General features: G+C 35.7%; 7 protein-coding genes and 1 non-coding gene across 11 annotated transcripts; 4 read left to right on the top strand and 4 right to left on the bottom strand.

Annotated features, from left to right (window-relative positions):
* The first annotated feature begins 6,080 nt into the window (after window positions 1–6,080).
* Window positions 6,081–6,168, top strand: TRNAM-CAU (transfer RNA methionine (anticodon CAU)). The gene is given in 2 exon segments: window positions 6,081–6,118; window positions 6,133–6,168. It is a non-coding gene; the product is annotated as a tRNA-Met (tRNA).
* Window positions 6,169–6,656: 488 nt separating this feature from the next.
* LOC105156742 (uncharacterized) lies at window positions 6,657–8,920 on the bottom strand. Its single transcript, XM_020691487.2, has 2 exons — window positions 8,294–8,920; window positions 6,657–7,903 (listed from the first exon to the last, which is right to left on the bottom strand). The coding sequence occupies exons 1-2, from the start codon at window positions 8,501–8,503 to the stop codon at window positions 6,680–6,682; spliced, it is 1,434 nt and encodes a 477-aa protein (XP_020547146.1). The 5' UTR covers window positions 8,504–8,920; the 3' UTR covers window positions 6,657–6,679.
* A 28,034-nt stretch (window positions 8,921–36,954) lies between these two features.
* LOC105156427 (protein decapping 5) lies at window positions 36,955–41,940 on the top strand. Its single transcript, XM_011072547.3, has 8 exons — window positions 36,955–37,376; window positions 38,512–38,612; window positions 38,867–38,938; window positions 39,015–39,965; window positions 40,642–40,704; window positions 40,973–41,173; window positions 41,258–41,368; window positions 41,441–41,940. Exons 1-8 carry the CDS (start codon window positions 37,205–37,207, stop codon window positions 41,600–41,602), a joined length of 1,833 nt encoding a protein of 610 aa, XP_011070849.2. The 5' UTR covers window positions 36,955–37,204; the 3' UTR covers window positions 41,603–41,940.
* A 2,262-nt stretch (window positions 41,941–44,202) lies between these two features.
* Window positions 44,203–49,028, top strand: LOC105156425 (SLH domain protein). 2 transcript variants are annotated; one of them, XM_011072545.3, is made up of 11 exons: window positions 44,203–44,733; window positions 44,830–44,916; window positions 45,081–45,254; window positions 45,609–45,715; window positions 46,234–46,322; window positions 46,427–46,530; window positions 46,612–46,717; window positions 46,844–46,919; window positions 47,035–47,149; window positions 47,561–48,092; window positions 48,583–49,028. In XM_011072545.3, exons 1-11 carry the CDS (start codon window positions 44,469–44,471, stop codon window positions 48,668–48,670), a joined length of 1,743 nt encoding a protein of 580 aa, XP_011070847.1. In that variant the 5' UTR covers window positions 44,203–44,468; the 3' UTR covers window positions 48,671–49,028. The 2 variants fall into 2 exon arrangements, with proteins under 2 accessions (XP_011070847.1, XP_088734125.1); XM_088877999.1 differs by lacking the exon at window positions 44,830–44,916.
* Window positions 49,029–50,037: 1,009 nt separating this feature from the next.
* Window positions 50,038–53,125, bottom strand: LOC105156424 (P-loop containing nucleoside triphosphate hydrolases superfamily protein). 2 transcript variants are annotated; one of them, XM_011072543.3, is made up of 7 exons: window positions 52,814–53,125; window positions 52,274–52,417; window positions 52,113–52,187; window positions 51,806–51,999; window positions 51,553–51,724; window positions 51,060–51,473; window positions 50,038–50,520 (listed from the first exon to the last, which is right to left on the bottom strand). In XM_011072543.3, exons 1-7 carry the CDS (start codon window positions 53,069–53,071, stop codon window positions 50,389–50,391), a joined length of 1,389 nt encoding a protein of 462 aa, XP_011070845.1. In that variant the 5' UTR covers window positions 53,072–53,125; the 3' UTR covers window positions 50,038–50,388. The 2 variants fall into 2 exon arrangements, with proteins under 2 accessions (XP_011070845.1, XP_011070846.2); XM_011072544.3 differs by lacking the exon at window positions 52,814–53,125 and having other exon boundaries at window positions 50,038–50,537; window positions 52,274–52,806.
* Window positions 53,126–55,418: 2,293 nt separating this feature from the next.
* LOC105156423 (uncharacterized) lies at window positions 55,419–56,106 on the bottom strand. The gene has a single exon (XM_011072542.3). The coding sequence runs from the start codon at window positions 55,965–55,967 to the stop codon at window positions 55,488–55,490; it is 480 nt and encodes a 159-aa protein (XP_011070844.1). The 5' UTR covers window positions 55,968–56,106; the 3' UTR covers window positions 55,419–55,487.
* Window positions 56,107–59,377: 3,271 nt separating this feature from the next.
* On the bottom strand, window positions 59,378–60,689 carry LOC105156422 (CAX-interacting protein 4). Its single transcript, XM_011072541.3, has 2 exons — window positions 60,561–60,689; window positions 59,378–60,386 (listed from the first exon to the last, which is right to left on the bottom strand). The coding sequence occupies exon 2, from the start codon at window positions 60,363–60,365 to the stop codon at window positions 59,565–59,567; it is 801 nt and encodes a 266-aa protein (XP_011070843.1). The 5' UTR covers window positions 60,366–60,386; window positions 60,561–60,689; the 3' UTR covers window positions 59,378–59,564.
* A 580-nt stretch (window positions 60,690–61,269) lies between these two features.
* LOC105156421 (signal recognition particle 14 kDa protein) lies at window positions 61,270–65,378 on the top strand. 2 transcript variants are annotated; one of them, XM_011072540.2, is made up of 4 exons: window positions 61,270–61,422; window positions 62,490–62,583; window positions 62,715–62,824; window positions 65,010–65,378. In XM_011072540.2, the coding sequence occupies exons 1-4, from the start codon at window positions 61,420–61,422 to the stop codon at window positions 65,178–65,180; spliced, it is 378 nt and encodes a 125-aa protein (XP_011070842.1). In that variant the 5' UTR covers window positions 61,270–61,419; the 3' UTR covers window positions 65,181–65,378. The 2 variants fall into 2 exon arrangements, with proteins under 2 accessions (XP_011070842.1, XP_088732899.1); XM_088876773.1 differs by lacking the exon at window positions 61,270–61,422 and adding an exon at window positions 62,193–62,385.
* The last annotated feature ends 4,596 nt before the right edge of the window (window positions 65,379–69,974 follow it).

Below are 69,974 nucleotides of genomic sequence, written 5' to 3'. Positions count from 1 at the left end.
ATTAATATTAGCAAATTCGATGAATTTTTACGGAGGTACTTATTTGTTAGATGGAAGCAAACATCAAGGGTGTTAGATATAATTTTTTAAATTATAATAAATTTACGTGTAATTACACTAAATATTAGGGAAAGGGAGTCTAATTATCCCTAATACGTATGTATTTATTTCACTAAATGTAGATTTACTGTGATATCAACTTATTGTACTATAAAGTTAGTCAAGGCCTATTGAAGAATGCAAAATTAAACAAAACACCAATCGGAGTGATTTGAAGCCTCTCTAAGCCCACATTCAAGGCCCCGTTTATAAGGATAATGGGCCACAGTCGCCCCGAAGAGGAAAAGCCCAAAGGAACGACCCAGTTAGGCAGGAACCAATAAACACCCGTAGGGACACACGTCACGACTCCACCAGTCTAGCTTGTCTGTGCTGATTTTCTATTTATTTTCTGCTTTACATCTTGCTTGAATTTGACCGACCCAACGACTGAACGCATCATCACCTACGTTTTGAATTTTGCTAATCTATTTTCTTTGTTCCTTTTTTTTTTTGAGTAATTTTATTATGAAATTAATTAAAATTGGAGTATCGAGTATGGAGTATAGAGTCGCGTATGAGCATGGGAATGACCAATCTTGTGTCTACCTGTCTTGTCCCCCACACCAAGAAAAAGAGCAAGAAAAAGTCAATTTTTATTTGTATTAACTAGCCGTGCCACGCTATTTTTGTGTCCATATAATTAATAATATTTTATATTTTAAAATATATTATGAATAAAAAAATTATATATAAACCAATACATTATATTTCAAAAAAAAAATAAAAGAAAAAAAAGTAATAAAAAAAATCAATTTATGAGTATTATTGACATAATAATAAAATTAATGTTATGGTGTTAGAACTATCATTTGTGAGATAAAAATACTTTTTTTTTATATATAATATAGATTATTATTAATATTACATTTTGTCCGCGTGGACTATGGATTGTGGAATTGACTAGTAGCTAGAGTCTTAATTAGGTAGGTGGGCTGGTTGACGACGTAATTAATAATATAGCATTTTCCACGGCTGCACTCAAAGTCATTAACATACACTCACGTCACGCTCAAACATTCGAACACCAATCACCACCTACATGATTATCACTCTTAATCCCAATTAAGGTACCTAAAATCTTATATTACTACAAGTAATTACAATTGCAGTATGTATTATAACATTCAATAATCAAAACTGAATATAATTAATTAAAAAACAAATCAATTTATAGCACTACATTAATAACTTACACATCATAAATTCTTATACATCTGTACAGTACTGTTACCAGAAATTCTGTATAATTAACTTCAAAAGTCAAAATAAATAAAAAATCAGCGCCTCAAGGCTTACACAAAAATTCAAGTATATATCATCATCATGTAAAAATATTACCCACTTGGCATGGGTAAGAAGATCATCAAATATCTGGAGATTGAATTAAAAAATAATTGATATATTTATATACTCTGATCTTTGGGCGTTGATTTTCAATCTTGAGGCAACGAATTGTGTCTGTTGGATGGAGCAGAAGGTGGAATGGGAACCCCTTTAGGCAGCCTAGTGAAGTACAATCCATCGGCTGCTAACTTTTCCTTGTCTTGCAGATACTTCAAAGCCATCGCGGAAACATCGTCCGCCTCATCTTTCACCATCATCATGGTCATCGTCATCGTCCTCCCGGGCCTCGTTGCAGCGTAGGAATCCGATAGGAAGAGGACAGCAAGTAGTGTCATGGAAATGAGGGTTTTCCAAGAGAAACAAGAAAGAGACATTTGATGATCAGTTCTGGTTTTGATTTAGGGTTTTGGATGTGTATAACAGGGATGGGAGTTTTCTGTATATGCATGGGAGAGGATATATATATATAAGAGTTATAAAGAAAATGCAATGTGAAATGAAGCTGAGGAAGACGAAATGAGATAGAGTTTTCTGAATTAATTCCAAGTGTTTGACACGCAATATGGTGTTGAACTTTCAATGTCAACGGTTGACGGAAATTAAAATTATAGTGGCAGAATTTGTGTTGGATGCCGGCACCTATTTTTTCCCGCGGGTCAAGAAGGATTTATTAGTTTCCATGAAATTTCTTCTGCCTATGTGCTTAGTGGATCCAATTTTTTATTGCAAAATCTATTTTATTTTTTATTTTATTCTATATAATCACTTCACGTATATTATAAATTTTTTCTCAAAATAAAAATATGATAGCATTTTTATATACATTATGATGTATATTAAATGGAAGAACAAATAGAAATACAACTTGTAACAGAAAATTTAATATGATATTTCTAGCTAGTTAATACATATATATATATATATATATACACATCTCAGGACATACATAAATTTTAATATAATAGTATTGCTAACATTGTGATCATACCGAGCTTGTAGAAAATGTCCACATGGTGAACTTGAAAAATGTGGCATGTCATATTAAATTCTTTGAAGTATGTCAACCCTACTAATTTAGAAAATAAAATTATCTTAATTAATTAGGAGCCTGCGTAAATTTCTCTATATATAGTCCTAATTATATTTTTTTCTCATATTAATTTTTATCATCCATCTATATGTTCTTGGGATATATATATATATATACTATATACATATATTATTTAGCAGCACCTTCTTGTTATGTATATTTGGGTGAAAATTTCCAATCACAATTAAGAACTATTTAACCTTCGACTATTACAATAATATCGAAATATATTTTATTTTTTTAGTGTTTCTCATGTGTGTATATATATATATATTACTAATTGTTGCTGTGCATAATAGACACACATTAGGTGTAGCATCGATCGACAGCGATATCCAACAAATAAAACCTTAAATTTGATGACATTGATCTCTAAGGTTATGAAGGAGCAGTTTACAGGTAGTTAATCGATTAATCTCTCTGCTAATCAATTAATATTCGGAATTCCCATAATTGTGGTCCATTTTAATTAATGCACTGCAAAGGGATATTAATGCTTGTTTTAGACATTAAATTATGAATTTCCTGAAATAGAGAGATCTTTTGCGTGCAGAAGCCACCCTAAGAAACCAAGCTACTACTAGTCTTGCTGTCCATTCATCATTTCTTGATTACATTAAACTCCACAATGATGGATATACAATATATGTATGGTATTGATGCTGAATAATATATATATATATAGTATGATCAGGTTAATCAATTTAATCGGACCAGTGATCCAAATATCTCACCAAATATATATACGTGTACATATGTGTTGTATGTACGTATCCGCGTACATAATTAATTAGATATTAATCATTATTATATCATATCTATCTATAGATTTTTTCTTCCAATTTTAATCATATATAAATTTTTATTTTTAAAATTTATATCAGGTCTATTTATCAAATTATATGTGTGTAAGTAGTACGTGCTAAGATGACTAATAATAAATAAAAATAATAGATAGTTGGACACAGAAATGTGTCAAGTTGAGTAAAAATATACTACTCAACATCAAAGTCAACTAGTAATAGTAAACCTTGACCATGCGTTTCATTATATTTGTTAAAGTGTTGTTGACGAGGAAAAAAGGGGTGATGCATACAAGAAACACCGATGGGAAAAGACCGACAATTGGGTCATCAGGAGTTGGGACAGTAAACAGGCAGGAGCCGAAACAGGCGACTGAGGAATTGGGTTGTCGGGAAAGGAATGGAATTGGTCATATCTGATGAGAAATTCCAATTTCAATAAGGAAATAATTACGTCGCTGGGAATTAGTTAATAACATGTGAAAAAGATTATCAGTCAAGTTTGCACAGCTGCTTGCGCAGAAAATTTGATGTTGGAACTTTTCAACTCATACTTCAATTTTAAATTGTGTAATTGATTTTTTAAGTAAAGATAATCAACCATTATTATTGTTATTATTTTTTTGAGTAGATTGTTCAATATTAAATATTTATATTTATCAACCGCCAATAATTATAATAATTATATACTAACTATCAATATCAGATAATTATATCTAATCAATAACTACTATTAACGTGGAATTACATCACACAATAATATTCATAATTAATGTCAAATACAATGAGAGTTGGTTTTATTTACCCAAAAGACAATAAATAGATATTTCTGTAGTATATTCAATCAAATAGCATGACACAGAGGTTGAAATTTATGTCACTACATTTTTCCAAATGGAGAATTTCTGAGGCCGCCTTATTTTCTTCCTTTGAGAAATTTCAACGGATTAGATGTAACGGCGATCCCATTTTCGTTGTTGTTTTTAATTTATTTTTAATAATAATAGTTGTTGTTTCCTTTGTTTATTGATTTAAAAATATTAATTTATTAAATATTAAATATTGTAATAATAATAATACGTTAATTAATTTAAAGTAGATACTTCACCTTATTTAGTATCTTTCAATCCAATTCATATAATGCTTTCAGTTAACACAATTTACCTCCTTGTAATATAATAAATATCTTTAAAAAAATAGTAAATTATCCTCCTGTATTTTTTAAAATGAAGCAAATTACCTCTCTAACAATAGTTTAGACAGAATGTACTTTGCTTCATTTTTCAAAATATAGAGAATAATTTGCTAAAACAAAATTTATACGAAACTTTTTTCTCATTTCTTATATATCACGGGATAAATTGCATTTAGCCCAATTTTTTAATGCAAAATTACTTGAAAGAAGATCAAAATCCCTATCTTCCCCGTCGTTGTACTTTAAGTTTCTCCATTAATACATATACTATCCAGACGCCTACAACTATTCTACGTAAACTAATGTTAAGATCCAGTTAGTGAATTACACAACGCATACATTATACACTTAGAACAAAATGATTGGTCACACTTAGTCGGGTTCGGGTTCGGGTTCGGGTTCGGGTTCATTTTTTTCAAACCCGACGTATCGGGTACCCGACCCGATGCCCACCCCTAAGTATAAGTATGATTACACTTGTAATTAGACTAATAGAATCAAATTTGAATTTTTCTTGAACAAAAGACGGAAAATTTTAATTGAGATTAAGTTTGATTGAAACTGAACCAATCATATGACGAATGCGATATACTTGTTATGTGATTGGTATATAGTTCAAGAAAAGTTATCAATTACATGACAAAGTATATTGAACTTACTTTGTGATTGATTTGAATCAATTAAACACGATTCAAGTTAGAATTTTACAAAAACAAAACATAGGAATTGTAGTTCCACTCAATCACGCAGAGCAACAAGAAATTCCACACATATACATATATATATGTATATATCTAACATCGTATTGACCAGATACCACTGAAGAACAGGTATCTGCCCAGAAATCTCGAGGAACCGATGTAATAACAAAAAGGACAGGCTCTTTAATACATCCATTTCCAAATGGTCCATGCATGCACCTGCTTCTTTCCCGTCGTCATCATCATTACCTTCTATAAATACATGGACCACCCATCCACCTGATCAGCTGTGTATATATATATATATGTAGTGTGTGTGTCAGACTGTAAATAAGTATACAGATACATATATATTGCCAAAGGAAAACCACAGGCTGCTCTGCTAGCTGTTGGTTCTATTCTGCTTTGCTCTTTCGTTTTCACTGCATTTGAATCGTGTCTAGAAATGACAACACTGAGTAACAAATATTACTAATGTGACAAATTAACCTCAAAGTGGTTTTTGTTCTTGTCCAAGAAAAGCATATTGTTTTCCAATCGGAGATCAAGATCATCTCACGAATAGTCCTAATAGGTTCTCTAGTTAGTCCCAATAAAATTCTTTGATTCATAAATTAATTTGGTAAGATCTAAAGAAAATATTAAAAAAAAAGGGATTTGAATCCATTAAATGATGTACATTACTCATAATAATGATGGGTATTTATAAAACCAAATATTTGTATTTATATGAGTCCCCACAACGTAATCCTGATATGGCCTCAATTCCAGGCCCTCATGTCAGGGTGGATCGCGCGTGGGGTTTAGCCCAAACAATAATTCTTACGTTTAACGCCTTCATCATTGGGGTGGTGGCGCAGTTGGCTAGCGCGTAGGTCTCATAGCTTTGTTTGAGTGATCCTGAGGTCGAGAGTTCGAGCCTCTCTCACCCCATTATTTTATTTTTATTATGTTTATCATGTAATTAGCCACTCTCATTTGCGAGTAAAAAAAAATTAATGTGAAAATTTAAATTTTGACTCCGGTATCAACTAATCCAAACATTAACCGTAGTTTTTAATTATAATTAATATTGTGATCACGTTTGCAGAAACATCATGTAATAGCCTTTGCGCTGTTGTAATTAATTAGTATTATATATGATTGTTTTACTTTTTAATTATGGCAATTAACCGTAACGGAAAGTAATATTTTTTGTGGTGACTGGAAGTATGATTTACTACTTATATGATTAGCCGAATTTGATCTTTCTTGTGGTATTAGTAAACTATTCAAATATTTGGCAGAAAGTTTTCATTCTAACAGGTATGGTATAGAAAAAAATAAACACGTTTGATTATGACATGGATTCCCTCGACCATACAAGAAATGTCGAATATGCGAGGTGTATATGTAAAACATAGTAAAAAATGCAACATAAATTATAGCAGAAAATTCAATCCAACTAAATATAAGGGGAAAAACTAAAAACTAAAACCATCAAAAGCTCAACCAAATACACTAGCCCACTAACACCACACACTGAAAATCCCAAAGAAACCATAGGCTTGGAATCAATATGATCCCAATTCCCATTCTTCACCTTGGAACCAAGATGAGTCTCATATTTCATGATTTCCTGCTGACACAGTTTTACCCCAAACGGAGCATAACTTGTTGGCATCAACCCAATGGGATAGCACAGATTCGGATTATCCCAAGCCCCAAAACGCCTCCCCAGTTTCCCATAAAACCATTCAGAGAATTTAATCTCTCCTGTCAGATTATTACCATGAAGGTACAATGCACTAACATTAGGCAAACTTGCCAGCTTTGGGGGGATATCCCCTGTGAGCTTGTTATCATTCAGGCCCAGAAATCTTAAACCTTTCAAACCTGCAATGGACTCTGGAATCCCACCTATCAGGCTCATATTGGACAGGTCCAATGCAGCCAGCCCCCTCAGGTTTTGCCATTCAAGACTCGTTAAGTCACCACCGGTGGGATTATTCGAGAGGACTAATTCCTCCAAAGAAGACAAATTTTGAAGTGATTTGGTCAATCCACCTGAAAATTTGTTGTTGCTGAGGTCTACAAGCGTTAGTTTCTTCAGATTCCCAAGCTCTTCTGGGATTTTTCCTTCCAATTTGTTGTAGCTTAAATCAAGCTTCAAGAGTGAATTCAGCCCTCCAAAGCTCAAAGGCAAAGAACCAGATAGTGAATTTCTACTCATATCAAGAATCAAGAGACTATTTAGCCCTCCAAAGTTATCTGGGATTCTGCCTGTAAATGAGTTTCCAGCAAGATTTAGCCTCCTCAAGTTGATTAAGTTGCCAAGATTTGCCTGTAACTCACCTGTTAGTCCGTTCTCGATTAGCACGAGGGACCGAAGATTTTTTAGCTCTCCAAACGTAGAAGGAATTCGTCCTGTTAGCCCTAGATTCGATCGGAACTCTAGCGATTCTAGACTTGCTGCAAGAACTTCCCAATTCTGAGTAGGAATTGAAACAGGATAACGGCGTGGTGAAACAAAGCAACTGAAGAATGAAAGAGCCTTCAGGCGCCTTAATGCAAATAGATGGGGACTAAATTCAGCATTGTAGGCACAACTCAGGGAGTTATCATGCAGAGGTCCAAACCTCAACTCTGTCACATACCAAAAGCCATCAAACAGATCGCATGAAACACCCTGTACAAGAACCAAACCAAACAAGAAACTGCAGATCATTATCAGTATATCTCAAACTATTACTGAACCTCAGAGTTAATGTTTCCATGTTGTACTAAACTTGATGCAAATATTAAAAGTCTGGCTGCTGAAACGATGGTAACAAAGTCAGTACAATACTAGAAAACAAAATGAAATATCATATGATGCCTAAAGTTCAGCTTTCTCCTGGTGATTTCCTAATCCTGATTCAACTTTCCTAAAAGCTGGGGATTCCACTTTTTAATGTAAGAATCTTGATAGCAAAAAAGCAAAGGGAAAAGAACTGTCGAGTATTCTATACTCACACTCCTAAGGGAAATAAGAGAAACTGTATTTACAGACTTCATCTCAGTTCATAAAATTATGCACCTGAATAGGAGTCCAACCACAAGGATCTGGATAAAGATCTGAGCCATTCCACCATTTGCCCACGAAAGCTTGAATAGCAGAATACAGAGCCTCCACCTCTGTTCTCTTCATTGGAGCTGCCACACTCTCATCTTCTCCATTGCACCATACACTCAAGTAAAATACGCACAGAACCAGAATGGAAAACCTCAAAGGTTTGATCTTTTTCATGTTTTTTCAAAGCCCAGAAAGAAGCTTTTCAACCCCACCAAAAATCGCCAAGACTGTGAAGAAAATGGGAAGTTTTGCAGGGTGAAGGTGCATCATTCTTCCATTCTTGCTTATCCTCTCAGAAAAGAATGCCTCTACTTAAAGAGAAGGATTCCAAGGAATAAAGATTAGAATTGGAATGAAATGCAGAATCTGAAAGGCCCTCTATCTTGCTGGTGTTTATAGCAAGCCAAGGTAGTAAATGAATTGTGGAGGGGCGTAGGTAGCAGAATGCATAAGCGTAGGAGCGCTCTTCCCAACGCACAAAAGAGAGAAGCATTTAAGGTAATGTCAATTATCAGATCATCACAATGGAAACTGATGAAGAAAGGTAGCTGAATCCAACTCTATAAATGGACTCTTTTGCTCAAAGGGTTTCTATTTGGTTTCTTCCTTCCTTTCCTTTTATATTTGGACGAAAATATTTAGATTTGAAAGAATTTCTTGAAACGAGACTCGAAATATAGTTCAAAATAAATTTTAAAATAATATAAAATTATTCAAATAAATTCAAATGTTTGTATTGTTATAGATTTAAATTCCGTAACTTGCTGAATAAAAGATTAAACCTATCAAGACTGTCCAAACAAGGAAAACACAGTTACATCCAATTTGATTGTGATAACATTACAAATTAAATCCAATTTACATTCTATTAAACATACAAGCTAATTATTAACGTGAGATCATAATACACCCGCATTGAATAACAAAGTTTATGTTTTTAATAAAATTTTAACTCGTAATATTAAAATATTATAAATGGCTCTTTTGATTTCCTCCCTCGAGCCAGAAGATTGAGTGTGGTTGTGGACCAATGAAAAATGACAAGTAGTTGGGTTTAATGTTTACAATTGGTGGTTGGAGGTGTCTAGCTAGGTTGGGACCATCATTTTGCATGGCAAAATGCAGATGGGCATGTAAGTACATGCAAGACAAAGGCAGGTTTTGTCTCTGGTGGGTTTTGCTCTTACATTTCGGGCTGTTGGGTTTAAAACAGACTGCTGTAACGGAAAGGACAGATTGGCATGGCCACACTTTGAAATTGCCAAAACTTTTCTGCCTAATAATGGAAATTTACCTTCACAATAGCTACCACAAAATTCTTGCATGCATCGGTACTTTGAGTGAGTTTTCTGACCGACAGTTAAAATTATTTTTAAGATTCAATTATAGTGATAATGATGTTTAAGATAAACTTCTTGGTGGTTAATAGTTTTGACATTTTTAATTTGAATATGATTTCTACATGTCGTTCTGTAAATCTTAATGCACTCTCTTTTTCTGGTAAGGCATTGTTTAAGAAAAATTGTGAAATTATTATTATGAATATAGTGTGATTTTATGTTTATAATTATATTTTCATTAATTTTACATATCCAATATTAATATGATAATCACACAATTTTATATAGTAATGAAATAAAGGGAAAAATCCAGAGACTCCCCCTGTGATAATAGGAATGATAAAAAAATCCTCTGTGAAAATTAAAGTATCAATTACCCCCCTTATGATATAAAATAAAGTTCAAAAAACCCCCTCCATGCAGAATTTGCACCTCACGTGCGTTGACTAAGAACTTGGGTATGAAAAGTACATTTTTTGTATATTTTTGCCCTTCTCTCCCCCAATTTAAAGGTTGCTTCATTCCCTTCTTTCTATCACACTTTCTAACCCTTTCTTGCACGCCTTTCTCATTTTTTTTTTCTTTTTTGCAGATTTTGAAGCCATGTCCACACAATCAAGTCAACTGAAAAAAAAATCGAGTATGCAAGGAAGTGCTTGATTTGAGATTTTCAGCTTCACCATTTTGTGGATGTAATTCAAAGGCAGAAATTAGAGTAGTGGAATCTTTAAGAAAACCTTCTAGAGGTAAGTTGTATTATTGTTGTAGATTTTATGTTTGTAACTTTTTTTGTTGGGTACAACCCGAAAGAGCTACATGGGTACCAAGAGGGTTTTCGATAAACTTTGATTGTGGAACATACATCGGATTGGGAGACAGTGCATTTGCAACAAATGAAGATGAACCAGATGGTTGTGATATAGATGATGTGGTATCGAAAGCGTCGAATTCAAAAAAATCAAATGTAACTGTCGAACATAATGAAAAAGTGGTTAGCAATGTTAATTTTTGGATTGGAGTTAGTGCAGTTTTATGTTTGATGGTTTTCATTCTGTTAATCAAGTAGATATCAAGGGTTGTTGTAATTGTATTCTAATTCCTCAAATATGCAGTTTATTTTTATTTTTCAAGGGTTTTTCTAATTGCATTGTAATTCAAAAAATATGCAGTTTATTTTTATTTCTAGATTATAAGATCATATTAAAATATTGTCCAATGCTGTAAAAAATACTACATAAGACACTTAAAATGTGCAAAACAATAAAATGCCTGATTTCATTAAGCACAATGTAAGTCAATTCATAGTGTATATGCCAATTAAGCAATTTACAGCTTTCAATTACACTGCCAAATTTCTCAAGATGTAAGTCTAACTCAAAAGTATATCCAACCCCATTCAAAGCCATTACTACCTCCAAGGGTGCTGCTAATAATTTCTCTCCAAAAAATACCGAATAAATTAAACAAGTAGCTTCATTTAAAGTAGCCAAAAAGTACATCCAACCCCATTAAAATGGTTAAGGCAAAATTACAACTCTATTCATGGCCTCCACGTCTTTTCTTGGATCTCTCCTTGATTCTTTCCAAAACTTCGAAAATTGATGGCTTTTTGTTTCTATTTGTATTTATAGGTCCCCTTGAGCTTGTTCTAATAGTGTCTCCCATCAAAACAACATTTCTACGTTCTTGATGACCAATTTGTTGCTGATAATATAAAAAAAAATTAAAAACAATTGCGGAAAAATATAAAAATCAGGAAATCTATAATAACAAAACTTACAATAGATGGATGAGTGCTTGTGGGGGGTGTTGTTGTAGATGACCCAACAGTTGTTTGTTCATTCTACATTTCAAAAGGATTATATTTTAATTGCTCACTTAGTACACAGTCACAAGCATTGATAGCCATTTTTTTGCTGTTATAAAAAAAAAGAAACTTACGGTGCTTACAATAGATGGAGGAGTGTTTGTCGAGTGTGTGGCTGCAGATGCTCCATCAGTTGTTTGTTCAACCTGCATTTGAAAAAAGAACATGTAATATGTCAAGAATACTACAGTAAACAATTGCAACAAAAAGAACTATGTTTTAATTGCTATGAGAACTTACAGTGCTTAAAGTACATGGAGGAATGTCTGTTTGTAGTGTTTTTGCACTTGTTCTTATTTTTGGCTTCTGAAACTCAAAATAATTTGTTCATATTTGAGTAGTAGCTAATGTTTACATTGGAAAAAATATTTAAGTAACTTACCTTGGTTGCTTTTGTAGCCTCAGACTGCAACTCATGCTCCCGACTTGTTGGGGGAATTTGGGAGCCTTTGACAGGTATTTTCTTGCAAATAAATGTTTTTACTCAACAGAATTGCCAAAAAAAAAAAAAAAAAAAAGAAAGAGACAGAATATTAAGTGAACAGTTTCATTTAACAAATCTTGTAAAACTTTGACTTTGGTTGTGTTGGATTCTTACAAGTTCCCTTGTTGTGCCCTCTCTCCAAGCAGTTGTTGCACGTATGTGTTAGGCCTTTTCTTGTAGAAGTGGATTGCACCTCATCTGGACCCCTCCTCCTAAGTCTTTTTGGTCTTCCCCTTTTCGCTTTAACTTTTGGTGGTTTTACGGGTTCATAAGTAGTTTGAATGTAGTCTTTTGTCTTAGGAACAACATGGATCATCTCCCCATAAACCTTTAAGTATGTTGACTTTTTGTAACAAACATCAACATACTCATTAATTGGAACCCGTTTGGTAGATATTGCTGCACATGAATGGCAGTAGGGGTAGGCATTCAACTGAAACATGCCACAAGTGCATATTCTTTTTGCAAGATCCACCACATACTTATCTAGAAAATAAATCTATTTCATACTCATCCATCCCACACCATAATTTAAAATAATTCCTAGCCATTAACTGTTGCTTCTTGATTTTTTTAAGAACATTTGGGCAAATATCTCCCTCAAACTTATCCATCGCTTCCCTTTTTTGCTGCAATCTTGACATCAATTTGCATCTAATCCATTCAAACACTGTGATTATTGGCTTATCTCTGGCATCAAGTATGTAATTATTAAAACTTTCACAAAGATTATTCACCAATATATCACATTACTATGCAAAGGAAAAAAAGCCCGACTCCAATGTTCTGGATTGATTTTTTTTAGCCATTCAAAGGCTGTCTCAACTTCAGGTTTGTTTTTGGGGTGAATTTCTTCAATTTTTTTCATGAACCTTTCAAAATCCCTTTTTGTTTGATGTTGATGCTGATTTCCAAAAGAATTGTTTCAATTCTTGGGATTTAAACTTCATTTGGAAGTTTTCATACATGTGCCTAATGCAAAATCTATGTTCAGAATCGGGCACAAGATCTTTTGAGGCCTCAATAAGTCCTTTTTGCTTATCAGTAATGAAAGACCACATCGAAGTCCCCATCCCACCTATATCATCTAGCAATTCCCCTATCGAAGTCCAATTTTCCCTGTTTTCTATTTGAACTATAGCCATGGCAATAGGAAATATGTTGTCATTCTCATCCCTCCCTACAGCCACAAGCAACTGTCCACCATAACAGGTTTTCAAAAAACAACCATCTAGACCAATGATCGGTTTGCAACCATTTAAAAACCATTTTTAAGTGCTGCAAAGCTCACATACATTTATCAAAGACTGGTGGATCTGAACCCTCAACTTTTTTAATAAGCATCTTGTTGCCAGGGTTAAAATGCATCACTGTCTCACAATAATCCCACAGTTTTTCATATTGAATAGAATCTTTCCCTCTAATTTTTTCAAGTGCATCCCTTCTTGCCCTTTGAACTTTTTGTTGACTCACTTCAACCTTGCATTTTCTCAAAATTGATCTTTTCAGCTGTTTAATTGGAATATTTGGATGGTCTCTAATTGCAGATTCCATCCTTTTTGGTAAGATATGAAGCTTTCGCAAGCTTATTATCATATGTTCTTGCACATGTGTGAGCCCCTTGTATGCTTTTGATTTGAAATTCATCTTTCATTACTGGGGGGCATGAATTCTCCAATTACAACCCTCAAATTTGCATTTTGCAGTGACCCTTGATTTTTTATTTTTTATGTATTCAACATCAAAGCCTTTTCTGATGCACCAGTCTCTCAAAACCTCCCTACAATATTCTGCATTATGAAATTTCATCCCAACAACCAATTCACATGTCTTTATATTTGTGGATTCTTTAAAAATATCATGTTTTGGTTGTGAATCTTCATTATCAGAATTAGGCAAGCTTTCAAGTTCATCGCTTTCAGCATCATCACTAAACCAGTTTTCATTTTCTTCAGCATTTTCAATCTGAAATTCTGGTTTTTTCATTTTCTTCTTCATAACCTTTCTCAGTTTGTGCATTAAATCTTTTTAGTTGGGTTCTTATTCAAGAATATGTTATCATCACTTGACACTTCAAGGTCTTCTAAAACAAGACTTGGGGTTTCACTATCGCTTGAGGCTTGATCGGGCTGATTATAATCCTCATTAGAAGAATCATCAAATTCTGATGAGGACTGATTTTAGTTTATTTTTCTTTTGCCTTTTTTATCTCTCAAGTTATCAGTCTCAAACTCTTCTTCACCACCCTCACCATTACCACCATGCCCTTGTTCCCCCTACCCCTCACTATTCAGCATTTCCTCAATACCCTCACACACAGATCCTATCTCATCCCTACCCTTTCCCTGCCCCTCACGATTCAGCCTTTCCCCATCACCCTCACTCACAGAACCCGACCCTTGATCACCCCCCAGGAAAACTATCATCTAAATCATCTTCAAAATCAATCCCATCTAGCAAGTACCTAATTTCTTCCTCATGGTCATTGGAAACAACATTACCATCTTTATCTAGTGCCTGAATGGGCTCACAATTACTGTCTTCTACTTATATTTCTATAGGCAAGTCTATCCCTCTATATTGATTCTCCAAATCACATATGCAAATGTCAAGGCATTCATTGTTAATACGTCTTAAACCAAGTTCTAATGGTAACCTTGGAACTTTATAGTAAAAGGTCATTGTGCCTTTCTTCCCACCACATATGTCATACATTTCTCCTAATTCATACATTCCTAGAAAATTAATATCTATCGTTACAAAGACCTTTTTTATGCCCCATACATATTTAGATCTGTTACCATCCATAAATCTACCACCATACCAGAAGTGAACATCATGCAAGTCATTACTCTACACATGAGGGAAAAAAAAAACAAATACAACTTTTTAAAAGGAGGAAATTCTCAAACAAGGAGCACATTATAAAAGTAGATACACACATTTATCATAGGGAGTTTTCTGAATATATATATCATCACTGTGGGGTCAATGAATAACTATCAATTTTCAAACAGGCCCACATTTTTAAATATAATAGAATTTAATAATACAATATAATAATTCTCAAATAAGGACCACATACTATCATAAAAGGTCTAAAATAGATCATGAATATGGTAATAGCTGCAATATCATAATTCTCAAATGGGGACCACATACTATCATAAAAAGTCTAAAATGGATCATGAACATGGTAATAGCTGCAATATAATAACTCTCAAATAGGGACCACATACTATTTATAAAAAATTTAAAATTGATCATGAACATGGTAATAGCTTCAATATAATAACTCTCAAATAGGGACCACATACAATATAATAAATTAACTAACAAAAAGAACTCAACAAACAGAAAATTTGGTGAGTCCAGAAATTTATCATGCAATATCTGTTGTATCTTTCCTAGTTTCATCTATTAAATAAACGAAAAGTTATTCATGATGGCATAATAGAATAATGTCCTACTATTTAATTATTCTGTGCATAAAATGTTATGTTCTGAAGTTTAGAGAGGAAAAGATCTTATTTTCAGCAGTTTCACTTTCCTAACTCCTCTATATGCTTTAACCATGAATGTGTATCAATTTTTGCAACCTTTGAAACCTCAAGTAACCATCAGACAAGTCTCAAATAGGGACCACATATACATAATAATTCATATAAAATAAACATACCATTATTGTCTTGCAGAGTTCACCAAGTCCTAATCTCCTTTTTCTTTTGTCTTTATATAAATCTACAATCTACATAGCGAAAAATCCTAAATCAGTTCTTGTAGCGAGAATTTATTTTTAAAAATCATAAAAAATACCTAAAAGTAGTAGATCTAAAAACTAACCTGATGTATTGTTTAAATCTCGTCGATTCCTCTTCAGCCGAAACCAAAAAAAGAACACTTAAATAAAAAAAGTCAGATTTTTATGTTTAGAAATTTAATAAAAAACTATAAAAACCCTAAATCATAACATAACTATAAAAATCGTAAACTATAAAACCCTAATGCAACATAAACACCACAAAAAAATAAAAACAAATAGCGAACAGTAGACAACCCACGTTCTTTAACCTCTTTTTGTTGATTATATAGAATTTTCTTCGCGATTTAATGGTCAGTTTTAGAGATTTTTTGCAAGAAATCGAAAGAAGGGAAGGATTAGGGTTTTCTCTCAATCAGTCGATCAACTGGGGATCTCTGGTCTAAACTGGTCAACAACCTTTTCATATATATGAAGGGGTATTTTAGTCTTCACCCCTATAAAATTAGATTGTCATTGACCGGGGGGCAGTGTAATTTTTTTTTATACAAAGGGGTGAAATTGGTATTTATTTTTTCATAGGGGGATTTTTTATCTTTTAGCATAACACAGGGGGGCAAAATAAATTTAATCCAAGAAACAAGTGAAAATCTCGTAAAACCGCTGTGTTTGTGATCCTTCAAAAATTATTACAATGACTCAGGCAAGAAAAAACAATTCTGAGAAGTATGCTACCTTGATCAAGTTGATGAAATATGCTAAAACTAAATGAAAACTGAAATTAATAAAAGAAACATCAAGCTTATTGTACCTAAATAGTTGCAGAGCCTACCCCCCTAAGAATTACCCTCTTTCAGCTTTATGCAACCTAATACAGGACTAGCCCTTTGAGCATATTAAACCTAACTAGTAGCATTGTTTAGCCAGAAAGCTGAATTACTCTACTTCAGTAATGGCAAAGGAGGTGCGGGAAGATGTTGTTGACAAGCTATGCAGCCATGATCTTATAGCCTTGTTTGAGTCAAATGCACTCCGTCCCAACTCATGTATCGTTTTGGATTCGAGCATACTTTAACACCTGCACCTCCACACATTCTCGTCATCTTGAAATTGTACTTTCCTCATGTTCCGCAGCAAGCTTTTTCTCTCTCAAATCCTAAAATATATGATCCATAGGACATATATTGTACTCTCAAATCCTAAAATACGTGATTCTGACATGTGATCGGTCCTGTTAGTTGAAATATTATAGTAATGCTTTGGAATTTTATTGAGTTTAAAGTTGTTCTACTTGTTGGTTGCCATTCGATGCTTTGGGGGAAGCCTGCCTGTGGGCATCAAGAAGAGCTTAACTATTGCTGCTATTTTAAACCTAGTGCTATTATTGGAGCAGAAAACATCGCAACATTTTCCAATGTGTTTTATATATGTAATTGTATTAGAGCAATAATTTTTTCATTAATATTATCCAGTTTCTAGATCAATCTCTCTAAAAATTAAGAATTGGTGTAGCAGGTTTCTTTTGAGATCATGATGTCAACGAATATATTTTTATATGTTCTAATAAGCTACGACATTTCTTTTTCAATTTTAGCGACCACAAACTTGAGAAGTTTTGTTGAATGATGCCCCCTCCTTGTTCCAACTTTTTCATTTCCTTATCTGTGCGTCTTTTTTTCTTTGTGTGTGTATGTGTGCGTGCGTGTGGGGTGTGTGTGTGTGAGTGTGCATGTCGGGTGTGTGGGTGTATCTGTGTGTGCATGTGGGTGTGCGGGTGTGTGGGTGTGTACATGTGGGGTGTGTGGGGGTGTGTGTGTGTGTGCGTGCATGCGTGTGGGGTGTGTGTGTGTGCGCGTGCGTGCGTGTGGGGTGTGTGTGTGTGTGTGTGTCATTAATATTATCCAATTTCTGGATCAGCCTCTCTAAATATTAAGAACTGGTGTAGCAGATTTCTGTTGAGATCATGATATCAACGAATATATGTTTATATGTTCTAATAAGCTACGGCATTTCTTTTTCAATTTTATCGACCACAAACTTGAGAAGTTTTGTTGAATGATGCCCCCTCCTTATTCCGACTTTTCAATTTTCTTGTCTGTGCGTCTTTTTTTCTTTGTGTGTGTGTGTGTGTGTGTGCGTGCGTGTGGGGTGTGTGTGTGTGTGTGTGCATGTGGGGTGTGTGTGTGTATGTGCGTGCGTGCGTGTGGAGTGTGTGTGGGTGTGTGTGCATGTGGGGTGTGTGGGGGTGTGTTGGAGGGGGTGTGTGTGCATGCATGTGGGGGTGTGTGTGTGTGGTGTGTGTGTGTGTGTAAGTTTGTGCGCGTGTGGGGTGTGTGTGTGTGTGTGCGCGCGCGCGTCTGTGTGGTGTGTGTGTGTATGTGTGCGTATGGTGTGTGTGTGTGTGTGTCATATATATGTAATTGTATTAGAACAATAATTTTGTCATTAATATTATCTAGTTTCTAGATCAACCTCTCTAAAAATTAAGAACTGGTGTAGCAGGTTTCTGTTGAGATCGTGATGTCAACGAATATATTTTTATATGTTCTAATAAGCTACGGCATTTCATTTTCAATTTTATCGGCCACAAACTTGAGAAGTTTTGTTGAATGAAGACCCTCCTTGTTCCGATTTTTTTATTTCCTTGTCTGTGCGTCTTTGTTTCTTTATGTGTGTGTGTGTGTGCATGCGTGTAGGGTGTGTATGTGTGTGTGTGTGTGTGCATGTGGGTGTGTGTGTGTGTGTGTGTGCGTGCGTGTGGGGTGTGTGGGTGTGTGTGTGTGTGGTGTGTGGGTGTGTGTGTATGTTTGTGTGCATGTGTGTGGGGGTGTCTGTGTGTGTGTGCGTGTGAGTGTGGTGTGTGTGTGTGTGGTGTGTGCGTATGGGGATGTGTGTGTGTGTCATATATATGTAATTGTATTTAGAGCAATAATTTTGTCATTAATATTATCCAATTTCTGGATCAACCTCTCTAAAAATTAAGAACTGGTGTAGCAGGTTTCTGTTGAGATCGTGATGTCAACGAATATATTTTTATATGTTCTAATAAGCTACGGCATTTCTTTTTCAATTTTATCGACCACAAACTTTAGAAGTTTTGTTGAATGATGCCCCCTCCTTGTTCTGACTTTTTTATTTTCTTGTCTGTGCATCTTTTTTTCTGTGTGTGTGTGTGTGCGTGCGTGAGGGGTGTGTATGTTTATGTGTGTGTGCGTGTCGGGTGTGTGTGTGTGTGTGTTTGCATGTGGGGTGTGTGGGGGTGTGTTGGAGGGGGTGTGTGTGCATGCATGTGGGGGTGTGTGTGTGTTTGTTTGTGTGCATGCGTGTGGGGTGTGTGTGTGTGTGTGCGCGTGTGTGTGGTGTGTGTGTGTGTGTGTGTGCGTATGGGGTGTGTGTGTGTGAGTGTCATATATATGTAATTGTATTAGAACAATAATTTTGACATTAATATTATCTAGTTTCTGGATCAACCTCTCTAAAAATTAAGAACTGGTGTAGCAGGTTTTTGTTGAGATCGTGATGTCAACGAATATATTTTTATATGTTCTAATAAGCTACGGCATTTCTTTTTCAATTTTATCGACCACAAACTTGAGGAGTTTTGTTGAATGATGCCCCTCCTTGTTCTGACTTTTTTATTTCCTTGTCTGTGCGTCTTTTTTTTTATGTGTGTGTGTGTGTGTGTGTGTGCGTGTAGGGTGTGTGTGTGTGTGTGCGTGTGTGTGCATGTGTGTGTGTGGTGTGTGTGTGTGTGTGTGCGTATGGGGTGTGTGTGTGTGTGTGTGTGTGCGTATGGGGTGTGTGTGTGTGTGTGTGCGTATGGGGTGTGTGTGTGTGTGTGTCATATATATGTAATTGTATTAGAGCAATAATTTTGTCATTAATATTATCCAATTTCTGGATCAACCTCTCTAAATATTAAGAATTGGTGTAGCAGGTTTCTGTAGAGATCGTGATGTCAACGAATATATTTTTATATGTTCTAATAAACTACGGCATTTCTTTTTCAATTTTATCGACCACAAACTTGAGAAGTTTTGTTGAATGATGCCCCCTCCTTGTTCCGACTTTTTTATTTTCTTGTCTGTTCGTCTTTTTCTCTTTGTGTGTGTGTGTGTGTGCGTGCGTGAGGGGTGTGTATGTGTATGTGTGTGTGCGTGTCGGGTGTGTCTGTGTGTGTGTGTGTGTGCATGTGGGGTGTGTGTGTGTGTGCGTGCGTGCGTGTGGAGAGTGTGTGGGTGTGTGTGTGTGTGTGTTTGCATGTGGGGTGTGTGGGGGTGTGTTGGAGGGGGTGTGTGTGTGTGGTGTGTGTGTGTGTGTTTGTTTGTGTGCATGCGTGTGGGGTGTGTGTGTGTGTGTGTGCGTATGGGGTGTGTGTGTGTGTGTGTGTGTGCGTATGGTGTGTGTGTGTGTGTGTGTGTGCGTATGGGGGGTGTGTGTGTGAGTATCATATATATGTAATTGTATTAGAACAATAATTTTGTCATTAATATTATCTAATTTCTGGATCAACCTCTCTAAAAATTAAGAACTGGTGTACCAGGTTGCTGTTAAGATCATGATGTCAACGAATATATTTTTATATGTTCTAATAAGCTACGACATTTCTTTTTCAATTTTATCGACCACAAACTTAAGAAGTTTTGTTGAATGATGCCCCTCCTTGTTCTGACTTTTTTATTTCCTTTTCTGTGCGTCTTTTTTTTTTATGTGTGTGTGTGTGTGCGTGCGTGTAGGGTGTGTGTGTGTGTGTGTGGTGTGTGTGTGTGTGTGTGCGTATGGGGTGTGTGTGTGTGTGTGTGCGTATGGGGTGTGTGTGTGTGTGTGTGCGTATGGGGTGTGTGTGTGTTTGTCATATATATATAATTGTATTAGAGCAATAATTTTGACATTAATATTATCTAGTTTCTGGATCAACCTCTCTAAAAATTAAGAACTGGTGTAGCAGGTTTCTGTTGAGATCGTGACGTCAACGAATATATTTTTATATGTTCTAATAAGCTACGGCATTTCTTTTTCAATTTTATCGACCACAAACTTGAGAAGTTTTGTTGAATGATGCCCTTCCTTGTTCCGACTTTTTTATTTTCTTGTCTGTGCGTCTTTTTTTTTATGTGTGTGTGTGTGTGCGTGCGTGTAGGGTGTGTGTGTGTGTGTGTGTGCATGTGGGTGTGTGTGTGTGTGTGTGTGCGTGGTGTGGGGTGTGTGGGTGTGTGTGTGTGTGTGTGGTGTGCGGGTGTGTGTGTATGTTTGTGTGCATGCGTGTGGGGTGTGTGTGTGTGTGTGTGTGCGTGTGTGTGTGTGTGGTGTGTGCGTATGGGGGATGTGTGTGTGTGTGTCATATATATGTAATTGTATTAGAGCAATAATTTTGTCATTAATATTATCCAATTTCTGGATCAACCTCTCTAAAAATTAAGAACTGGTGTAGCAGGTTTCTGTTGAGATCGTGATGTCAACGAATATATTTTTATATGTTCTAATAAGCTATGGCATTTCTTTTTCAATTTTATCGACCACAAACTTGAGAAATTTTGTTGAATGATGCCCCTCCTTGTTCCGACTATTTTATTTCCTTGTCTGTGCGTCTTTTTTTTATGTGTGTGTGTGTGTGTGCGTGCGTGTAGTATGTGTGTGTGTGTGTGTGTGCATGTGGGTGTGTGTGTGTGTGTGTGCGCGCGTGTGGGGTGTGTGGGTGTGTGTGTGTGTGTGTGGTGTGTGTGTATGTTTGTGTGCATGCGTGTGGGGGGTGTGTGTGTGTGTGTGTGTGGTGTGTGGGTGTGTGTGTATGTTTGTGTGCATGCGTGTGGGGTGTGTGTGTGTGTGTGTGTGGTGTGTGTGTGTGTGTGGTGTGTGCGTATGGGGGATGTGTGTGTGTGTGTCATATATATGTAATTGTATTAGAGCAATAATTTTGTCATTAATATTATCCAATTTTTGGATCAACCCTCTCTAAACATTAAGAACTGGTGTAGCAGATTTCTGTTGAGATCATGATATCAACGAATATATGTTTATATGTTCTAATAAGCTACGACATTTCTTTTTCAATTTTATCGATCACAAACTTGAGAAGTTTTGTTGAATGATGCCCCCTCCTTGTTCCGACTTTTTCATTTTCTTGTCTGTGCGTCTTTTTTTCTTTGTCTGTGCGTGTATTTGCGTGCCTGCGTGTGGGGTGTGTATGTGTGTGTGTGTGTGTGTCGGGTGTCTGTGTGTGTGTTTGTGTGTGCATGTGGGGTGTGTGTGTGTGTGTGTGTGTGCGCGTGCGTGCGTGCGTGTGGAGTGTGTGTGGGTGGGTGTGTGTGTGTGTGCATGTGGGGTGTGTGGGGGTGTGTTGGAGGGGGTGTGTGTGTGTGTGTGTGTGCGCGTGTGTGTGGGTGTTTTTGTGTGCGTATGGGGTGTGTGTGTGTGTGTGTGTCATATATAATGTAATTGTATTAGATCAATAATTTTGTCATTAATAATATCTAGTTTCTGGATCAACCTCTCTAAAAATTAAGAACTGGTGTAGCAGGTTTCTGTTGAGATCGTGATGTCAACGAATATATTTTTATATGTTCTAATAAGCTATGGCATTTCTTTTTCAATTTTATCGGCCACAAACTTGAGAAGTTTTGTTGAATGATGCCCCTCCTTGTTCCGACTTTTTTATTTCCTTGTCTGTGCGTCTTTTTTTCTTTATGTGTGTGTGTGTGTACGTGCGTGTAGGGTGTGTATGTGTGTGTGTGTGTGTGTGCATGTGGGTGTGTGTGTGTGTGTGTGCGTGCGTGTGGGGTGTGCGGGTGTGTGTGTGTGTGGTGTGTGGGTGTGTGTGTATGTTTGTGTGCATGTGTGTGGGGGTGTGTGTGTGTGTGTGCGTGTGTGTGTGGTGTGTGTGTGTGTGGTGTGTGCGTATGGGGATGTGTGTGTGTGTGTCATATATATGTAATTATATTAGAGCAATAATTTTGTCATTAATATTATCCAATTTCTGGATCAACCCCTCTAAAAATTAAGAACTGGTGTAGCAGGTTTCTGTTGAGATCATGATGCCAACGAATATATTTTTATATGTTCTAATAAGCTACGGCATTTCTTTTTCAATTTTATCGACCATAAACTTGAGAAGTTTTGTTGAATGATGCCCCCTCCTTGTTCCGACTTTTTTATTTTCTTGTCTGTGCGTCTTTTTTTCTTTGTGTGTGTGTGTGTGTGTGTGCGTGTGGGGTGTGTATGTGTGTGTGTGTGTGTGCGTGTGGGGGGTGTGTGTGTGTGTGTGTGCATGTGGGGTTTGTGTGTTTGTGCGTGCGTGCGTGTGGAGTGTGTGTGGGTGTGTGTGTGTGTGTTTGCATGTGGGGTGTGTGGGGCTGTGTTGGAGGGGGTGTGTGTGCATGCATGTGGGGATGTGTGTGTGTGGTGTGTGTGTGTGTTTGTTTGTGTGCATGCGTGTGGGGTGTGTGTGTGTGTGTGCGTGTGTGCGTATGGGGTGTGTGTGTGTGTGTGTGCGTATGGGGTGTGTGTGTGTGTGTGTGTCATATATATGTAATTGCATTAGAGCAATAATTTTGACATTATTATTATCTAATTTCTGGATCAACCTCTGTAAAAATTAAGAACTGGTGTAGCAGGTTTCTGTTGAGATCGTGATGTCAACGAATATATTTTTATATGTTCTAATAAGCTACGGCATTTCTTTTTCAATTTTATCGACCACAAACTTGAGAAGTTTTGTTGAATGATGCCCCCTCCTTGTTCCGACTTTTTTATTTTCTTGTCTGTGCGTCTTTTTTTCTTTGTGTGTGTGTGTGTGTGTGCGTGCATGAGGGGTGTGTATGTGTATGTGTGTGTGCGTGTCGGGTGTGTGTGTGTGTGTGTGTGCATGTGGGGTGTGTGTGTGTGTGCGTGCGTGCGTGTGGAGTGTGTGTGGGTGTGTGTGTGTGTGTGTGTTTGCATGTGGGGTGTGTGGGGGTGTGTTGGAGGGGGTGTGTGTGCATGCATGTGGGGGTGTGTGTGTGTGGTGTGTGTGTGTGTGTTTGTTTGTGTGCATGCGTGTGGGGTGTGTGTGTGTGTGTGTGGGGTGTGTGGGTGTGTGTGTGTGTGTGTGTGGTGTGTGGGTGTGTGTGTATGTTTGTGTGTGTGTGTGTGTGGTGTGTGGGTGTGTGTGTATGTTTGTGTGCATGCGTGTGGGGGGGGGGTGTGTGTGTGTGTGCGTGTGTGTGTGGTGTGTGTGTGTGTGGTGTGTGCGTATGGGGGATGTGTGTGTGTGTGTCATATATATGTAATTGTATTAGAGCAATAATTTTGTCATTAATATTATCTAATTTCTGGATCAACATCTCTAAAAATTAAGAACTGGTGTAGCAGGTTTCTGTTGAGATTATGATGCCAACGAATATATTTTTATATGTTCTAATAAGCTACGGCATTTCATTTTCAATTTTATCGACTACAAACTTGAGAAGTTTGTTAAATGATGCCCCCTCCTTGTTCCGATTTTTTCATTTTCTTGTCTGTGCGTCTTTTTTTCTTTGTCTGTGCGTGTGTGTGCGTGCGTGCGTGTGGGGTGTGTATGTGTGTGTGTGTGTGTCGGGTGTGTGTGTGTGTGTGTGTGTGTGCATGTGGGGTGTGTGTGTGTGTGTGTGTGCGTGCGTGCGTGTGGAGTGTGTGTGGGTGTGGGTGTGTGTGTGTGTGTGTCGGGTGTGTGGGGGTGTGTTGGAGGGGGTGTGTGTGTGTGTGTGTGTGTGCGCGTGTATGTGGGTGTTTTTGTGTGCGTATGGGGTGTGTGTGTGTGTGTGTGTCATATATATGTAATTGTATTAGAGCAATAATTTTGTCATTAATATTATCTAGTTTCTGGATCAACCTCTCTAAAAATTAAGAACTGGTGTAGCAGGTTTCTGTTGAGATCGTGATGTCAACGAATATATTTTAATATGTTCTAATAAGCTACGGCATTTCGTTTTCAATTTTATCGACCACAAACTTGAGAAGTTTTGTTGAATGAAGACCCTCCTTGTTCCAACTTTTTTGTTTCCTTGTCTGTGCATCTTTTTTTCTTTATGTGTGTGTGTGTGTGTGTGCGTGCGTGTAGGGTGTGTATGTGTGTGTGTGTGTGCATGTCGGGTGTGTGTGTGTGTGTGTGTGTGTGTGTGTGTGTCATATATATGTAATTGTATTAGAGCAATCATTTTGTCATTAATATTATCCAATTTCTGGATCAACCATTCTAAAAATTAGGAATTGGTGTAGCAGGTTTCTGTTGAGATCATGATGCCAACGATATATTTTTATATGTTCTAATAAGCTACAGCATTTCTTTTTCAATTTTATTGACCACAAACTTGAGAAGTTTTGTTGAATGATGCCTCCTCCTTGTTCTGACTTTTTCATTTCCTTTTCTGTGCGTGTTTTTTTCTTTGTGTGTGTGTGTGTGCGTGCGTGTGGGGTGTGTATGTGTGTCTGTGTGTGTGCATGTGGGGTGTGTGTGTGTGTGTTCGTTCGTGCGTGTGGGGTGTGTGTGTGTGCGTGCGTGTGGGTGTGTGTGTATGTGTGCGCGTTTGTGTGGGTGTGTGGGTGTCTGTGTTACGGTAGAACATGTTTTACTTCCATTTTGAACATAGAAGAAGTGAGGTGTTGCTTTTATCTTCTGCACAATGAATGTCATCCGCATTTTGTTACATTTGCCATTCTCCTTCAATTTCTAAGTTTTCGTTTCTATCTACACAATCTTTTTTCTCGTGCAGGATGTCACCATAGTTTCGCAATATTTTATGCTTATTACGGGTATTGTGTGTCTTTTTGGTCTATTTATGTCCTTGGTAATATTTTTCTGTGCTTGCATAGATGTGTATTCTCATTCTTTTTTACCTGATATGAAAGAATATTTATTGAAATAAGAGCAATAACAGGACAGGAGAGACTACATTGTCCCTCTTCTTTTTTCCTTTCAATATATCTCGTTAGCAAGAGTGGTTTTATATTGATTTACTTTACTAGAGAGGATATATTGAGAGAAAATGAGTGGAGGATTGATAAAATCTAATAAATCCCTTGGATGGTTATGATCTGCTAACCAATTCTTGAATTGGTTGCGAGCGACCACTACAAAATGTTGTAGTTTTGAACCCTGACTTTGGTGTGTTTAGCCATTTCGATTTCCTTCTTGCTAATAGCGATCTCTATAATTTTCACCATTGAATGACATGGTAGTTTATGTAGCATCACCTTGATTTTGTGTGTGTGTGTGATTGTGGGGTGTGTGGGTGTGTGTGCGTGGGTGGGGGGGGGGGGGGTTTGTGTGTGTGGAGTGGGGTGTGTGTGTGGGGGGGGGGTGTTGGGGTGGGGGGGTGCGTGACGGGGGGGGGGAGATGTTTGTGGGTGTGAGTGGGGTGTGTGTGAGCTTCTTGATTAAAAATCACTTTAGCTCAGTGGACAATGCATTAGTTTGGTACATTTGTTGTTTTTCAATTTGATGTCATGTATCATTTTAATTGTTTTATTCTTCTGGTTGTAAGAATTCTGATATATAGAGTTTCTTCGCGATTTAATGGTCAGTTAACAGAGATTTTTTGCAAGAAATCAAAAGAATGGAAGGATTATGGTTTTCTCTCAATCAGTTGACGAACTAGGGATCTCTGGTCCAAGCTGTTCAACAACCGTTTCATATATATGAAGGGATATTTTAGTTTTTACCCCTGTAAAATTAGACTGTCATTGATCGGGGGGCAGTGTGATTTTTTTTTATAACAAATGGGGTGAAATTGGTATCTGTTTGTTCATAGGGTTTTTTTTTATCTCTTGGCATAACACAGGGGGGCAAAATGAATTTAACCCGTGAAATAAAACTCAATAAATTAAAAAAAACTGCACCAATTGAGAGTCACGATACTTATTGTTGTCTTAAAGTCATGATTACCTCTCCACATGCAGGTGTTAGCATGTGACCATGACTTCAAAATAAAACTCCATTACCTCTCAATAGTGTCTCATCCCATATGCATCAACCATGAGTAGATTATGAACCAGTCCATCGTCACGTTGCTAAAACTCTCAAATACTTGTGGGATATAAGAAGTATTTTTAAATCTCATATGAAACTTTTCAAATGAAAGTGAGTTTCTGAATGTACATAATGAAAAAAAGATAGTGGTTGTTTAAATAGTTATAAACAATTTGACCGTTATAAAAGATTAAATGACCTAATTAAAACTCATAATATTATAATGAATTCAATTACCAATAGGCCACGTAAATATAAATTGAAATAGCCAATACTTATTAATCCTCATAAAAAATAATTAAATTATTATAACAATGAGACCATAAATTTAAATAAATATTAAATTAAATGGACACATTAAATTATAACAAAATATTAAAAATAATTTAATAATTTAAAAAAATTTAAAATTTATTTCCAATAATTAGGATATCTTTTATCGATCTAGGCCTTGTTTATTTGGCAGTATAGGATAAATGAGTGGTGGATGGATTGGGATTGCTTCTTGTATTAATTGGGACTTGTTAAACTATATTATGTTTACTTTATATTGAATAATGATAGACTACCCACAAGGTTTATGATGTAGTTTTTACTTATTTGCCAAAAATACGACAGCACATCTTCTCAGGCCAACTCCCATTATTTGAAACTTTTATTTACTATGGCATTCTTCTCCGAAAACCCAAATCCACCAAAATTCCTGTCACTTATTTCTGATCGCCATTGTTGGCCTATACCAACTACTGAAAGTCTAAAATGCCTGAGACAAAGGACCCACTGAACCAATGCTCTTCAGCCGATATTACATTCATCTTGCCCCATCAAAATCCAAAATCAAATATCTATTCCCTTCCATCTCCTAGTTCCGACCTTTTCATTTCCTTGTCTGTGCGTCTTTTTTTTTTTTGGGTATGGGGTGTGTGGGTATGTGTGTGTGGGGTGTGTGTGTGTGTGGTGTGTGTGTGAATGTTTGTGTGCGTGCGTGTGGGGTGTGTTTGTGTGTGTGCGTATGGGGTGTGTGTGTCATATATATGTAATTGTATTAGAACAATAATTTTGTCATTAATATTATCCAATTTCTGGATCAACCTCTCTAAACATTAAGAACTGGTGTAGCAGATTTCTGTTGAGATCATGATATCAACGAATATATTTTTATATGTTCTAATAAGCTACGGCATTTCTTTTTCAATTTTATCGACCACAAATTTGAGAAGTTTTGTTGAATGATGCCCCTCCTTGTTCCGACTTTTTTATTTTCTTGTTTGTGCGTCTTTTTTTCTTTGTGTGTGTGTGTGTGCGTGCGTGTGGGGTGTGTATATGTGTGTGTGTATGTGTGCATGTGGGGTGTGTGTGTGTGTGCGTGCGTGCGTGTGGAGTGTGTGTGGGTGTGTGTGCATGTGGGGTGTGTGGGGGTGTGTGTGCATGCATGTGGGTGTGGGTGTGTGTGGTGTGTGTGTGTGTATGTTTGTGTGCATGCATGTGGGGTGTGTGTGTGTGTGTGTGCGCGCGTCTATGTGGTGTGTGTGTGTGTGTGTGTGTGTATGGGGTGTGTGTGTGTGTGTGTCATATATATGTAATTGTATTAGAGCAATAATTTTGTCATTAATATTATCTAGTTTCTGGATCAACCTCTCTAAAAATTAAGAACTGGTGTAGCAGGTTTCTGTTGAGATCGTGATGTCAACGAATATATTTTTATATGTTCTAATAAGCTACGGCATTTCTTTTTCAATTTTATCGGCCACAAACTTGAGAAGTTTTGTTGAATGATGCCCCTCCTTGTTCCGACTTTTTTATTTCCTTGTCTGTGCGTCTTTTTTTCTTTATGTGTGTGTGTGCGTGCGTGTAGGGTGTGTATGTGTGTGTGTGTGTGTGTGCATGTGGGTGTGTGTGTGTGTGTGCGTGCGTGTGGGGTGTGTGGGTGTGTGTGTGTGTGGTGTGTGGGTGTGTGTGTATGTTTGTGTGCATGTGTGTGGGGGTGTGTGTGTGTGTATGCGTGTGTGTGTGGTGTGTGCGTATGGGGATGTGTGTGTGTGTGTCATATATATGTAATAAGAGCAATAATTTTGTCATTAATATTATCCAATTTCTGGATCAACCTCTCTAAAAATTAAGAACTGGTGTAGTAGGTTTCTGTTGAGATCATGATGCCAACGAATATATTTTTATATGTTCTAATAAGCTACGGCATTTCTTTTTCAATTTTATCAACCACAAACTTGAGAAGTTTTGTTGAATGATGCCCCCTTCTTGTTCCGACTTTTTTATTTCCTTGTCTGTGCGTCTTTTTTTCTTTATGTGTGTGTGTGTGTGCGTGCGTGTAGGGTGTGTATGTGTGTGTGTGTGCATGTCAGGTGTGTGTGTGTGTGTGTGCATGTGGGTGTGTGTGTGTGTGTGCGTGCGTGTGGGGTGTGTGGGTGTGTGTGTGTGGTGTGTGGGTGTGTGTGTATGTTTGTGTGCGTGCGTGTGGGGTGTGTGTGTGTGTGTGTGTGCATGTCGGTGTGTGTGTGTGTGTGTGTGTGTGTGCGTGCGTGTGGGGTGTGTGGGTGTGTGTGTGTGGTGTGTGGGTGTGTGTGTATGTTTGTGTGCATGCGTGTGGGGGGGGGGGTGTGTGTTTGTGTGTGTGTGTGTGTGTGTGGTGTGTGCGTATGGGGGATGTGTGTGTGTGTGTCATATATATGTAATTGTATTAGAGCAATAATTTTGTCATTAATATTATCTAATTTCTGGATCAACCTCTCTAAAAATTAAGAACTGGTGTAGCAGGTTTCTGTTGAGATCATGATGCCAACGAATATATTTTTATATGTTCTAATAAGCTACGGCATTTTTTTTCAATTTTATTGACCACAAACTTGAGAAGTTTTGTTGAATGATGCCCCCTCCTTGTTCCGACTTTTTCATTTCCTTGTCTGTGCGTCTTTTTTTCTTTGTGTGTGTGTGTGTGCGTGCGTGTGGGGTGTGTATGAGTGTGTGTGTGTGCGTGTCGGGTGTGTGTGTGTGTGTGGTGTGCATGTGGGGGGGGTGTGTGTGTGTGCGCGTGCGTGCGTGCGTGCGTGTGGGGGGTGTGTGTGTGTGTGTGTGCGTGCGTGTGGGGTGTGTGTGTGTGTGTGTGTGTGCGCGCGCGCGTGTGTGTGGGTGTGTGGGTGTCTGTGTCACGGTAGAACATATTTTACTTACATTTTGAATATTGAAGAAGTGAGGTGTTGCTTTTATCTTCTGCGCCAATGAATGTCATCCGCATCTTGTTACATTTGCCATTCTTCTTCAATTTCTAAGTTTTCGTTTCTATATACACACTCTTTTTTCTCGTGCAGGATGTCACTATATTTTCGCAATATTTTATGCTCATTACGGGTATTGTGTGTCTTTTTGGTCTATTTATGTCCTTGGTAATATTTTTCTGTGCTTGCATAGATGTGTATTCTCATTCTTTTTTATCTGATATGAAAGAATATTTATTGAAATAAGAGCAATAACAGGACAGGAGAGACTACATTGTCCCTCTTCTTTTTTCCTTTCAATATATCTCGTTAGCAAGAGTGGTTTTATATTGATTTACTTTACTAGAGAGGATATATTGAGAGAAAATGAGTGGAGGATTGATAAAATCTAATAAATGCCTTGGATGGTTATGATCTGCTAACCAATTCTTGAATTGGTTGCAAGCGACCACTACAAAATGTTGTAGTTTTGAACCCTGACTTTGGTGTGTTTAGCCATTTCGATTTCCTTCCTGCTAATAGCGATCTCTATAATTTTCATCATTGAATGACACGGTAGTTTATGTAGCATCACCTTGATTTTGTGTTTGTATGCATGTCGGGTGTGTGTGTGGGTGTGTGTGTGTGTGATTGTGGGGTGTGTGGGTGTGCGTGTGGGGGTGCGTGTGTGTGTGTGGGGGGTGTGTGTGTATGTGTGTTGGTGTGGGTGTGTGTGCGTGGGGGGGGGGGGGGGTTTGTGTGTGTGTGTGGGGTGTGTTGGTGTGGGGGTGTGTGCGTGAGGGGGGGGGGAGGTGTTTGTGGGTGTGAGTGGGGTGTGTGTGAGCTTCTTGATGAAAAAACACTTTAGCTTAGTGGACAATGCATTAGTTCGGTGCATTTGTTGTTTTTCAATTTGATGTAATGTATCATTTTATTTGCTTTATTCTTCTGGTTGTAAGAATTCTGATATATGGAGTTTCTTCGTGATTTAATGGTCAGTTTTTTAGAGATTTTTTGCAAGAAATCGAAAGAATGGAAGGATTAGGGTTTTCTCTCAATCAGTCGACGAACTAGGGATCTCTGGTCCAAGCTGGTCAACAACCGTTTCATATATGAAGGGATATTTTAGTTTTTACCCCTGTAAAATTAGAACGTCATTGATCGGGTGGCAATGTGATTTTTTTTTTATAACAAATGGGGTGAAATTGGTATTTGTTTGTTCATAGGGTTTTTTTTTTTATCTTTTGGCATAACACAGGGGGGCAAAATGAATTTAACTCGTGAAACAAAACTCAATAAATTAAGAAAAACTGCACCAATTGAGAGTCACGACACTTATTGTTGTCTTAAAGTCATGATTACCTCTCCACATGCAGGTGTTAGCAGGTGACCATGACTTCAAAATAAAACTCCATTACCTCTCAATAGTGTCTCATCCCATATGCATCAACCATGAGTAGATTATGAACCAGTCCATCGTCACATTGCTAAAACTCTCAAATACTTGTGGGATATAAGAAGTATTTTTAAATCTCATATGAAACTTTTCAAATGAAAGTGAGTTTCTGAATGTACATAATGAAAAAAAGATAGTGGCTGTTTAAATAGTTATAAACAATTTGACCGTTATAAAAGATTAAATGACCTAATTAAAACTCATAATATTATTATGAATTCAATTACCAATAGGCCACGTAAATATAAATTGAAATAGCCAAATACTTATTAATCCTCATAAAAAATAATTAAATTATTATAACAATGAGACCATAAATTTAAATAAATATTAAATTAAATGGACACATTAAATTATAACAAAATATTAAAAATAATTTAATAATTTAAAAATATTTAAAACTTATTTCCAATAATTAGGATATCTTTTATCGATCTACGCCTTGTTTATTTGGCAGTATAGGATAAATGAGTGGTGGATGGGATTGGGATTGCTTCTTGTAATAATTAGGACTTGTTAAACTATATTATGTTTACTTTATATTGAATAATGATAGACTACCCACAAGGTTTATGATGTAGTTTTTACTTATTTGCCCACAAATACGACACCACATCTTCTCAGGCCAACTCCCATTATTTGAAACTTTTATTTACTACGGCATTCTTCTCCAAAAACCCAAATCCACCGAAATTCCTGTCACTTATTTCTGATCGCCATTGTTGGGCTATACCAACTTCTGAAAGTCTAAAATGCCTGAGACAAAGGACCCGCTGAACCAATGCTCTTCAGCCCATATTATATTCATCTTGCCCAATCAAAATCCCAAATCAAATATCTATCCCTTCCATCTCCTAGTTCCGACCTTTTCATTTCCTTATCTGTGCGTCTTTTTTTTTGGGGGTGTGGGGTGTGTGGGTGTGTGTGTGTGCGTATGGGGGGGTGTGTGTGTGTGTCATATATATGTAATTGTATTAGAGCAATAATTTTGTCATTAATATTATCCTATTTCTGGATCAACCTCTCTAAAAATTAAGAACTGGTGTAGCAGATTTCTGTTGAGATCATGATGTCAACGAATATATTTTTATATATTCTAATAAGCTACGGCATTTTTTTTTCAATTTTATCAACCACAAACTTGAAAAGTTTTGTTAAATGATGCCCCCTCCTTGTTCCGACTTTTTCATTTTCTTGTCTGTGCATCTTTTTTTTTGTGTGTGTGTGCGTGCGTGTGGGGTGTGTATGTGTGTGTGTGTGCGTGTCGGGTGTGTGTGTGTGTGTGTGTGTGTGGAGTGTGTGTGGGTGTGTGTGTGTGTGTGCATGCGTGTGGGGTGTGTGTGTGTGTATGTTTGTGTGCATGCGTGTGGGGGGTGTGTGTGTGTGCGTGTGTGTGTGTGTGTCATATATATGTAATTGTATTAGAGCAATAATTTTATCATTAATATTATTCAGTTTCTGGACCAATCTCTATAAAAATTAAGAACTGGTGTAGTAGGTTTCTATTGAGATCGTGATGTCAACGAATATATTTTTATATGTTCTAAAACTCTGTTGGATCAAAACTCTCAAATACTTGTGGCCGAGATATAAGAAGTATTTTTAAATCTCATATAAAACTTTTCAAATGAAAGTGAGTTTCTGAATGTACATAATGAAAAAAGATAGTGGTTGTTTAAATAGTTATAAACAATTTGACCGTTATAAAAAATTAAATGACCTAATTGAAACTCATAATATTATTATGAATTCAATTACCAATAGGCCACGTAAATATAAATTGAAATAGCCAAATACTTATTAATCCTCATAAAAAATAATTAAATTATTATAACAATGAGACCATAAATTTAAATAAATATTAAATTAAATGGACACATTAAATTATAACAAAATATTAAAAATAATTTAATAATTTAAAAATATTTAAAACTTATTTCCAATAATTAGGATATCTTTTATCGATCTAGGCCTTGTTTATTTGGCAGTATAGGATAAATGAGTGGTGGATGGGATTGGGATTGCTTCTTGTATTAATTAGGACTTGTTAAACTATATTATGTTTATATTGAATAATGATAGACTACCCACAAGGTTTATGATGTAGTTTTTACTTATTTGCCCACAAATACGACACCACATCTTCTCAAGCCAACTCCCATTATTTGAAACTTTTATTTACTACGGCATTCTTCTCCAAAAACCCAAATCCACCGAAATTCCTGTCACTTATTTCTGATCGTCATTGTTGGGCTATACCAACTTCTGAAGGTCTAAAATGCCTGAGACAAAGGACCCGCCGAACCAATGTTCTTCAGCCCACATTATATTCATCTTGCCCAATCAAAATCCCAAATCAAAAATCTATTCCCTTCCATCTCCTAGTTCCGGCCTTTTCATTCCTTGTCTGTGCATCATTTTTTTTTTTTTTGGGTGTAGGGTGTGTGTGGTGTGTGTGCATGCGTGTGGGGTGTGTGTGTGTGTGTGTGCGTGCGTGCGTGTGGGGTGTGTGTGTGTGTGTGAGCGTATGGGGTATGTGTGTGGGTGTGGGTGTGTGTGTGCGTATGGGGTGTGTGTGTGGGTGTGGGTGTGTGTGTGCGTATGGGGTGTGGGTGTGGGGTGTGGGGTGTGTGTGTGGCGTATGGGGTGTGTGTGTGCGTATGGGGTGTGTGTGTGTGTGTCACAGTAAAACATGTTTTACCTTCCATTTTGATATAGAAAGTAGTGTAGTGTTGCTTTTATCTTTTGCGCCAATGAATGCCATCTGCATCTTGTTACATTGTCATTCTCTTTCAATTAGTATCGTTTCGTTCATCTACACAATCTTCTTCGTCTCCGCAACATTTATGCTCATTACGGGATTGTGGTCTTTTTTTGTCTATTATGTCATGAGATGGTGAGAGAGAGAGCAGCGAGGGCGAGCGAGAGAGGAAGATGCAGAGAGCATAGATGTGTACTCTCTCTCTCCTCTCTCTCTCTCACCTCTCTCTCTCTCTCTCTCTCTCTCTTCTCTCTCTCTCTCTCTCTCTCTCTCTCTCTCTCTCTCTCTCTCTCTCTCTCTCTCTCTCTCTCTCCTCTCTCTCTCTCCTCTCTCTCTCTCTCTCTCTCTCTCTCTCTCTTCTCTCTCTCTCTCTCTCTCTCTCTCACTCTCTCTCTCTCTCTCTCTCTCTCTCTCTCTCTCTCTCTCTCTCTCCTCTCTCTCTCTCTCTCTCTCTCTCTCTCGTCCCTGCGTTCAAAACAACAAAAGAGAGAAATAAGAGAGGAAATGTGATGCATTCCAGAAAGAGAAAGGGGAAACGTATATTGATGTAATTTGGTTGAAAAATGGGGACTATATGGTAATTGGACTCAACCAAATTGGGGGTAAATTATGCAAAGAAAAATGAAGGCATCTTCCAAGCTAAACGAGATAATTAAATTCCACCCTTACAAGTCGAATTTGAATCCAACAAATATTGCAGCATAGTACCCGACCTAGATAAAAGTATCGGGCCATGCAAAAATTCTATAAACTGGCCATTAATATAGATAAAGCCAGATATCCATGCTAATACTACCTAATAAACAAGACCTAGTGGACATTGCATCAGTACTTGTAAAATGAAGGCCGAAAGGTTTTTATTAGGACCAGACTGTCGGAGCTTTGGATAATAATTAAGTCCACTTAATTACATCTTCTTGACCGCAAACATGAATAGTCATTTTTTCTGCTTGTCATTGTCTAGTATTCATTATACGCTGTGGAGATAGACTTGCATGTAGTATACTGACAGAGATTAGAAGTGCAGATGTAAGAAATCCGGTTGACTTGCTTGGCGGCGACAGTAATTCTGTACGCACGGGACACTTTATGCATTGTCGGATTCTGCAAAATTCATGGATACATTTCTTCATAATAGCATTAATATCAAGATGGTTAATTCAATTGAAACCAGATTCTATTAAATCAAATCAATTATAAAATAAATAAGATGTATTTATATTGATTACTTTCTCTATACATCAAGCACAAAATAAATATATTTATATAATTATTTTAAATCCAATTAAATTAAATTTGAATTAAAATTTCACATACTTACATAACCTTGCATGACTGAAGGCGACCTATCAAAAAATACATCGTACATCGTACCAAAAGGTCTATACATAACAAAAACCCTATTGAAAAAGCAAAAAAAAAAAAAAAAACATCAAGAATACAGTTATGTTCATACTAAATTCAGTATTCTGTAAATTGAGTGATGGATAATTTTCGTGTACTTTTCATTTTCATAAAGTATAGAATGTAATAACTATGTAACTATATTCAATATATTAATCTGATGTAATAATTATAAGGTTGCAGTAGAACTCTTATGACAAGGGATAGAGAGTGGGCGTTGGTGGGTTCCAAAGCCTAAACGAGTTTTGGGCCCATTAATACTTTTCTAATATAGAGATGAAGTTTCTTATAGGCTTCTGGGCCCATATAATTTGCTTATCTATAAACAAAATATTTCCTATCATACTATTTCCTCAATTTTTTAAATATTACAAATGTCCGATTTAAGGCCCACTATAAATTATATCTATGCTTTATCATTATAAAAAAATATTTTATTGTACTACATTTAAAATATTTAAATACAATTTCATAATTATATAATTTTTTACTTTTGACCCATTACTTCACGTATCTGTCTCATTTGATTTTTTTATAATTTTTTTTTCAAAATTTTATATTTTTAATAAATTTAGAATTATAATGTATTTGTTTTTTTTATCTTTAACATTTCTTTTTTTTTTTTACAAACTTCTTTCTTTTTTATCCATTTATATTACGATTTTTTTTCCCTTTTCATATCACATAAAGTTTTTATATATGCTTGTGAGCATTGCATCCGACGATTATTTTTAGGGATAATTAAACTATCCTCCCTTAAAGTTTGGTAATTATACGTAAATTTCATATGATTTGAAAAATTAAATTTAATACTTTTGAAATTTGCTTTTGTCTAACAAATAAGTCTATATATTAGTCGAAATTCAACTAATCTGTTAATATTAACAAAAAATATATTTATCTCAATTTGACTTATTACTGACTTATAGTAAGTCAAATAATTTTTTTCTATGACCAAATTATTCTCATACATGTTCACGCGTTAATGAATGTGAGGAGGTACATTTTCACCATTATAAATGTAGCTTAGTTTGAAAAATTTTTTTGACCTGTAATAAGTTAGTAATAAGTCAATCGAGAATAAATATCAATTTTTTTTTAATTTTTTTGATAATATCAACAGATTAAGTGAATTTTGACTAACAAAAAATTTATTTGTATAAAAGCAAACTTTATGAATGTTAAATGTAATTTCACAAATTATAGAAAATTTAAATATAATTATACCAAATTTCAGAAGGGATGAGCGTAATTATCCTCTTATTTTTACTTGAATAATGATAGTAGATAAATATTTACCAAAAGCCCCCCACCCCACGACAAAAATTAAAAAAAAAGAGCGAGAGAGAGAGAGAGAAGCAACAAAGTTTCGTCGCTAGGGGGAAAAAAAAGAGAAAAAGGGAAAAGGAAAAGGAAAGGAAAAGAAAATCGAAAACCCTATCTCGGCCCGTTACCCACACCATCACTTCAAACGAGGGTCAAATTCTGCGTCTCACGGACTGTGGAGTCCTCTGATTTCCTCTTTTCTCTACATCCGAGTGTATGTGTGTGAGATTTATCTTTGTTATTTTCAAAGCATAAACGGAACAAAAGCAGTTTAGGAGTACAAGAAGATGGCGGCGGAGAGTTCAACGGCCGCGGCGAGCAGTAGATCTGGTGGTGCAGGTGCATCTGCGGACTCCTACATCGGCAGCTTGATAAGCTTGACTTCGAAGAGTGAGATCAGGTACGAGGGCATACTCTACAACATCAACACCGAAGAGTCTAGCATCGGCTTACGCAACGGTGAGGATAATGAGGAAAGATGGGCTTTTACTTTTTTCGTGGTGATTTTTGATCTATTTTCTTCAATTTATTGGGTAGGAGGTGGTTGTTCTTTTTTTTTTTTTTTTTGAAATTTTGTATTTCTTTGGTTTTTGTTATTATTTCTCCGTAGCTTGCGTTTTTTTAGGTTCTATGGATGTTTCTTTTGATGGTTGTCTGTGCTACAAATAGTATTCTTGTTACGTTTTATTTCAGTTAAGTTATAATCATGTTTTTCCTCTCGGGAGGGCTCGACCATCACGTTTTTGGGCGGTTTTGTTGTTTATTTAGGAATGTTTTCTTTGGATTTTCTTATTATAAGTGAAATGTTGGTAAAAGATCAGATTTTTTTATCTGTTTCTATTGTTGTAGCTTTTTGACATGCTGTGTTTTCAGTATGAGAATAAATTATGTTCTCTTTGACGCATTCTCTTGGGCTAATTACTCTTCTGTTATTAAGTCTCTTTCAGAAACGGCTTCTACTTCATATTTTATTTATCAGAAAATCATTTAGATGTATATGGCATAGGATACTAGGCGATATATATCTAGGTGTGTGTTTGTGTGTATTAATTACTCGAACTGGGAATTCCTTATGATGTAGTGTGTTGAGGTATATGGCTAGGTTGGTTGCACAATGCTCCAAACATATGTTGTTGATCTAAGAGCAGTTAAATAGAACCAGCATATGGTCCAGCAGGTGTGGGTGTACTAGATAGTTTTGATTTTTAAGCTCTAATTATTGACATGACTGTGTATGAATGAGTAACTTTTCTCGAAAATTCGGGCCTTATATGCTTCCTTCCCTAAAAGAATTGCCCCTAATTTCTTGCTAATGCATTGATAGTTTACATCTGCACGTGTCTCTTAATTCCCGTTTCATGAGTTGTAGTTCAGATAATCCACAAAGTTCAATCCAACTGATTATGTCTAACAGATTCAGAGTTCAATCCAACTGATTATGTCTAACAGATTCAGAGTTCAATCCAATGACTTCTAACAGATTCAGAAACCATGTTCTTGGATTTTGAGCTAATCAGATATTATTATGTCTTTATTATCTATCGTAAACCATGGCTGCAAACTAATTGTTGGTGCTCAAAATATCCAATGGCAGTGAGATCATTCGGTACAGAAGGACGGAAAAAAGATGGTCCACAAGTCCCTCCAAGTGACAAAATTTATGAATACATTCTATTTAGAGGAAGTGATATCAAGGTACATATTGGAAGCGAATGCTTTTTTGTTTGTCTTGAATTATAATGTGTGCGCTGTGCATAGCACTGACAGAGGTTGCAGTCTCAGACTTCTGCATACACTTTGATCACAGTTCCACTCCTTTATGGAGATGCTAGATGCGTATTGCCTTCTCATTGGCAGTTGATTTCTCTTAGGATTTATATTTGGAATGGATCTTTTTTCCTCCATGTTTTAGTTAGCTTTGGTTTCAAGTACATTTTCTCTTTCCACAGGATTTACAGGTCAAAGCTTCTCCACCAGTTCAAACTACTCCGCCAATTAACAGTGATCCCGCAATTATTCAGGCAAGAAATGTCACAACTATATTAGTAATGTGATGCAGGAGAAATGAGATGCTAAACCATCTATGTTCTGGTGCAGTCTCACTATCCTCGTCCAACCCCACCACCTCCTACAAGCTTGCCTACAGCTCCTAGCGGATCTTTGGCAGATCATGGTTCCCATTCTGCACAGATGGGGCTCCCTGGGTCAACTTTCCAAAGTGGTTTGCCTTTATATCAACCAGGAGGAAACTTGAACTCTTGGGGCCCGTCTCCACCCAACGCTAATGGCAGTGGGTTAGCTATGCCAATGTATTGGCAGGGGTTCTATGGAACACCTAATGGGCTGCCTCAACTGCCGCAGCAGTCCTTGCTTCGGCCACCTCCTGGCCTGTCTCTTCTTCCTTCGATGCAACAGATGCAATTTTCTGGTTTCAATTCATCTCTGCCACCAGCAGGATCTAGCTTGCCAACTGCTAATTTACCAGATTATCATTCTTCCTTGGTTCCCAGCAGCACAGGTTCTTCTAGTTTAACATCTACTTCTTTACCTGCTTCAACTTTATCTTTGAATATGCCACCTCTGCAACCTGTGTCGCTATCGTCTGAAACAATGACCAATCCTCTGGCAAACAAAGCTCCTATTACCGCTACCTCTACATCGTCTCCGGGTCCTGGCTTGCCATCTCTGGCTCATCTTCCTACTTCAGTTCCTGATAATGCAGGAGTACCTTTAGCAGTTAGCAAACCTGTTCCAATAGCTGGCCCAACAGCTTTGCCCCAGCAGGCCATATCTCAGTCTGGAACATCTGTTGCTGTGGCATCTGGTTCAGTTCTTACAGAATCACCTACACCTTTGCTTATAACGCCAGGACAGCTCCTGCATTCTGGACCAGCTACTGCCTCTGCACCTCAGCCTTTACAAACAGTGCAGAAGGATGTGGAGGTTGTACAAGTGTCTTCGAAGCCGTCAGCAGAACCTACAGTCCCGGTAGTAACAGAAGCTCAACCACCAATATTGCCTTTGCCACCAAATTCTCGAGCTCAAAAGGTTTTCTTCATTTCTTTATATGCACACGTACAATGATCCATTTGTTCCACTATTTTATGAGTACTAAAATTTGATATCTGAGTGCCTTATAAAATTAGTGTTCTTTACGGGTCTCAGCTAGAATTTTGACCATTCAATTGGGGTTATATGAGTTTCATGAGGCTAAATGCTGCCTTCTTATTAGCAGAATTTTCGAGAAACTGAAACATTTTGAGACTTGGCACATGATTGTTTTCTGAGTTTATTGTTAATGCTATCAAGTTGATTTCTTCATGAGGAATTTTTTTTTTTGAAAGAATGTGGAATCACTAACACATGTAATAGGAGAAACTTAGATTATGCCTTCAGCTATTTGAAGCTACTACTTAATGTACCTGAATAAACTGAACATACCCCAGGATTATTAATTATGTGAACCAGAAAAAATTGAGGTTGTGGTTGGTTAATACGGAATTTGGTGGGTGGAAAAGATGGGTGCATGAAAGCTCTGATGCATCAGATTCCTGTCTCCTTAGAGTTCTCCACTATTTTGCGCAGAATTGTATTCTTTACATTTTAATCTTACAAATGAATATTGATGCCATCCAGTTAAAGTTTGTTGTGAACATGGCTTGTGGACAATATTATAATAAATTGCGGTTAGGAGCTAATATGCTACTTCCTCTTGTTCTTTTAGCCAAATGGAAGTGCTTATCACATGCGTAATAATTACCGAGGGCGAGGTGGAAGAGGATCAGGGGTAAGAAGTTTTTGTATTTGCATTTATGAGTTTTCATGATTATTATTAATATATATCCTCCTTTAACACTTGAAATTCCTTTTATTAATTCTTTCATGTGTTTCTACTTTCATGTAATTTATTTGTGTGATTTACTTGTTAATTCTAATTGCTTCTTAGAATTGCAACATGCCTTTTCTGTTGCATTTGGTCAACTCTCTCTCAGGTAGTCTAGTTTTAAATATTAGTCCATGCAATGCAAAATAATGATTATTCTTTTGCCTTGCAGATTTCACGCCCAGTGACGAAATTCACTGAAGATTTTGATTTTACGGCAATGAATGAGAAATTCAAAAAAGATGAAGTATGGGGTCATCTGGGAAAAAGCAATAAATCACAATCAAAGGATAAAGAAGGAAATGGAAGTGACATTGGTGAAGATGATTCACAGGATGAGGATGTTGCTGAATTGCCAAAGATTGAGGTCAAGGTAATTGTTTGGTTGTTGTCTTGCATGATTGACAGCTTTGGGGAGAGTTTATATTCATGTTTGACTATGTATCTTCCTTTGCAGTCTGTTTATAATAAGGATGATTTTTTCGATTCTCTATCTTGCAATGCCCTGGACAATGACCCGAATAACGGGAGGACTAGGTATTCAGAGCAAATGAAATTAGATACTGAGGTATGCCCCATTTTGCTGCTGATCTCCATGATATTAGCTCTTACGAGTGGCTGATTAATATCATCAATGCAGACATTTGGAGAATTTTCAAGGTATCGGGGTGGTCGTGGCGGTCGTGGCCCTGGACGTGTTGGTGGTCGGTTCCGTGGCTCTTACCATGGAAGAGGCTATGGTGGATATAATAGCTATGTGGGTAGGGGCCGTGGTCGAGGTACGCAGAACCGTGCTTCCTAGGGCAAAGGAGCATATGTCAGTGCAATTAAGAGTTTTAAGAAAAGCTAATGCCAATCTTGTCCTCTCGGACAGGAATTGATTTAGGACTTGCTTGTAATTTCTGTGCATTTTGTTCTAGTAGTTTACCTAATAAAATTAGGATATGGATTTAGAATCTTCTGTTTTCTCCCTCTGTCTACCTCTTTTTCTTTTAGCCTTTAAAATCTGCTTGAGGTTTGTAGTAAAATCTCCCGAGTCACTCCTTGGAGATCCTGGCAAATATTTCTATCATTTGTGTTTATGTTAAGACAGCCTTACATGGAAAGGTAATGGTAGAATATAAAACATGATTTCTCGTAGATGTTGATATTCTTAGAAAGTGACTTATTAAGAGTTACCAGCTTCTCCCTCTGCAATCTCCCTCTAGTAGAATATGGCTTATTTGTTTTTGGCATGTGCTTCCAAATGTATTTGAGACAATCATCTGTGGGAATGTTCATGAGATAAGCGTTTAGCTCTTTGAAATCAAAGGAAGCTTGTCGATTCTCTCCTGAATTATTCATGCAGGCTGCTGAGAAACACTTCCGGGAATCGCACATGCTGCTGGAAAAAGTTAGCTTCGTCCATATGGTTTAGTGATAAATTGCACATTAGTCTATATATACACACATGCAGAGACAAATGGTTTTGTAAAGAGAAGCTGCATTCAGGAACTTGGTAGTTCTGAGGATTTACTTCAGTTGTTGGGATTGACCATCTGATGGCCAAATATAGCTGCATAGTTTGAATTCACTTGCTGGTCTTCTGAAAGTCCTGCTATGTTAACTTTTGAGTTGGGTAGTTGAGCTACAAGTATCTTAGGCTGTTTGCAGTCTGCAAATTAGCAGCATTCAGAAGAATTGGTTTCACCTGTCGAACTAAAGATTATAGTGTCATTGTGTTTTAGATTGGGAGGTTGTTGATTATTTACTGCCCACAATGATCAGCCTGCCTGAAAAAGAGTCATTTTGACCTATTTGTAGCAAAAGCCAAGTTATCCAGAAAGAGAAGGCCGTTTGTACGTTGCTTGAATTCAATGCTTTCTTCTTCAATGATCTCTTCACCCCTTTCTCAGGAGTCAGGTGTCAAGTTCTTTCAGTCATGGTGGTGGAGCTGAGCTCATCTCTATGCATCCCAACCATGGTATTGAACTAGATCTGATCCTTTGTTCTTGCTTCAAACACCATCGTCAAAGATATTGAACTTCATACGATCTGCACCGTCATGCTCTGAAATTTGCCATTCATTTGTAATTGAATGTGAGCAATAAGATGGACGATGATGCCAGGATTTGGTGCCTAAACAGGTTCAGCCAGTCCGGCCGCTTGAATAGTCTGATTTGGTGCCTAAGAAGACTTAACTGGTTATGATGAATTACAATGCATCATACTTGAAGAATAACTTCGGCTAACAACATTCAGACATCATAAACAGTGTTGTATCCTATTCAGCTAACTAAGACCTTCACTGGCAGTCCGAACTCCACATTATGCATCTTGTGTGTGGCACCGGCTTGTTCGTATTTGGTTGGCCCGCATCATAAGTAAACAGCCGTTGTTTTTAAGTTCGATTTGTGCTACCCATTTGAAATTAAATTACTATCACTATTAGTTTGAAGAAGTTATCAGCGTCAATTATTGTTGAAAATGAAATTTAATAAAAATTAAATCTGGCTGATAAAAATGAAACCTCGAGAGATTCTTCAAATGGTAATGCTGGTTTTTTTCTTGCTAGTATTGATTTTTTGATATGAACGTGTAACTAAAATGTTGTATTAAATGAATTTAGTTCTTGATTGTTGGTATACATGTATCACTTATTTGAATTTTTGCAGCTTTGATCCTTGATTTTGCATTCTTAGATAATCAATGTTGCTGGTTCTAGCTTTGGATGCATGCCAAAGTGTACTTCGCTCCCTTTTTGGCGTTTATAGTAAGCCACTTCTTTTGAGTAAGCTAACTATCTCTGATTTCATTCTTCTAAATCACAACATTAAATCTATATAATTTATTTTAAAATATTTTAAATTATTTGAAAACACAAATTCAAGCGTACCATTTATCTTTAAAAGGTGTTTTATATTTTTATTTTTTTCTCTCTATTTTCAAAATATCAAAACAAAACACTCAATATACAAATACAAACAGTACGTATATGTCCTTTATTTTCTTTGTTTATATCTTCAAATTAAAATTTAACATTCAGACAGAATTTTCAATAGCCAACTCATTAGATAGATTTAAAAAAGCTACTGCTTATAATACTACCATTGACGAAATATTATCATACATAGGCTCAAATTAAATTTATACTTTGGGTGAAATTAAATTTATATTTTGATTCGTGTGTTTCAACATGTATTGATAAGTAAATATTATATTAATTACAAACAAGAGATCTGAGCAGCTCATAAAGTTTAACATCTTTTATTTCTAGTGATGAAATTACAACGAAACACTAATGAAACACCTGACGGAATTACAAACAACATCGTATATAGATCTTAATGTAATCTTCCCTAGCAGACGTACGGGTTGTCACTTCAAATAATAATAATAATAATTAAATATATTATTGGGGACAAATAAATCCCAAGAAATAGAAAGAGTGAGAATTGAAGAGAATGCAAAACTCTGTAATGGGTTGTTGGTTCTGTGAGGAGGTTGAAGTCTAACCCTTCCACCTCAAGCCTATGATTCGTATTCATTCTTCTGTGCTCCATCCAATGCTTTCTTATTTTCCTATGTTTAATCCCAACAGCTCTAGTTGACAAATCCTAATTACCTCTGCTGCATAAAAAGAGTCGAGAAAAAGTCCGGAGTTGGACAGGAAGAAAGAACCCTAGTAGATGTGCTCTTCAATGTCATCCTTTTCACTCTGCCTCCCATCAAAGATCCCGTTTTTGTTACACCAACGTTTCAATCTCAGTTTTTCAAGCAACCCATTATACATCAGGCCAAGAAACCCTAACCGCTTTTTGCTGTCAGCTTCAATTGCTGAGAAGAATTCGAGTCTTGAATTTTCGTGGACTTCTTGGGACAAAGTTGCCTCTGATGACTACAATGGTTGGGCCATTGCGGAGGAATCTGCTCCGAGACCTGTTAAAAAGAAGGGTGAATGTTTGATCTTCGCGCTTTTTTGAATCTTGAGTTTAAGTTTTTTTGTAGTATTCGGAAAAATTAGGGGTAGTGATGAAATGGGTTTTGTAGGCCTGCATAAATTTGCGGTAATTGGTATTGGAGCTTCAGTTGCTGCTGTTCTTGGGTTCCTTGCCTATTTTTCACTCTCGAGTAAAGGTTGAAATTATTTTCACTAATTTCCATTTTATTGGTATTATTAGATTAATTTTCTCATGGAGTTAATTTAGCTGGTTTCTTGCTAATTGAGTTCAGTAATGTGATCCAGTGTTCTCGTTAACTGGTTTGAATGATTGGTTTGATAATTTGATTTATTCCATTAGGTGGTGGGCTTCAACTCAGGAGTCGGTTTAATGCTTTACGTGGATTTTCGGTGCCTTCATTCACTGATAAGGATGAGAATAAAAGTGAAGAAGTTAGTGATAATGCATCATTGAAAGTTGCTCAGGTGCCAGAGGAAAATTCGAGCGATGTCTTGGATGCATTTGGGCAAACAGGTGGTTTTACATAGATATTTCAAAGTTCATTTCTGAACTCTGTTTGCTTTACTTTGAACTACGTGTAGCTGCTCTACTAAGGTGTATGCACTCTGGGAAAATTAAGTTTAAGTTCTGGAACAGCAAGGATTTTCGCAGAGTGAATGCTTGGATGAACTAACCTGTCTGTACAAGCTACAAACAAGAATGAAGAAATGAAAATTATAATATTTAGTATATCCAATTTTCATCATTGCAATAAAATTATTAGACTTTTCTATTGATCCTTAGGTGATAAACTGGTCTTTCTTTGGATGTGATTCCATCTTTGTATTACATTTCCTCATCTAATAATCTGTTCTTTACTGCTTTAAGAGACAAGCTTTAATACCATGAAAGAACGAAAGCTTGAGCGTATTATAGTTCCATTTGCTGTGGATTCTGTTCAACAAGAAGCTCTCTTGGTACTAAAGAAACTCAAGGTATGTCTTCAGTATATCTCACATTATGATGCGATATCTCATATCTATACTTTTTACATATCACATCAACTTTAATTGTATACATTCATCTCACATCCAAATACATCTCAAAACGACTCTCGTTTTTCCAGACATTTATATCTTCTTTTATCTCAGAGATACAATCATACAATATCTCATAAACAAGATGACAAGCAGTGCTGCCTATTTATCTCAGTTCCCCACATTTAAATTTGTCTAATTGCAAAGAAACTTGGTAAGTGCAAGATAGATCTGTATGGTTATCACCTCAGACCTTTCAACGCCCTCTCTATGAGCAGCATAACATAATTTTTTCTGGGATAAAAAGTTAAATAATTGTTTCCCTTTTTATGGCTTTTTCAGTAGCAATCTCAAGTATCCAGTTTATGTTTGTTGATTGCTTCAAATGGTTCTTGCTTTTATGATAACATAGTTATTCTCAATATAAGCTTCTCAGTTCTTCATGTGCTACTTACTATTGCGATCAAGGTGTACAGATTATTGAAGATGATGCCAGAGCAGATGAACTCTGCACAAGACGGGAATATGCACGGTGGTTAGTGCGATCAAATTCACAACTGGAGAGGTAGTTGTGGATTAATATCTTTATCTCATTTTCACTTGTCTTTGTACACTTAATCTGGGTGCTATTAGCTGATCCTCATTCCTTGTGCCCAATTTTGTTCTCAGAAGTAGGAAGCATCGCATAAATTCCTCAGCAGCACTTTCTGGATCTAGAATTACTGCCTTTGATGATGTAGGAGTTGAAGACCCTGATTTTGAATTTATTCAATGTAAGTTTAGGTTCATAACCTGATTATTTTGTTAAAGTTCTTGGTAAGGAAAATGTTTTGAATGTCTAACCCTCTATTTAGCTCTAGCTGAGGCTGGTATTGTTAGAAGCAAACTATCAGATGGGAACTCCGGTCCAAATGTGAATAATGTAGAAGATAAAGGACCAGTGGATTTTTCTCCTGAGAGGTACCTCAAATCTCTAGATTTTCTCTTCTGCCTTCTTCAACACTCCCAGAACAAGTACACAAGAATAATACCGAGTCCTTAATTGCGTTCCATATTGACCAAATATTGTACTGTTTGATGTAATAGGTTTATATCTCGCCAGGATCTAGTTAGCTGGAAAGCAAAAATAGAGTACGAAGTCATGCCAGGAATCTATGAAAAGGTAGGCATAATTTTTAGTTGATTACCTTTTGGTTTTCTCGCATAAATGAATGCTAATACGAAGTCATATTTGGTAGTTTTGTCTCTCTAAAATCCTGACTTTTCTTGCAGTTCAGATGTCAAGGAAGAACATCGGTTTTCTAGATGTGAAGGAGATCTCTTCAGATGCATTGGTGGAGCTTTTTGTGGACATTCTGGCTGATGAAAAGAGCATAGTCAGAGGAGTTTTTGGTTATCTCTATTCTCCTTTACTTCTTTCTTTCCCTCCTCAATCCTTCCTTGTCCTCCTATTCCCTTCTCGGCTTTCATACCACATGCATATGCTAACATGCGTGAGACAGAGCTCTTAAGAAAAAAGGCAATTATGACCATGAAGGTCAAATCACATAATCGACGTCCTTGATTAAAGATGTTGGTTATAGCAGTTATTACTGGCCATATATAGTTTGCCTTGTAAGTTGACCAGATACAGTCCACTTAAAGGTATAATTATCACATTGTGTTGGTCAATTATATAGGTTCTTTAGCATAAGAAATGGCTCTACTCACTTGAAAATCATTAAGGTTAATGGTTGATATTGTTTAGTGTATATTTATTATGTATAGACGGATTTGATATGACTGGACTACATTTTCTCACAGGACAGAGCAAGCGATTGCAACCTACTAAACCATGCACAAAAGCTCAGGCTGCAGTGGCACTAACTAGCGGAAGAATGAAAGAAATCATACAGGCAGAGATATCAAGACTGGAAGCTGAAAATGTTTTAAGACAAATTGAATTGCAAGAAGTGATGTCTGAGCTTCTTTCGAGAGGCGACATAAAGCAGTACTGGGAAAGAAAGATTGGAGAAGAAAGAAGTCGTGGCTTGGAAGTGGAAATGGATTACCGTGCAGCCATTACTGCTTTGGAACAGGAGAAGAACTTTCAAGAGACAGCTTTAGCTGAATTGGTGAAGCAGAAGGCAGCTTTGGATTGTCAGGAACAGTTACTTTCTAGTTTAAAAGCAGAAGTCACGGATATGACAGAAAAACTTTCGTGTGAGAGGGCTAAGATTGTTGAGGAGCAGCGTGGCATACAGGATATACAACATAATTTACAGGTGAATTTTGAAAGATTGCTTGATACAAAGTCAATATTGGAAGCTGAAGTAGAAGCATTGCGAATATTGAGGTAATAATCAGGCTCTATTGCTCTACCATTATGGTTTTTGTTTGCCTATTTTCTTTTGATAGAAACAATAGTATGGGGCTATTTATACCAATGGCTATGGTATAAGATAAACCAATGAGGTTGGGATGTTCCCCATTTATGCGCTTCCAGTGATGAAAAATGACGCAAAATGTTTTTAGCTCGTATGCAGGCATTCTTTTCTCAGTAATTCCATCTGTCATCTGCATGGCTGATTATTCCCTTTTCTTTTCCTTTAGTGAAAGATTAGTTACATGGGGAGGTCTGCCTGAAGTCTGTAGTTCTTGTCGACTTAAGTTCTGCAGATTTCAGTACTAACATATGCTGGATTAGAGGCTATAAAATAATGTGGATACCTTGTTTATGATCCTTAATGTGTAGAACTTGGAGGTAGATGGGCTATGTAATAGGTCAAACAAATGCTTCTCTAATAATCAACCTTTTGATTGACTAAGACAATCTGTTGGTGCAGATCCTGGGTTGAGGACGAGGCAAGAAAAAGCCAAGCTCGTGCAAAGGTCCTTGAGGAGGCTGGCCGGAGATGGAAATGGGACAGTTGAGCAGAGGATCTTCTGATCATGAAGATGCTGGACTAATTGCCAAAGAGCTACTGCTTAGGGGCCATGTTAAAAACTCTGGGTACTGCATTCTATGGACCATAAGGATCCTTGCTGAACTTCATGAAGGCAGGCATTCTCTAGGCTGTAGGATGTGTGGAAAATGGAGGACTGGACTTGATGATTGTTGTGTTTACTTTTCTGGGTAGGGCAATGTATAAATCTGCTTCTCAATGAAACAGCCAATAAGATGCATTTTGTCATTTGGTTAACCCAACAAAGTTAAATTCAACCTTCTTGTACGAAGATTGATACTGCATTGCCAATTCATCTGGAGCATGCTCCAGATATTACCGTCTGAGCTCTGGATTTGCTGGAAGAATTATGTATCTGGATCTTTTGATCTTTCTCTTTTGTTCCTTAAGGGAAGCAAGGATGGTACTTAACAGCATATTGATGCTAAATTTGATTTGCTGGGGAAAAGGTGTGAATACAAGAAAAGGCTTAGAATTGAAAAATAATATAAACCATACCTTAACGATCTTCAAATAGGAAATTGAAGACGCGATTAATATTGTTAACTGTTTCCATTTCATCAATATGAATGCGTATACGACTGTCAATTCCCATGTAAGAGAAAATCCTTAACTTTCAATTTCATGAAAGTTATTGTTTGCATGGAAATGATTCTCTGTTCGCATATACAATATTTCATCACTATAATTCGCATTCATTGAAAAAACCTTAATGGTGTGAAGTGCACTTTCTTGTGAACGTATTCATTGAATATACATGTAAATCATGACTAGAAATGTTGTTTGGCACAGTTTGCCGGAGGTATTGATACAGTGTCTGTGTGGAAGAGAAGAAATAATAAATGTATGATGGATTTTCCTCAGTTTGTATTAAATCCCACTTCTAGTTTGTACATTTCATCGTTATCGGCGAACATAGGTAGGAACAGGGTGTATATTGGAGCTCATAGAATCAACATTTCATTCAAGTATATAGAAACACACTTACACCAAAACTCAGAAAGAATTAAAAGGGCCGAAATCAGAGGGTCAAAACCAAGATTACAAAACAAGAAATGACCTAGAGAAGCCGTTATTAAAAGATTATATGTCAGCAAGAAGAATAAAAGTCTGGTTTTTGGCATGTTAATCAGATTCGCACCCTGTGAATACTTATGGGTAGTTTCTGGGTGTATTTTAAGCAGATTCATTATCTAGTTTTTGTCAAATTCGTTCGTGCATGTAAGATACAAGCCAACCAGGGATTTCTCCAGTTCTCCGGAAGACACGTGATTCTTGTTTACTCTCTTCAAAGCAGCAAGCTTCCCATCTTCACAATTGTAGCACTGAATTCAGTTATAACAACTGCAGGGAACAGAGGATTTTTTCTGAAAGAATAGTCCTCAAGCTTCCCATCTATTCCACTAAGGCAAAGATACACTGAGTCGAATCGAGCTAAAAATTTACAACATGAATTCCGCCAAGGAGTTAAATGTAATCTCTCTTTTGTCTTGATCTATGAATTTCAACCATCCTATTTTCTCTATGATACACCCAATTGTAGTTTCCAGGAGAAATCCAAGCAGGGGGGACAGGTTTATATGACAATTACTTGGGGGTAAAGACAATGCATTGGTTATACGTGCTTGAATGAATGTCAGAGCAAAGAATGACCTCCATTATTCTTTCATGCAGAAAGCATGTCCACTATCGTATCGTGATCACAAGACTTCTATCTACAAATTTGGCACCGGCTACCTTGCCCTGAATTTGAGGAGGAAGACATATTACACGCCTCTGATCACCTGCTTCCACCAGCAACTCTGATCCACCTCTAAACTGCAATGTTTAAAAAACTAAGTCGAACATTATTTTATGATTTGGTCCAACAATGGAGATGGACAACTTAATCATAGAAAAAACATACAATCATCGATCGAGTTAATTTCTGCCTGCTGCATCATAAATACATGTTTGAAGTCTTTGTAGATGATATTGATCTTAAAACTGTTATTGTTTTGTTTTGTTATATGGGACATGCATAACTTCTTACACAAGTGCCTAATATTATCTTCTCCTAATGTCATGCTATTCTCCATAGTCCATCCTTTGACATTTTTTCTCTATCTTCAACCAGAACCATGTGAATTGGCTTAATTAAATGTGAGCTTTGACTATGAAGATGTTAATCCATCTTTTCTCCCTTTCCCTTGTATTGAACCCCAAGCAAGGGCTGACGAGATTGAGAAAGCATCATTTTATCAATAACTTAATTTTCATGATAAGTCTCATCTTCCCATCATGAAGATACTCGCTAAAAAAGGCTATGCAGATAAAGCCATATTAGTGACGACAAAAATTAAAAAAATTGAACATACTTGGTACAGCTTGATTTCTGACTTGTCAAAACCTGGCATGAATAGCTTCACAGATTTATTTGATGGATCAAACTGTACTGAAGACAGGAGGCTCTTATTGGTAGTTTCTGAAAGTAGAGCTCGAGCATCTTTGCTTTGATTGCTCATCATGATCTCTTTCCAGTGCAGATGGATACCAAATTCGAGATGTGGAATGAAAGCAAAAGGCAAGGGTGAGAAGTTGATCTCAACAGTCTCAGAAAATGTAATAGGAGAATTTGGTGGCGTTACAACAAATGCACCAGATACTCGTGCGCCTGCTTGAATGGCACAACCCCAGTGACGTAATGCACAATTTAGAGATAAAGGATTGGTTGGATTCATCACAAGATAGCAGCCAAATTTATGAGGTTCTGCAAAGACACAAGATCCTTTCTGTAGAACAAATATACAGAAACTAGTATTAGGAAATTGCTCTAGTGCCCAAAAAGCTATAGCTGCGGACAACATGTACCTCCAATGTTTGCTCTAGATAATCCCATATCTCCGAACTCATTCTTCCATTCAGACTTGTACTTCTGCCAGTCAAACTCAGGGCATCATCCGCAAGTCTCAAGAGAGATGGACCTGCTACCCTCCCTAGATCAGTCTTTTCAGCTAGACTCCTCAAATATTTCAAGTATAATCTATGCAGTAGACAAATAACAAATTGTAACCATATGATGGGAAACAATTAGAATAGAGAGAAAGGCAATCAGTTCACTAACCTCGCTTTACTGGTAGCACCAATCATCCGGATTGTTTCTTCAGTGCTTATACCATCATATATGACTACATCAAATTTGCCTATCTCACTATTCCTAGAAACCACATTCCCAAAGAATCCTACAAGCCGTTCGAGTTCCAATGCAGAAAATATGGAATCCATACCAGGAAGTACACCAAGCTCTTCACCCACCACCTACAACATTATGTAGAGAGATGCATGAACCATCTACTCAGTTAACTTTGATGACAATGGCGATTTACGTCACATAATACTCAGGTGACTATGAAATGCTGTTACGTACCTACCCCTTCAAGAACACCTTGTGTCATATTCAGACGACCATCTGCCTGCTTCAGTCGCTTAAGGGGTTCCAGCATCATCTGCATTTGATAAACAATGCTCATTAGAAGACCAAATCAACTCAAGGGGATACCTTGAGCTCAAACGAAAAAAATGTAAAATGTACCTTTGTAGTTTCAAGCCTAAGAGCTGACAGATTGTCAGTGCATTCAGTAAGAGATGGTCCAATCTTACAGTTAAGAAGATATTCAGCAGTAGGATCTTGAGACTGTATCACTAGACATGTCTTCAGACCTGACATAGCATAATGCTGGACACAGACAGTGAGCACAAAATATAGTTTTACCGATATCTTTAGTACGCAGAAACAAGAAAAAATCGCATAGTCAGTAAAATTATGTATCATTCCCCACAAGCAACCTATCGCTGATGAAAATAAAGGAACAGAAGAAATGGAAAAAGTAACGATCCAATACCAATAGCCCCCGCCACACCCCCCCACACACACAAAAAAAAAAAAAAAAGAATCACAGACCCGAAAAACAAAAAATAATAAACAAGTAATCAATAGATAAATAGATGAGCAGAATTGGCAAAAGACAAATAAACCACTACCCATTTCACCCAGCAGCCTAAATAACCAAGATTCATAGATAACACACACAAACACGTACACACGTTTCTGGGTGTGTGCTTATATGCATACCTGAGCTGCAAAAATGGCAGCAGTTGTTTTACCAGAGCCGCCTTTACCCAAGAAAGTAATAAGCTTTGCCGACTTACTATTACCAGCATCATTTTTTGCGGCATTGGCAGCGGCAAGGGTCAAACGCAAAGCCCCATATCTCTTTGCTTTTCTTCTCCTTCTGTGTGACGTTCTCACAGGTGAAGAACAGTACAAATCTGGGAAATCGGGAGGGCAAAAACCTGATTGCCCGAGGAGGAGTGAAGAGCAGAACGGCATTGATGATTGATCAATGGCGTGGAGAGAGAAGAGTGGAATTGTTGTGGGGGATGTAATTGGCGATGTGATCCAAGTTTAAGGGGTGAAAATTGGGAGTTGTGTGATTTGCAATTTAGCCCATAATGTTTTGGAAAATGTCGTCCCGTCCTCCATCTTTGATTTTCGTTTATTAACTTCGACCCACGAAATTCTTTACTAATTCCTTTTCGTGTCTCCAATATCTCACCTACTTATCGTTTATCCCTTTTTTCTCTTAAATTATCCGAATAATTACACCGTCAATACTTAAACATGTTTATGCATTATTTTTTTAATCAATTAAATCTGAATAATTTTGTATTCATGTACATTTAATATTATTTTGTTTTATTTTCATTTCTTTATTTAATTACACAAAAAGTATTATATTTTATATTATGTATCTATATCGAATGTGCTTAATATTTATTTCTTAATTTTAAATGATAAAAAGTAGGCGTCTGATATTTTTTTTAGCTTTTTTACAAAATACATATATATTATTTTTTTAATATCGCACGCTCATCAAGTGTGCCCAACTACAAGTTCATGAATAAGGTAGATGACCATAGTTTTACAATTATATGTGGTGAAAATAGTATTTTTTTTTTAATTTCGTAAATTAGGCTTTTTTCGATTTTGATCCAATTATGGAATTATTATTTTGGTCTCGTAATTTTAAAAAATAACACTTTTGGCCCCATAGTAAATTCTTATTAGATTTTTAATAGAACATGCCATATCGTAGTTAAGTGCATAAGAATAAAACCGCTCATTTTGAAAAGTTACAGGATTAAATTAAAAGTATCACTTTTTGAAAGTTATGGGACTAAAAATAAAAATTTTTTAATTAATAGGTCAAAAAATGTAAAGGCCCCAACGACCACATACTATTTGTCATTAAAATATCTTACGAGAATGTATCATAGTATCAAAAGTGCTATTTTTTAAAAATTATAAAATTTAAATGAAAATTCATAATCAATAGGATCAAAATAAAAAGATCCTAAATTATTGAACAAAAAGTATTATTTCTCCAGATTTTGATAGCAGTCTCGAAGATATAAAAAAGTAAAAGGATTAAATTTATATTTAGACTAGAAAAACTAATTTAATTATTTAATGCCCTTTAACCATATATAAATAAAAGAATAAATCAAAATCTGACTTGGGTTTTGTTAGATGAAAGTAGCAACGTCATTGCAATATTTGTATAACTTACTGCATTTTTATATTTTAGTCAAGAAGGTAGTTGTCAAGTTATAAGATTTATATATAATATTGTAATGATTTATATTTATTGTTATGAAAGTATAAATTAATAAGATGATAGTTAGGTATTCAACTCATGTTCTATAAATAAGGAAATGGACCTCTCAAGTTCTCCAAAAGATGCTTCAATGGCTTATAAGACTAATATATAATAGGAATAATTACACTTTTCATTCCTGAAGTCTGATATAACTACATTTAGGTCCTTTGTGATTTGGAGGTCAAACATTTAAACTGATTACTCACTTATTGTAGACCAAACAGTTTTTTTCGGATTAAACTCCCCTTACAACTGTAAAGATATACATCCTCACATGTATTAACGCGTGAAAATATATGAGGGTAATTTGATTATAAAAAAATTATTTGATGTGCAATAAGTTAGTAATAACTTAATCAAGGATTAATATAATTTTTTCTTTGATTTTTTTGTTAATATCAATAAAATCGGTGAATTTTGACTAACAAAGAAACTTATTTATTAGATGAAAACAAACTTTTGAATGTAAACTATAAGGGATCTACATGTAATTTCAGGGGAGAGGAGTGTAATTATCCCTATATAATATTAGTACCACTAAAACAAACTCGAGTCGAGCTGAAAAGCTTATGAACAAAAAAATGTCCAAGTTTGGTTTATTAATTTAAAAAAGATGAAATTCAAAAAAAAAATTCATTGAGTATCGAATAATTTAATTTATTTTTGAGTCATAAATGGTTACCAACTTAGACTAATTAAACCTGCCAAATATAGAGCCGAAGATCATGCCGGAAAATCAAGGAAAATATGGAAACACATATCTGACGAAATTCATGTTATCCTTCTGTTACTTTCTTGTTGTATTTTTTCCTATAATATCTCCATAGTCATCCATTGTATTTCAATCTCAACAATTAAAGTTGAAAATTCAGGAAAGTTGGGTGTATTTTCGAAATTTAATTTAAACTTCAGCTGTACTGAAAATTGGTTCGGCCCACGCTTGTTCTTTAATTACTCCATAGATAATAACAAAATGAGAAAAATAAAATAAAACAAAGAGACAAGAGACATCCAAAATAAGAAAAGAAAATGCCAAAAACTATGATATATGATCATTACCAAAAAAGAAAAATCCATGTTTGATGATTAATGCAAGGACTTATCCATCCTCTGGGCAGGAAAAGAAGTAAAATTTCTCAAAGGGCTCATGTGTGCGGCTCGGGGGGACTTAGGCATCTCCGGGATCCTATTACCGGAGTAGTCGTAATATATGACCCCGGAGAACTCCGGCGGCTGGCATTTCTCTCCCATCAGGATTGCCTTCTGCCACAATCCCATCTCTTCTTGCGCTTTGGTGTTGTTGTTACCTGGGTGCAGCAGGGATTTCTTGGCGTGAACCAGCGGTATCATGGCTTTGTTGCTGAGAGTTGTGATGAGCTGCTTCGGCGTCCGTAATCCCGGCGATTTCGGCGTGCTTGTTTCGGTCTCGTCGTACTTGCTTGGGACTTGCCTTGCATGCTTTGCACAGAGTGCTACGAGGGCAGACACCGAAACAAACAGGGCTATTGCGAGAGGGACTGGGGAGAAACTGATTTCACCCACATGGATTGGTATGGGGCGTACCATTTGAGTTACTGGCGAAGGAGATGAACAAGAGAAATTGGAATTGGAATTGTCTGAAAATAGCAAAACGAGAGGGTTTTATATGTGGGGGGGATGTTAGGTTTTTTCTAATATTTGGGTAGCAGTTGGAAGGTGGGAGGTGAGACGAATTCAAACTGTGATTACTAAGTTGTATTAATAAATAAGGAGGGTATGGATAATGCTTTTAGATCTTCATTTTTTTTTTAATTTTGGGAGGGATGATATTTTTATATTTATTATTGTTTTTTTTTAATTACAACGATGTTGTAAATATTAGTCAATTTACGTACTTTATCTTTTTTTTTTCCCAATAAATAAAGAAAAGATATGAGTGCATAAAGCATTAAGTTGTAGCATAAATTTAATTGATTTGGCCAATGCTATTAAACAAATTAAAGAGGCATGAAATTTCACTATCAAATAATAGAGTACAAATTAAAGTTGACTTTTTGGTAGGTGCTACTTCAGGAGAGAATAATTTGGATGGCTGCCATTTTTTTGGGAAAATATCGTAATTTTATCAAAATTATGTCAATGTCTACACTTATCTCTTAAACGGGTCATCCAAATTAAAACCAAATCAGACAACAATTATGCATACATATAATTTTTTAAATTCCCTCAAAACAATACTTAAATCTTTTATGCAATTAATTGTAAAGATCAAAATTTATCTGATCAAAGGTAAATAATTAATTCAATAGGCATATATGCCAAATTGCCAAAAAAATCGTATAACATTAAATCACAAACTCGTCTTTCAGTAATCAATGGGTGCACACACATGGATTTATGAGCAAGAAAATGTATAACTATTGATCAAAGAATTCAAGTGCATTCATTGAATATCTCTTTTCAACAAGTTGCTTATTCTTAAATTTCAGAATACAATCGATGAATATGAAGGTAATTCTCGTGCCCAATAGACTTGTGAACACGGAACGTGATAGTATGTATGTATGAGATGACTGACCAACTAGGTAACCAAAATGTCTAGTAGACTCTCTCCATTTGTGGTAGTTGAGTCAACAGCAAGTGTGCAAGAGCGTGGCATAGACCAGGTCTACTCCAGCTAAAATATTAAGTCAGATTACATATATAATAGGGCTTGTTTGTTTGTTTTATATATATAATAGGACTTATTTGTTTGTTCTTGGGTTGACTTGCTCGATCGGGAATTGCGAGAATTGGGTATTTCTTAACTTTTCACAGGCAGACTGCTTTTATTGGGAAAAGAAAAAAAATTATTTTCGCTTTTATAAGTTGGTATATTTTTAAATTTCATATTTTATTTACTTAGTTTGTAATTTAGACTATACTTTATTCGTTCAATGACTATTCCAATCTAATTTCATTAGTTTTCATAGCAAATAGGGAGAAATTTATAAATCTTGGACAATTTTTTGGGGATAAATTATAAATAGGGATAATTACACTTTCCTTCTATGAGATTTGTTGTAATTGTACGTAAATCTCATATGTTTTGAGAAATTATATCTAATACCTCTAAATTTTAATTTACGAAAAAACTTATTTGATAGATGAAAAAAGCAAATATCGAGATGTTATAAGTAATTCTTCCAAATGTGCAATGTAACTCTACGAGGCATCATAAAGCCATCACTAATGAAGGTCAACACACACAGAAACATGTGTGTGTCTGCGTGTCTGCCCGTACATATATAATCTATAATAAATATTTCTTCTTTATGCCTACTTTTCAGTTGTTATTACTGTCTTTTAAAGAAAATGAAAATATTATGCAACAACTATAACTATTTTAAAGTTAAGCTCGCATATAATAGATACTACATAGAAATCGTGCCTCCACAGTATTATAATATTTTCTTTTTTTTTTTATGTAATATATGGTGTTTTTGATAGTTTATAAGCTCCAAAAATTTGTTTAGTATTTTTTTTAAAAAATACTTTATTGAATAAGATGTTTTGAATTTTATAAATTATTTAAAAAATAGTTAACTTCATCAAACTTTTTTCGAAATATCTTATAAGTTTTATAAGATTAGTATGTCGTAAAGTAAAAAAATCCTCAAATCTTATCATGCCAGACAACCTTATATCTTACAAGGCTTAATATTTTATTTTATTAGAATATTTTAGAAAATTAGTTTTACAATAAAATTCAAAATCTTATAACACGTAGGAGTTGGTACGATTTCTTAAAAAAGCTTAACCAAACACCCTTAATAATTTGATTTTTTAAAATGTCATTTAGGGAGTATTTACGAGAATTTCTAAGTTTAGAAAATTAATTTTATAAAAAAAAAAATTAGAGATTGCATTGCAAAAATTCCATTATACAACTTTTATTGATTCAACATAGTTACAATAGATCTCCAAAGATTGCCTCTCCATTCCCCACTTTCCTTTCTTTCTTCAACCATTTCTTTTCAGACAGTGACACTACTTTTTTATGTTTACTTCTGTCTGATTTGTGCCTAGCATAAATGAACATATATATTTTTCTTATTCAAAAGTTTTGGTAATAATTCGTTATTTTTTATTGTAAGGAGATTATTCATTAATTTTTATTTTAATTTAAATTAATGTCTACTATTTATAAAAGAGTTATAAAACTTTTTAAAACAAAATATATCAAGAAATAACAACTTATTTGATTCTAATAGTATTATGCCTATTTTAGTCATTTTAATCATTTTACCAATAGACCTTATTATGACAAACATTCTAACATCTTATAGAATATTTTCACATTTTATATGTTTTAACATCTTATTTTATCCAAACACTTTAGGAGCTTATTTTTAAATTAAAATTCAATATTTTATAAACTCCTAAAACATTTTATAAAATGTAGAAACTTATAAGATATTTAAAAGACTTCGCCAAACACCCTCTTAATTTGACTAGATTTATAAATTGCTCGATTTATTAAGATGTTGATATACTCATATATGTAATTATATATAAATAAAAGAAAAATTGGCCACAATGGAGTCAATTATTTTGTGACATATCATGAATAAATTCATATGCGGATATATAATTACAAAAAAATGACCAATCACCAATAAGAAAAGAAAAAGAAAAGGAAATAATACTTTCCAATTGGTCTAAGTTGTATAATTTATAATTGTGTTTTTATTTTTTCATTTTCAATTTTCATTGAAAAAATATTTTTCAATTATTATATAAATTTTAGTTGAAATGAAAATAAATTTGAATTAATTAATAAAATTATGTTTTATATTAAAACTATGATATTCAATTAAATAACCACTAGGTTCAAAAAACAGCAATAATTAAGCTATACCTACATGTAAACCAACTTTTAACTAAATAAAATTCCAGAACATTTCTGCAATATTTCAACTAACATGACCGATCACATGTCGAAATCACACGTATCATACTCAGTAAATATAAAAAATCTTACGACCAAAAGAACAAAACAATTAATATGATACATTACATTAAACTAAAAAACAACAAATATACCAAACTAATGCATTGTCCACTAAGCTAAAAAGGTTTTCATTAAGAAACTCATCATCCGAGTATTCTTAAAAGTACAAAACATATCACCTAACGTAGAAGCTAGTCCTTCTCCTTCCTACTCTTCTTCCTCTTTCTTCCTCTGCGCTCCTCCTCATCAGAAGACTCATCCCTTCTCCTCATATTTTCCTTCCTTTTCTTTCTTCTTCCATCATCTTCATCCTCGGAATAACTATTTCCTCTCTTCTTACTCCTTTTCTTCGACCTCCCTCTCTCTTTCCTCACCCTCTTTCTAGACTTCCCCTCTGACTCGTCATCATCCGACTCATCACTATCATTCCTCTGCCTACTCTTACTACTCCTCGACTTACCACCACTAACCCTTCTTCCGAATTTCTCTGCTATAGCCCTCTCCATCTCAGAGTCATAATCGGAATCAGAACTCTCGCTCTCGTCTTCACTGCTCTCCTCACTCTCCATCTCACTTTTCCCCTTCACCTTCACTCTTTCTCCCTTCAACTTCTCCAAGCCAGACAAAACTGCAGCTTGGATCGCTTCTGGGTCCTTGCCTTCCCCCTCATCCTTAGCACTCAAAAAATTCCTACACTGGAATGTCAAATGCCCAACCCTCCCACACTTCTTGCAAGCACCACGAGCCTCATCAGCATTAGATCCCGTTACACGGGCAAGAGCAAGTAAACCCTGGAAACTAGCATAGGCATTCTCAGGCTCAGGCTCAGAGACGGAGCTTTTCTGAGAAGGTTTATTCTTCTTCTCTTCTTTGTTCGGCGCATACGGGTCATACCCAATCGCGCTCTGCCATATGCCATGGGTCTGTAGGGCAGCGCTGCTGTGCACCCGGTTGTTCGCCGGCATGCGAACCCTCCCCGCGGTGGCCGGCATGTTGGCAACCTAGCAATACAGCTGTGGAGATAAAGAAAATTAGGATATTTGAGAACTTGAATCACGAATTCTAGGGTTCTAAACAGGGATTACATAAATCGGATTTGCAACCGTAATTACGAAATTTTAACATTGAATGTAACAGAGGCATAAAGGAAATAAGAAAAACATCGAAATCGAGAATTAGAGGCGTACCCTGCTACGATCCGGAGGTAAGGATGGATTGGATTTGGGCGAGAGCGATTATGCGAGAGAAAAGTAGAGAGAGGCGTCTGATTTCCAGGAACTTAAATAAGGAAAAGTAGCGAACAAACGACGCCGTAAAAGGAACTCGGCCCATAAACAGAAAAAATAAAAAAATAAATAAGAAAGAGAAAATACATTGCAAAAATAAAAGTGGAGAAAACACGACTTTTGCGATACGTTTTCCTGAATGGAATATATTTTATTTAAAACCATACTAATACTATCTCCGTTTTCAAATTTTTAATATTCATATTCCCATCTAAGATGTTGATATACTCATATATCTAATTATATAAAAACAAAAAAAATGGCCACAATGGATTCAATTATTCTGTGACATATCATGAAATACTTTTCATATGTGGATATATAATTACCAAAAAAAAAAAAATGACCAATCACCAATAAGAAAAGAAAAAACAAAAAGAAATAATGCTTTCCTATTGGTCTAAGTTGTATAATTTATACTTGTGTTTTTATTTCCGTTTCAATTTTCATTGAAAAATATATTTTTCAATTTTTATATAAATTTTTATTTGAAATGAAAATAAATTTGAATGAATAAATAAAATTATATTTTTATATTAAAACTATGATATTCAATTAAATAAATATATTTTCGCATTAGTTATTGTTTGAAAAATTGAAAATGAAAACAAAAAACATTCGCAGAAATCAATCAAGAAAGTGTTGCACTGGCTTTGAATTGCAAAACGGCGTCGTTTCGCTGCTAAGCCTTCAAGATACTGCCTAATTGGACCTCTAATCCCTGCATTTCACATCAGTGCTTCTCGTTCATCCTTCGGAGATGGTAATTCTCTCTCTCTACTTGTCGATTCTTTTGTGTAGAATTTTATATCTGCAATACATATAGAGATATACATATATATATGTGTCTATGTGTGTTTTTAGAATTTGATCTGAGTGTACCCAATTTTTAGATCATGAAATGAATTGTTATTTTGGGTAGTGTTTATGAGTTGTTCTTTTTCCCTGCTCTATTTGTTCATGTTTAGCGAATAGTGAATTGTCCAGATTTTTCGGACTGTAACCAATGTGAGAATGTATTCTATGGAATTTATGGGATTTTGTTTTCTTTTAGTTCTCATGTTTCTGGGGTGAGGCGTCATTGAATTTGGCAGTATGAAAGACCGATTTACCAAAAAAAAAATACTAAAAATTGAACTTTATGCTTTCAGAGGAAAAGTGTAGTCTTATGTGTAATTTTGAGTTTCTGCTATGGTTGGTGGAACTTTCGAAAAGATTAAGTGTTCATGAACTGTAATATGATAATTAAAAAATACTTTAATATAGACAAACCTAATGTAACTCTCATTTGAGATTTTTAATCGGTCCGTTGCTTACTTATTTTCTTATGGTGTAACAGCATGCTTAAAGAGGCCATTTTGTATATGTGACAGGAAAATTGAGTGACGTAATGTAATTTATGTATACAGTTCCTTGAATGTTGCTCGATTTTCTTGATGAATGAACATAAGAAAGGGGGACATTGGGATTGGGCTTGCTTCAGAAGCTGAGGTTGCATTGTGTTGAAGTTGAAGTGAGCCAGTGAAATTATGCCCAATTTTTTGGTTGGTGGGGTGACTGCGGGGGTTGCAGGATGATGGATGCAGGGCATGAATGTAGTTTCATTGCCATCAGGGTTGCAGCGTACTAAATATGAAAATGCGCCATAATTCCCTAACGCATTTAGAAAATGTGTGTCAGACATATAATCTTGTTATGTGAAACGTGTATGTGCCATTTTGCATAGGTAAACAACAGATCTTATTGCCTTATGATGGCAGATAAGAATGTTCGTTTGAGTACAATAGAATATTATTGAATTTTTGCCATATTCGATTTTATTTTGTATAGGTGCGATTACAGCCGGATCCATTCCTTAATGAACTTACGAACATGTTTGAGCGGACTACAGAAAAGGGCTCTGTATGGGTTACCTTAAAACACTGTGAGTTTTCGTCTCTGTTTAATCTAGCCTTTTTTCACCACTTCAGATGATATAATATCCAATTGTTTGTAATGCATGCTGCTTGGTTAGAGATTCACATAACAATAGCTGTTGATTTGCGCTGATTGCAGCTTCTGACAAGTCAAAGGTGCAAAGGAATAAGATGAAGACAGCTGGAGAAAAAATTGAGTATAGGTGCCTGATTCGAGCAACGGACGGCAAGAAGACCATTTCCACAATGGTATATATTCTACCAATCCTCCCTTTTTATGTTTACTCTTTATTATGCGCAACTGCAACACTTGTGTACAGTCTGACTGGTTTTGATTTGTGAAATGAACAAGCTACTCGTTAAAGGCACTCATGAACACGTAGCTAAGTGCAAGCAACTTTGGTTTGTTAAATACCAATTACTAAGGTGTCCTACAGTTGGGGAAGACGAATATTTGGAGCCTTCTAGTACTATTTTCTTTGTTGTCAATTAAATGTGGTTACAACGGTTTTCGGAAGGTACTTTGCTCCGTTGTTATATTGGTTTTCAGTGAGATCCAACATATGCTTATGTAGTATATGAGGCTACGTCCAGTTGGGGTTACTAGCATTAGGCAGACTTCGTCTTAACTGCTTGAACTTGTCATGCCTGCAAATTTCTGCTAAAAGAGGCAATTGACTACCTAACTGTTATTATGCTGCTCCTTCCCCATTTTATTGTCATTCATTCCATTTGTTGTCTTTGAAGTTGTGAAAAGAGAGGGAGTCCGTTTCTGTTGATATGTATCTTAATCTTCCACGTTAATCAAATCCAACACCTGTAGATGTATATAGTTCTGTAACAGCCATACTGAAAAGCCAAGGCAAATTTCTCTATCATCTCAATACTGAGAGATCTGTGCAACGTAATTTGGGGTCTGAGAATGTAGTGTTACTATTGCAATCACAAACCTAGAATATGGCCATACTTGTTTTCCAATGATTTTATCCAGTCTTGGAACTCCTTGCCTTCTGCAGGTCGAATGTACTTCTTTCAATGATTATGAAGTTTTAATTTGCATATATTCTGATCTTTCTACCAGCATATGATGGCTGAAGATGTTATTAGGAATGTGAACACTACTATTTTTGTTTTTCAATAGAAGTAATTTCTTCTAGTGGCTTCACTGTAGCAAGTATTGGTATATTTGTTGAACTCTTATGATTCTTATGACTTTGTTCTTAGTAGAAGTGATTTCTTTATAGCTGCTCGAAAACGTTGTGTTTATTATATATACATTTTTATCCATGTGCTAGTTTTCCTCTAAAACTTTGTTTGTATCTTTGTTGAAAGAACCGTATTTGCTAGACTCACTTGGGTGTACATCATCTAATTCAGTTTGCTTTAGAAAAGAGAAAGGCTATAATGGGGACATGACTAAGTGACTCGTGCCATGGGATCCCCACATTCTTCTCTTTTTGACTTCTGGACTTGTGCTTTGCTTGGAACATACTGACTAAATATAAACTAACTCGTCATGTTACTACAGATGAGAAACCTGAGGATAAGGTCTAGGATAAAATATTTTGCGCTTGGAAAGACTATAACTTCTGTTGAACAGGCTATAGCTTTTTCATAAAAGTTCACAGATATGCGATTATGAGTATCTCTGAAAAGTGCGTTACATATTTTTATGCGATTATGACTTTTGGCATGTATTTTAAAAAAATTTCTACGCATACTTTATTTTCTAGTTTGTGTTAGGTCTTTATTCTGGTTCTAGATGGATTGACCGTGAGAAAATTACTTGTATTATTGAATTTAAGTTGCCCACTAAGAACAGTAAGTTGGCTGCTTGGGAAGTATGTGTATCACTATATATGGTACAATGAGGGTACACGTGGACTTTGAGCTAAGATAATGGTATAAAGAACTTTGTGTCCAAAACTTATGATGGAAAACATGTTTTTATAATCTATCTTATTTATCCAATGCATTCATCCCTTGAAAAAGCAGGGAGTTGGTAGGAAATAAAATGCTTATTTATGCTGAGTAAGAAATTGATTTTCAAGCTTAGCGGGAGCCATGAGGGCTTGAAGAAAGAAGGAAAATTTTGAATGGTGGCTCACTTTTACCAGCACACAAGGAATTACACATCTTTCCAATTAAAAGTTTCCATCTGAGACTGGCTGCAGCTGTTAGTTTTTATTCCGACCATCATTTCAGAAATAGACTAACATCTTTTGAGCCAAAATATCACTTAACAAAAGTACTGACAAATACCGCTTGCGTTGTTTTCTGCAAACAATTGATCTTTGTTGCACATTGTCGGTTCTGCTTCCTTTTCCCTGTTTCTTTTCCTCCAAAAGATTCCTAAAAATAAGTTGTAATGAAATATAATCATGGTTTTGGAATGCTTCTGTACTAAAGCATACATGGTCTCATCGTAATGCAGGTTGGGGCAAAAGATCATCAACGTTTTCAATCAAGTTATGCTACTATTTTGAAAGCCAGGATGACTGCCCTGAAGAAGAGGGAGAGAAAAGATAAAAGAAAGGCAGCAGATTCTGATAAAAAAGCAGACTCAAAGAAGCGATCTTCTGCTGCTAAGAAAGCCTCTAACTGAACAAGATTTCATTATTCATCTCTTTTTGGTGTATGACCTCTTACATTTTGGGCTTTTGACTAACAGTAAGTTAAACATGTTTATGATGAAATTGGATGGCTGAACTTTTTGCAGGAGATCTAGATTTTAGATACAGAAGTTCATGTCGATTCTTGTTTCCCCTCTCTATTGAATATTAAGATGAATTTTCTGCTTTCAGTTTTGTACATTCAAACTATTTAAGACATTGGTGTGGGTGGTAGAATATGTTGTGCACTTTTCCACGCTTATGAAAATGGGGGCTTGATTGTTTAAGACATTCTTGAATTAGTACTTGTTTTTGAAGTCAAAACTCGTCCATTTGATTCTGAATAGCTTCTTTCAGAGTAGTTGAAGATGCCATCTTTTGTTATTGGGGTTCATTAATTTTTAACCTGTGTAGTGTTAACAAGAAATTTATTTATTTGTCCAATTTTTAATGACTTAAGATGAACCTATTTTTCTGGGTATGTATAATGACTATTTATATGTCCTTCTACCAAAAGACTTCACTGAGATTGTTAAAGTGAATCATGTCGAAATTACTATTTTATCCGTATTTATTATTTTTTATGAAATAAAAAAAATATAGAAAAATTTGAGCATGAGTAAAATAAATAATTCATAGAAAATATTAGTAATAATAATATTTTATGAAACTTTAAAAAATATATAAAATCATAATTTACAATTTAAAATGAATATTTTGGTTAATTTTATCACAAATTTAATTAAATAGAAATTTACTAAAATATACCTATTATAGATGAATATTAAAATATAGAGAGTATTTGTAATTTTTTAAAAGATAGAAAAAATATTTATAATTTTGGTGCGAGGGTGCACAAAGCAACACAACTTAATACGTAACAATTTGAATCACGGAAACTTCGTTGGTGCATTCTGGATTCTATTTGGCTAAACATTTAAAATATGAGGCACATATTGAAAATGGGTTTTATTTTTGTGTAATATTAGCCGTTGTGGCATCTTATTCTTGTAGTAAGTATGATAAATTCAAATATATTATAAAATAAGAATAAAATATATAAATCAACAAATTATATTTAAAAAGAAAAAGAAAAGGAAAGGACCAACTTGAGGTATTATTGACAAAACAAAAAAATGATATGTTGGTGTTGCAATGGCGTACAGTCACTTTTATAAATAAAAATAAATTATAATCTAATTAGGGGTATAATTATTACAGAAATAAGAATCTCGCATGAAAGAAATATACCCAACTCAAATTATTTCTTACATTATCGTCAAATTTGGGTGATTGATATTGATGAGGGGGTTTTTTATCTTTGGACGAATATACCCCTCACATTAATTGGGGAACCTCTATTGGAAAGATTCCAGGATCCCACATAATGCTCAAATGGAGAGATTCATGGCTGCCATAACAGTGGTTGGCTACGATTTTGGGCATAACTTGAGCTTTCAGACCCGGATATTGGCACTCACCAAAAATATCTTTTGGAGACATATAAGAACAGCAAATGAAGGTCTGAGAAGGTAAGTTTTTCACTTCATATCAGTACGCATACTATTCGCTATCGACGGATATCTCTGATCTAGGAACTGACTTGAGCGTCGGAGAGCCATAGCCGGGACTACACCCGACCGGCTTAACCGTTTCTTTTGTTCTCAGGGGTCGCGTTTCGGGAGCCAAGGTCGGATCGCGGATCAAAAGTTCGATCACCGAGTGAATTCGATTAAATCTCCCTACGCATTTTCAAATATTTCGTATTTTTACGTTTTTGCTAGTTATTAATACAGAAAAATATATTTATTGTGATAAAATTACAAGTTATCACAAATATTGTATGATTGTCCAATTGATTGATTTTATACTAAAAATCATAAAAAACGGCCCAACCCTCCTTGATTCAATTAAACTGCAACGTATGATTTTAATAAGTTGGAGTTGAATTGAAGTTAAATTTTTAGAAACTAGAAACATTAAATTGGGTTGAGAATTGGAGCAATCTACAACCCATCCACACTAGTGACCCCACCCCACTTTGCCGCCGTAAACAACAGGGAAAACTTTGCCAGTGTTTGGGTCTGAAAAGATTAAAAGTGCACAAGTTCCATTATACAACTTTTATTGATTCAACATAACTACAATCGATCTCCAAAGATTGCCTCTCCATTCCCCACTTTCCTTTCTTTCTTCAACCATTTCTTTTCAGACAAACAGTGACACTACGTTTTTATGTCTACTTCCGTCTGAATTCTCATTCACTCTTCCCTAACCCCATCATCTCCAAATTTGGCAGTGCAAACCAAATGTAATCAAGTTTTTCTTGTCCAAAAGGAAATAAATTCGCCAAAATTCAAAAGGCAATTACTCTTTAATAATAATAATAATATATCGAATTTTGATAATACTTGTCATTAATTATAAATTTTTATCACATATTAATAATTGATATATTAATTGTCATTGTTTGTTAATAATTAACATCCGTAATGTAATAATACTTGTAATTAATTCGCTAAAAAAATTGATCAAATTCAATTAATATAAATGGATGTATATATGTAATTTTTTATTTTATTTTCAAATACACAGGCCAACAAACATATATATATAGGGTTTTATTTTGTTTTCCCACAAAAATGAAATAAATAATTAGACCATGGAAAATAGGGCAATAGGAAGAAAACAAAAATCCCAGAAATCAATCAAGAAAGCGTAGACTGGCTTTGAATCAAGAGTATATAATTAGAGCAACCGCAGTTGAATTATTAAATCTGTGTTAACTAGATTAGTGTAGTAATTAATTAGAATTATAAGGGTGATAAGTACGTAGTAGTAGTAGTATTCCCTCCACACACACACACACACACATATATATATATAGGAGCAGGAAACATGGGATTTGCCACACAGCTCATCACGTGCAATGCACACTTCCTATATTTTCTGTCCGGATGAGTGTTAACTATTTTGACCAACCACTTTTAATTAATTAATATCCTTATAATTATAATCTGCAGGTTAGCTATAAGTATCTCCATTATTTCCTGCCGTGCCGTCGCAGCTACTCATATGTTTCCTGAAATATATATTCATGTATTCTAAGGTAAACTAAAGTTGTCAAAAACGTAATCACGATATCATTAATCCTACCTAGCTCCCTTCCATCACTTTCATTCATCGATCAACCGTCAATTACTAATCATAACAAAAATAAAAAGAAAAAAGAAGAGAGAGAGAGAGAGAAGAAATGATGAGTTTTAATTCATGTGTATATCTACTACAAAATTCTTCTACTCATTCTCATAATACAATTTACACAGGGATCAAACTCAGACAATGAAATCATGACGATGATCACTAACCATGCATTCTTAATTTCTGGACTCATACTTTGTTTTGCTCATCCTGAAAGAACCCTAGCTAATTAATGATGCAAAGGGTTGGGACCGGTGGGGACGAGGCGCTTCTCCACGCCATAACGTGGATCAATCTGGTTCCCGGCCGATGGAAGTCCCCGGTGGTTGAGAAACGGGGCGAAGTCGAACTTGGTAGCCAATGCTTTTCTATGAGTTGGGATAGTGGAGGCGAGGTGGAGGGTGGATGAGGTGTTGTGGAGGTATTCATGAAAGAGTAGGAGGAGAAGAAAGATGGAAAGAAAAGGGCAGAAGAAGAAACGAGGGATTTTCATTTGGATGGAGAAGGGTTTGAAGAGGAAGCATGGATTTTTGAGTGGATTCAGAAAAATTCAAGGCTAGACACACAGCTTTTCATCATCATCCCTTTAATATATAACTACCTACGCAAGGAAGAAGCTAATGAGGAGGGGAGGGGAGGGGAGGCTCCGTTTCCAATAAATGTTCCTTAAAATTCAAGGAACAAAAAGACTCCTCATTAATTTTGTGGATTGTCAAACCCCCCAATTATTTATTCTTTTTTTCTATTTAATTATTACTACTTCATTTCTTGAAACTGGGAAAATTATATATACTCAAACCTCACCTATTTCTTTTCACATATGTGTAAAATTTTATTATATTTTAAATAAAAAATAAAGATAAACATATGCATGAATAACAAAAATAATCAATGCTAATTAAATTAACTTATTTGACAGAATGATGGATAAACAAATATAGTACGTAGTTACTGTAAGTCCTTCTATATATGAAATTCTTTTTAATAATTTGAATTGTTTTGACTACACCAATTTAATTGCATTTATTAATTATTAATTTTTTAAGTTATATATAAATTACATGTTAAATACAGAGAGAAATGCAGTAGTGAGTGGGCCGGGCCATGTTAATTATGCACAATCATGAAATAGCACAAAGAGGTGAAATCATATGAAAATTGTGGAGGTGATTTGGTTGGCCCTTTTTAGCATATGATATGAGTCAACTCCATATTTATTTAGGCTATATTCATATCATATTCAAGTGCACTGCCACCAATTGTTTTAGTGCATCATCCAAAACTATGATTGCACATTGAATCTTAACTTGTCCTTCCAAACCGAAATAAACATGTTTAATTCATCTCTCTCTCTCTCAAATATATATATTAAAAATTAATGTGGCTGAAAATTATAATAAATCAATACTTTTGACTATAATTAAATAAAATCGATTTAAACTTTGGCTATGATTAATTAATCTATCATGATTTTTAATTGGGACTAATATTTTAGATTCGTTTGTAAAAAAAAGGTGATTGTTATTGTACAATAATAATTAATTAGTATTCATTTTATTCTTTTACTTTTAATTATAACAAAAAGT

Source organism: Sesamum indicum, linkage group LG2 (assembly GCF_026168435.1).
Source record: "Sesamum indicum cultivar Baizhima isolate 11 linkage group LG2, ASM2616843v1, whole genome shotgun sequence".
NCBI lineage: Eukaryota > Viridiplantae > Streptophyta > Magnoliopsida > Lamiales > Pedaliaceae > Sesamum > Sesamum indicum.
The sequence above is the reverse complement of the archived record's forward strand: the minus strand, read 5'-3'. Positions and strand labels throughout refer to the sequence as shown.

What these genes read in the sequence shown, in the direction of transcription:
- LOC105156421 (XM_011072540.2), top strand. An exon ending in ATGGGTTACCTTAAAACACT is followed by an intron (nt 62,584 to 62,714) that starts GTGAGTTTTCGT and finishes CGCTGATTGCAG; the next exon opens with CTTCTGACAAGTCAAAGGTG. An exon ending in AGAAGACCATTTCCACAATG is followed by an intron (nt 62,825 to 65,009) that starts GTATATATTCTA and finishes ATCGTAATGCAG; the next exon opens with GTTGGGGCAAAAGATCATCA.
- LOC105156425 (XM_011072545.3), top strand. Translation starts at nt 44,469, where the DNA reads ATGTGCTCTTCAATGTCATCCTTTTCACTCTGCCTCCCATCAAAGATC. An exon ending in TTTTTCACTCTCGAGTAAAG is followed by an intron (nt 44,917 to 45,080) that starts GTTGAAATTATT and finishes TTATTCCATTAG; the next exon opens with GTGGTGGGCTTCAACTCAGG. An exon ending in GTGGATTTTTCTCCTGAGAG is followed by an intron (nt 46,718 to 46,843) that starts GTACCTCAAATC and finishes TTGATGTAATAG; the next exon opens with GTTTATATCTCGCCAGGATC.
- LOC105156742 (XM_020691487.2), bottom strand. Translation starts at nt 8,503, where the DNA reads ATGAAAAAGATCAAACCTTTGAGGTTTTCCATTCTGGTTCTGTGCGTA. An exon ending in GTGGTTGGACTCCTATTCAG is followed by an intron (nt 7,904 to 8,293) that starts GTGCATAATTTT and finishes GTTCTTGTACAG; the next exon opens with GGTGTTTCATGCGATCTGTT.
- LOC105156423 (XM_011072542.3), bottom strand. Translation starts at nt 55,967, where the DNA reads ATGGTACGCCCCATACCAATCCATGTGGGTGAAATCAGTTTCTCCCCA.
- LOC105156422 (XM_011072541.3), bottom strand. Translation starts at nt 60,365, where the DNA reads ATGCCGGCCACCGCGGGGAGGGTTCGCATGCCGGCGAACAACCGGGTG.
- LOC105156424 (XM_011072543.3), bottom strand. Translation starts at nt 53,071, where the DNA reads ATGCCGTTCTGCTCTTCACTCCTCCTCGGGCAATCAGGTTTTTGCCCT. An exon ending in CTGCCATTTTTGCAGCTCAG is followed by an intron (nt 52,418 to 52,813) that starts GTATGCATATAA and finishes GTCTGTGTCCAG; the next exon opens with CATTATGCTATGTCAGGTCT. An exon ending in TTAGGCTTGAAACTACAAAG is followed by an intron (nt 52,188 to 52,273) that starts GTACATTTTACA and finishes TATCAAATGCAG; the next exon opens with ATGATGCTGGAACCCCTTAA.
- LOC105156427 (XM_011072547.3), top strand. Translation starts at nt 37,205, where the DNA reads ATGGCGGCGGAGAGTTCAACGGCCGCGGCGAGCAGTAGATCTGGTGGT. An exon ending in TAGCATCGGCTTACGCAACG is followed by an intron (nt 37,377 to 38,511) that starts GTGAGGATAATG and finishes ATCCAATGGCAG; the next exon opens with TGAGATCATTCGGTACAGAA. An exon ending in AAATGAAATTAGATACTGAG is followed by an intron (nt 41,369 to 41,440) that starts GTATGCCCCATT and finishes TCATCAATGCAG; the next exon opens with ACATTTGGAGAATTTTCAAG.